The 72,089-nt window shown below is 46.8% G+C and overlaps 1 long non-coding RNA gene across 5 annotated transcripts; it reads left to right on the top strand.

Moving 5' to 3' along the window:
- Positions 1–27,611: 27,611 nt before the first annotated feature.
- LOC121069241 lies at positions 27,612–44,392 on the top strand. Of its 5 annotated transcripts, XR_005819358.1 has the most exons (7): positions 27,612–29,669; positions 31,014–31,159; positions 34,242–34,354; positions 34,593–35,029; positions 35,120–35,196; positions 36,293–36,349; positions 36,524–36,657. It is a non-coding gene; the product is annotated as an uncharacterized LOC121069241 (long non-coding RNA). The 5 variants fall into 5 exon arrangements; XR_005819353.1 differs by lacking the exon at positions 34,593–35,029 and having other exon boundaries at positions 29,595–29,669; XR_005819357.1 differs by lacking the exons at positions 34,593–35,029; positions 35,120–35,196; positions 36,524–36,657 and adding an exon at positions 44,240–44,392 and having other exon boundaries at positions 29,595–29,669.
- The last annotated feature ends 27,697 nt before the right edge of the window (positions 44,393–72,089 follow it).

Genomic DNA, 72,089 nt, shown 5'->3' with positions numbered 1-72,089 from the left:
GCGGGCAGCTCAGCTCCCAGACACTGTCAGAGCCATAGTATTGGATTAGGTACACCAGTGATCTGATGCATGATGACACATCTCATGTTGCACAGTTCACCCAAAGTATGTGGGTATCTGGGATAAATATACACCTTGTCATCTGTTACACTGCTTAGGAAACTTGATTACCTTTCTGCTCAACCTAGTGTGGAAGGCTGTAGCTGGCAGCCTTCCTCCTTTCCACACCCTCTCAGGCTTCTAGGGACCAGAAGAGTCAACCCACAGGGTAAGAGGCCTCCAGCTAGCCTAGAAGCAAGATCAGGAGGCATGCTCTTCAGTGGAGATTTATGAGAACTCAGCATGCTTCATTTGATCTTCTAGGCTAATCTGCAATGAGATCTAGGGGACAAGGCAGTGCAGTGGAGCTCTGCCCCATGAGACCTGCAGAGCATAACACAGTTAGAGGTGCTAAAGGGAGGGATGTTGGGGGTACTCCCACCCCTCTCTACCTTCCAGACAAATCTACATATGGACAGACACCTGACTTTTGGGGTCAGCAGATGGATATTTATTGCCCTGCTCTACTCCGCACTGGTGCGGCCTCGCCTCAAGTACTGTGTGCAGTTTTGTGTGCCCCAAAATAAGGACATAAAACTATTACAGAATGACCAAAGGAGGGCTACAAAGATGGTGTAGGATCTGGAGGGCAAGATGTATGAGGAGCAGCTGAGGTCCCTTGGTTTGTTCAGCCCAGAGCAAGAGCAGGCTGAGGGGAGGCCTCATGGCGGCCTGCAGCTCCCTCACGAGGGGAGCGGAGGGGCAGGCACTGAGCTCTGCTCTCTGGGGACAGCGACAGGACCCGAGGGAACGCATGGAGCAGGGACGGGGAGGGTCAGGCTGGGTGTTAGGGAAAGGTTCTGCACGCAGAGGGTGGTCGGACAGTGGAAAAAAAAAAATAACCGGGGCAAACTGTTGTAACCATCTCAGTGCCAAGGACCTGCATGTGCCCTCTCAGCTCCTCGCTGACCAAAGCCCCCAGTCCCCTTCATTGTCACTAGAGGTCAGTGCAAGCCCGGTGATGCCTCTGCTTGAATATATCATGTTTTGAGGCATGAGTGTCCCCAGCCAAGGCCAGTGCCGTTCTGTTGAAGTATAATTCAGAAATGGGAGCATGTCCCAGGCTCACTTGGCAGCCCTGAGCCAGGCTCCCTAGCCTGTGGCATGTCACGTAGAAGAAGGCATGTCGGGGCAGCTTGTCCCACATAAGAGGTAACATAGTGGGAGTATTTATCACCAGTGAGAAACCTACAGAGAAAATGGAAATGGAAGAAGAAACCCTACCTTACAGATAAAGGGGAATGAATGTACCCTTCCTAGCCATCAGGCCTGAACAAATGATCACGGCTCAATTCTCTTTGGCCACTGAGAGCTGTTTTGCACTCAAGGAAATAAATGGGTTTGTCCCTTACTCCTGCAGTTAATGCCATTCCTTCTGTTCTGTCAGAGAAGCTGAGGCAGAGAAATTGCATTGACCTGGATCAAGCAGGCTGGAAGCAGAGAAACGAGAGAGGGTGCTGGAGTGTCCTGAAGAGGGAAAGACTACAATCCAATTTGCAATGAACTTGCTGCAATAAGGCAAAGTTTGTATTTGCAGTGCAGTAAATCGAGGAGTCCCCATTGTATAATTGCACGCCCACAGTGAAGTTTGACTGCTGTCTTACTGGGGAAAAGGGAGTCATGGTGTGGAAGTGTGGTACAGCCCAAACAACAGGAGATAAATGAACTTGAGCATGGGAGAAGAAAAAATCATCTTTTCCACATAAATCCGAGGATTCTGCAAATTATAAAACATTTCTTTGATCCGGTCACCAAAGCTCTGGCAGAGGTAAGAGAGGAAAGGGCACTGGCTTTGGGGAGTTCTGGAAATTTTTGTGGAGCTTTGGAGAAGCGTCTCCTGCCCCTCAGCCTAATTCCTCAGGTGGACCTCCCTTTTCCTCCAGCCATTTTCAGCCTCTGCACACAGCTCCCTTAGCTGCCACCTCCCAAGCTGCTTTCTGCAGGAGTGGGAAATCAGAGTGGACCTGCTGGGTTCTTTCTGCAATGCAGAGCTTGGGACAAGAACGGGAAAGGTTTTAAGTGTAACAGGCAATTCAGAGGAGATCCTAGGGGAAGGGTGCAGGACTGCAAGCCGTAATCCAGCTACCCCACAGCCTTCAACCATGCCTCCCTCGGCAGCAGAGAGCTCTTGCTGCAAGGGGGGGATATGCTGTCCCCCAACAAGGACTGGGGATCAGCTGTTTAGGCCATGCTTGCTGTGTGCCAGCACAGGTGAAGCTGGTGGTCTTGCTACCTCCCCAGCTGCTCTCCTGGAGTGCTGCTGGCTTCAGCCATGCCTGCAGCTAATGAGCAGCAATGAGCGGTGAAAGGAGACAGGCCCCCACGGAGAGCCTTTCCATATTACTTTCACAGTGTGACTAACAAACAAGGGCATTTGGGTCAGGATTCATAAACCCTCAAGCAGATATTGGTTATGAAAAATCAAGCAAAGCCACATCCAGATCCAGTGTGCTTTGGAGCAGAACCAGTGAAGCCCAGGGAGCAAAACTGGGCTCATCTGTAGAGCCAAAGGAACAGTTACTGCACATTGGCCCGTGAACATTCAGATGACTATAGCTTTGACATATACTAAGCACCCAAGCTGAACTTCTCCCATGCTGTTTCTCTCTGTCACATTTTTTATTTTCCCACTTAAAGGGTAAAAAAATAAAAAATAATAATAAAAAAATGTGCAATATCTGCTTCTAAGGAAAAGCTTAATGAAAACCAAATGCTTTCTACCATGTCTCTTTCCTTTCATCCTTCCCTAGAATGACTTCTACCCTCTCCCTGCTGTGGAGCTGGAAATACAACTTGGCAGAGCCGCAAGCTGGGAGTCATGTAAGAGCCCTTTGTGGCCCAGGGGAAAATCAATGCCACTTAGACCAACACATATGCTATAGATAAACACACCACTTGCTCAGAGAAGCCACAATCAGGAAAGTTAGCCCACTCCTAGCTTTCTGACCATTCTAGCTGTGTTGCACAGGTCTCCAAACATCAGCAAAGTGTTTGTGACATAGCAGAGTCAGATCTAGATGCAATTCAGGCAGAAAACTGACTACATAGCCATGCATGTGTCAGGCTGGGTGGTGCTAACAGAACAGATCCATGTTCCTACATCGTAACCTCACCCTTTTCCCCAGGATCACTGATCTTAATGGGATCCAATCAAAATGGAGCTCTTCGTTCATCAAAGTGCTCTCCCTTTGAGAAGGTGCAATGGATGGGAAGCCACAGAACCTGAAATTTTCCATCTCTTTCACTGTCAAAAATTGCTATATTCATGACAGCATCCTTCATACACGTGGATTCATCTCAGTTCTTATAGCTCACATACCCTATTTTACAAAAGTTGAGAGCGTGGCTGCAAAGTCACATCCACCAGGCCTGGGAAGACAGATTTCTACTAGGAGATAAGTTATGACGCATCTGCCTTCTGAATCTACCAAAGAACTGACTGTTCCCAGTATGCAGACCAGGCCTACTATCTGCATGCCCACCTTCAAGACTGTCAGATTAACAGCGTAGGTGCAACTTGTCATTTAACCAAGAGCACCCAACATGATCCCTAACCCTTCCAGGTGTGGGCTCACCAACACATGCCATGTCACCCCTGCAGCTGGTAAAGCACCACACAGCTTCCTTTGGGACTGCTTTTCTCTTGCTTCACAGTGCTGCCACCTCCCAGAGCTCCCACAGGTACTCAAAAGACAAAGGTCTCAGCTTAAATCCTCAAAGCCATCAGTGATTGTCTTGTATCACATTTACCACTCTTTTCTACCACAGGTGCACTCCTAATTCCCACAAGTGTTGATAGCTTCCAACAACCCTTGCCTTTTCAAAGGGCGCTGCAGACAGCCATTTACACTTTAAATAGATATTAAAATGAAGTCACCTGCACGCCTTCCAGTTCCCAAACTGCAGAGCAGAGTGATGGATAATGGAAGTGTACCAAACACATCAACAGTTTCCACTAGCAACTGCTGCAGAATAGCATGATACCAACTTCAAATACGGACAGGAAATGCCTTTTGATATCAAATGTAAGTTTCAACCCCACAAGAGTCTCTAAAAATAAGCATTTTATTCCCAGCCGTTCTTGATTTGATACTAAATGGATTGTACAGAAAGACCAAGCTCTAGAAACAGAAATAATAACAGAGGTACAGTTTTAATTGCCTGATCCTATATTCTTCTCCTTTTCACAGGACCTGCTGCCTCATCCAGCACATAGATGTGCTCTGTGGATGAGGCTATCTTTCTTCCACGCTGTGGCCATACTTATCTGCATGCCAGCAGTGCACTGCACAACACAGAATCCTGCTCCCCTCCTGGGCTTTCCGACTTGCCTCATTATTATTACCACTGAGCAGTTCTCAAACTCAAAAGGACTTTTGTCTTCCAGTCACCCCTACAAAAACAAACCGTTATTACAGCCATTTTAGAAACAGGGGAATTGAGTCATAGGCAGATCACAGCCAAAAATCTGTGATGCTGACCCTTAACTTTGGGCACTACAGTGGTTGGCTGTCCCAGCACACAAAATGAAACAGCTTGTGGTCATTGCAGAACAGTTGGGTCTATGTGGTTTGCTCAGCATCCCATAGAGTCCATGGCAAAGGCAGAGGGAAAAGCCAGGATTTCTACAAACCACGGTAACATTCTCATCATGGCTGGTGTTACTCATTCTCTTGCTTGCACACAGAGGTGGAAATAATTTTGCAAGCATCTCCTTAAGCCAACAGTCGCCTCAGGTCAGGACACCTCACCTGGGAGACATTGGGAAAATTCCCACCGATGTGAACCCTCTGGATGGGAAACACAAAGATACAAAGATGAATGTCAATAGAATCAACTAATCCTATGTGCCAGTATCAAGACACCAATAGCCCACATGTAGAAACCTCTATGCACTCAAAGCACAGCTCCTATGGGTTTCATCTGTAGTGATTTCTGCAAAGCAGTCCCCAAGGACTCGCATCAGCCCTTTTTCTCTGCTGCAATAACTCATGTCTGCTTAGATCTGCTTTTAAACAATTGAGCACAAGCTCTGTCTTGGCTGAGAACCAAGTGCTGCACATTTGCATCCCAACTTTACGCCTTCTTGCGCATTGAGCCCATCCAGATGGCAGGCTGTATTTGAGGCTTAATGATCTGCTTTCCCTCCCCCCAGTATGGGCACAGTAAATCACTGGCAAATCTTCCCAATGGTCTTTTAGAGAGAAGACAGATCAAATACATATAGTGTGTTTTAAAATACCAAGTCCTTGGGAAAATTATGGTCTGCAACATTGGTGAAGGGCATGGATTCAACTGGATGACATAAAATGCTTGCAAATCAGCTTTCCCTGCCAGCCCACACTTCCCAAGTCCCCATGCCTGGGACTGTTTCCTTCACCTATTGCCTTCATTAGGCAAAGATTGTGCCAGGCTTGTCTTGCTCACTCAGCTCTTGGTCACTTCAGTTCCCTACCTCCTCCAAAGAAATGCTCTTCTAGCAGAGACAAGCAGACCAAAAAAAAATCAAAAATCAGGAAGTAAAACTAGTCTGTTTAAAGGTCAGGTGCTTCTCACAGAGGCTGTTAGAGCCATGGCTTCCAGAGTAGAATTTTACATATCCAAGTTATGATCAGGAGATGTACATGCTCATGACATGAGAGCCAGCTGCATCTTCTGCCCACAAAACACGACGAAGAATAAAAGTCTGCTCACAAAAAGTCTGCTCACAAAGTCTGCTCACAAGACCAGACCTCAGACACAGGAGAGAGATTTTAAGATATCTGTATGTGTGGCCACATAAGATAGTTTTGTCGTTTGGCAAGAGGATAAAGTGGCACGTGAAAACTTGGTCACAGTAAATATCCACAGAGGTCTGTGCACTGGCTGCTTTACATGACTCCCCACAATAACACACAGAATGCTGTAGGACAGGCACATAGTTACTCTGAACTGTCCCAACAGCATTTATCAGCCTTAGCATGAAGGTCCATCTGTGTCCAGCCTGGGGACTGCTAGCTCATTGTCTTCAGACTTTTCAATACCAGCAGTGAATAAGGCAAAGGTTTGCACTGTTCAGTGAGGAATGGTCCTGTGCTGAAATGCCATGTGCTAATACAGTCAATTATTTGGGATGCTAAAGCGTTTTATTTAGGTTCACACCAAACTTAATTGTGGTATTTCCTGGGTACTCGGTTTTGCTCCTCAAATTAACTCTTTTTATCATCCAAAGACTGCTTTTCAGTGCATGTAGTATACTTAAAAGGAAAAATTCCCTCCTGTGGAGTTCACTGCATTTCGATCTACTTAAGATGGATTTGACAATAACTTAAGTGATTTGTATGCCTTACACTAGCCATCTGCATAGAAGTAAGTATCAGCTATAGCTTACATGTAATATACTGCACAAAATATAAATACATCCACATGTGCATTAAAACAAAATGCCAATGCTATTTCTCAAAGAATATGGGAGTAAGGGCCAGGGGCCAGCAAAATAATTTTCAGCTTTTAAGTGACAGACAATGGAAGTGATCCAGTCTTGCATCTCATAAGTACTGGCAGATTGGCCAGGATTTGGATTCTAACAAAGAGATTCAGTACATGGGCCTGGTTTCAATTAACAAGCATGTGTCCATATGGCTCTGTGTGTGTGTATGTTTACACTGAGTGTTCTTTCCTGTTAACGGGCACTGCAGAAGTACAAGCATGCATGTGTGTGCTTGTGAAGGCAGGTTCAGAGCTAGCTCAAAGGTGCCCCTATGCACAGGCAAAATTTACTGCTGACACCCAGAACAAGAGGTCTTGTGTATTAGCCATGACAAGACCCTGGAAATGCTGTATTTAAACAGAACACCTCTCTTCCCTGGCAGGAAAATGAACCCAAGCACCAGCAGTGAAAGCACCAAGTCCCCGCCACGTGAGAGGTCTGCCACTGTGCTGGGGTCAAGAAGCAGCAGCTGGTGCTGGGACAAACCCCACCCAGGGAGAAAGGAGGGCCAAATACCATCAAACCTGTTCCTGGCAGACACACCAGCCTTCTCTGCTTTGCCTGTAGTGCTAGGAGGCAGAGACCACCATTGCTTACTGCTCAAGCGGCTCATACAGTCTCTTCTTGCATGAGCACAGCCAGCGCTACCCCTCACCAGGGCCGTTCTGCTGCTCCGACAGCCTGCTTCCCTCGGAAACCTCCCACATGGCCTGTGCCTGCAGCTGGCCCACAAGTGTGCACGTCAGACCACACGCCTGCCTGAGATTTGTCAGCAAGCCTGTATGGCTGTGTGTCTTGTCCTAAGTACTTGTTTCCCCCAGCTTCCTTTTAAAACAGTGCAGTTGTGAGCTCAGACAGGTAGAAGGAGGAAGAGACAAATGAGATAAAATAATTTGCACATGCTAGGAATAAATAGAAACCTGGTAATTTTTAAACAATTAATGCATCCTTAAGCTTAATTTAATGATCAGAGGGCTGGAGCACCTCTCCTATGAGGACAGGCAGAGAGATTTGGGATTGTTCAACCTGTAGAAGAGAAGGCCCCAGGGAGACCTTATAGCGGCCTTACAGTGCCTAAAGGGGGCCTACAGGAAAGCTGGGGAGGGGCTCTGTGCCAGGGAGTGTAGTGACAGGATAAGGGGCAATGGCTTTAAACTAAAGGAGGGCAGACTTAGACGAGATATGAGGAAGAAATTTTTCAATATGAGGGTGGTGAGGCCCTGGCACAGGTTGCCCAGAGAAGCTGTGGATGCCCCAGCCCTGGAGGTGCTCAAGGCCAGGCTGGATGGGGCTTTGGGCAACCTGGTCTGGTGGGAGGTATCCTTGCCCCTGGCAGGGGGGTTGGAATTAGATGATCTTTAAGGCCCCTTCCAACGCAAACCATTCTGTGATTCTATGATTTATTCCCAACAGCCACATACACAGGGTTCAGGATCAAGACTGAAGGCTATTTGGGAAGGAGGGTGTTAGGACAAGATATGCTGTGGGATCAGGCTGAGGTTATGGCTCAGTTTAGGAACAGCTCAGCTGCTTACAGACAAGCCTGGCTTCAGAAATCAAGCATCAGGACAGTGTCTGAAGCATCTCAACCCACAAACATGTCTACCAGTGCCAGCATCTCCAGCCCCTCATGCCTCCATACAAAACATAAGAGCTGTTGTGAATAGTGTAACTCTTCAAGCCTTCACAGTACAAGCAAGTCACTCTTTCCTGTCATCTGTGACATCATGGTGCCTTGAGGGAAAGCAGACTCAAAACCCTCAGTGTTGTTTGGAAAATGAAGAACTGTTGAATCCTTCCTGTACTCTCCCCTTCCTCAGCACTGTGAAAGCTACCCTGGAGAGTCACATTGACAAAGAAGTCACTGACAGGACAGGTTAATGCCACAAAACCTAGATGATAAAGGTGACCAACACATCCCCCACCCCCCAAGGAAACCTGCAAGTGACCAAGGCCAGCGTCTTCAAGAGGGGCACATGTCTCAGAGGCAGGACACTACGGGAAGTTCCCAAAAGGGAGGATATTGTATTTGTTGTGGGATGTCATGAGGGTGAAGGAAGAGAAGCCTAAGAAAAAGACCACAAGGGCAGGAAAACAGTAGATGTCCAGCCACTGACTATACAGAAGAAAACCCTTGTCTACCATCTGCCCTTCAAAAGGAGCACATCAGCAGCTCAAGGGGACATCCATGAACAAAAGTCACATCACAGGCCCCTGAAGTCCCAGCTCTTTGCAGGAGTCCTCTACCTCGTGCATGGGTAATGACATGACATAAGTGGGAAAGGGGGAGAGGAGCAGGGCAGTGGTATAATGGACTAGTGAAGTGGGATGGCCAGGAGTGGGACCAGGGAACAGAGCTGGGGGAGAACATGAAGACTGGAGAGTTTTATGGATGGGGTTAAATTCAAATGCTCATTTATTTTAAAAGATTTTTTTCTCTCTCTCTTTGATGATGGGATGCAATTACAAACCTAAATTAATATGCCAAGACAAGAGACGACAGATGGATACCAACCAGGAGGGGAATAAGAAGAGACAATGAAGCAATTTTGGTCAGTCTGACAGATCGTGAGCTCAGCAGCCTCTTGCCAGCCCACATTCATTCATAGGCACATCAATCTTTGTCCTTCAGAATGGGGTTTCACCATTCAAAGGAGATTTTTATTACCATCTTTGTCCTTATCAGCATTTTTACAATTTATTTGCTCCAAATCTGGTAGAGACCAAGTGTTTAAGGTCTCACAATGATGGAATTCCTGGCAAAGAAAGAGACCTGAAATTTTGTAGATGAACCGAGGAAGAGGACAGAAAACAATCTCAGAACTCATGAATGGCTGGGCCCCTGTGTCTACAGCGGCCCACACACAGCACTCCAGGCCTGGGGTCTAACCTGGAAGGGAACAGGGTCTCCACGTGGCAGCTACATATGCAGAGCTGGTTTGAAGTGATAAATTTGCAGGTTCCAGCCTGACACCATGCTGGGGCTACAGAGGGGAAAAAAAAAAAAAAAAAAAAAAAAAAGCAATTATTCCACCCTGGTGATTCATTCTTCAGTGTGTCAGACATCACAGAGCTGAAGCCAACCACACCTTTTCAAGCATTTGGTCCCTCAATTAAATACAGACCTAGGTACCCACAGCAAAGACTACTATTCTTCAAGAAAAAACTAACAACACTAAATACCAGTTTGCCTTCTTGTAAACTCTCTCAGGCCAATACCAAGCTCGTGGTGGATTTAACTCTTTTGAGGGCAGGAAGCACTTCAGGGCTAAAACAAAGAAATCACTTAGTTGAGTTGAAGTCATTATTTTTATGGAAAGTAAAGCAAGCTGATAATTTTGATAAAGCTGAAGAATTCACTTCTTCCAGCATAATTCATACTAGAGAACTGGAGCACACATTTTGGATGGCAAACAGCAGCTGCTATTAAATTCTTGCAAGTGACTTGACAAGCAATTAAAATTATCACAGCACTTTGGTATTTCTTCCTATGGAAGAATAACCCAAAGTGTGGAATAACCCAAATACCTGGCAGCATCAGTAACTTGCAAAGGCAGTTTTACCAACTTTAAATGCACATAAGAACAGGATGGAAATTACAGAAGACAAAAGTGCTATGCACCTTCACTTGAAACAGCATTTTCCCTCCGAGCTTTTCAAGTGAAACTCGGGCACTGACAAAGCCATCCACTCACTTTGCCTCTGACTTCACTGGGACCAAGATGTCAAGAATGACATCACAGAAAGGGAACTGAACCAGAACCAGAGTCAAAAAGCAGAGGAGTAGAAAGACTATGGCATAAAAAGAGATGAGAATGATCAGCTTTACTTGGTTTCAAAAGGCAATAAATAAGTGAGAGCTGCAATAGATAAAAATATCAAAGGATGGAGAAGGCAAAATTACTGCCTTGTGCAGGAAATGGAAGAGCATTCAATTACAATGGAGGCAGGTACAGTGAAATGTTTTCCACATGGCATCTAAATAATGTGTGGAACTTATTGTTGGAAGATGTCATTCAAGCTAAGAATTTAGCAAAATGTAGAGCAGGTTTCATACATCTTACAATGGATGGGAGTTTTAAGAGCTTTTTCTATACTGCAGGACATAAAAAACAACGTCTAAGCAGCAAGGATTAAGTAGAAAGTATCCCTCTGGGAAGGTTATCCCTAAACAGTGTCCTGTGGGATACTCCCCTTTCCTCTGAAGTGCTACAGACAAGCCAGAGGTAGCCTACCTCATCCTGATTTCACCTGCAGGATAATTCCAGGAAGGTGTTTTCGCAGCTGAACAGAGAAATTTTATGCTACTTAATCTGAACCCATTGGAAACACTTAGCAGCATCTCAGGCTGCACTGTCAGGAGATCAATTATTACATCAATAAAAGGAATTAAGAGCTTTGTCAGAAAAACATCAGGAAAGCAACAGCCCTAAAAGATACATAGACCAAATTCTCATGCTGTCATTGCTGAGATGGAAGGGGGCCCTCCCTCCTGTCCCTGCCCCAAATCCATGTTCCCTCCCTGGAGCAGGAGGGAAGCAGATTGCCAAGGGCAACTCCTCTCAGTTCCCCAGGTGAAAGTACCATTTTGTCTCAGTTCCCAGTGATGTTAGTGGAAAAGTCCCGCCCAGGCTCAAGTGCACAGACCTACAGAACCACATGTGAATACAGTAAGTGCTGACCTTACATACCTCAACGCTACAAAGCAAGAGTAGCAGCCACAGCTTCATGGCTTAAGGCTATTGCGTAGGTTATTGAACAGAGAGAGAGGCTCTGCCTGCCTGGGGGGAGCTAAGCCGGCAGTGCTAGAGTGACTCAAGCAGCCTGTGGCCCCACAACAGCTGGAAGAACAGAGCAGAGTTAAGGGGGACAGAGACTACGTTGGAGACAGGCATCCCATCTCTTCTTAGCAGCAGCTGTATGGGAGAATGCCACCATGCCTGGATATGGCAGAAGAGAGAGAGGGAATGCAGATCGGTTTTTGAGCTGGATCCTGCAGTTTTGATTCACAAAAAAGGAACACTCCGGGGATGAGCCTACAGTCTCTAAATATAAAGCCTTTTGCCTGTAGAATGTAAATCACAGCCCTTCTATAGACACCAATGGAAAAACTTTCTGCCACACTAGCCCTTATTTCTAGACAACAGAGAAACCCAAGATTGTGTCTATTTTAGAAGTTCTGAACTGGCATTTTTATGATATTCAAAAGCAACAATGCAACGTTATTATTTCTCTGGAGCAAAATAATTTCTTTTTCTTCCTGCTCCCCTTACCACCACAGAAATCTAAAAGATGGACATAATGGGGGGAAAACAGACAACTGTTGTCTGAAAGAATATAACAGAGAGCTGGCAGTTGGACAAACTAGTTACCTGCTAGAGGACATGGACATATGTCCTCTGCACCTCATAAGCCAGCAAAAACCAGCTCAGCTGCTGAAAATTGCTTAACCCATTGCAATCTGCTCCTGATAGGAGTCTGCAGTGCTACACCAGGCTTGTTCCTCCCACTCCTTGCCTGCCTTCACACGTGCATGCACACTGTTAGGAGGACAAGTTTCTACTTCTGAGTGAAAGGTGACATCTCTTCTCTTCAGGAGGGTTGTTCAGCAAGCTTGCAATTTAATCCAGGCTTTCAAAGCTCTCATGCTGTCCAATGGCTTGACTTGGCTTCCTACAGCTCTGCAGCGCTTCGAGGCTCTTTGTTCTGTAGGGATTTGATTTTTATTATCTCTGAGATTGGAAAAGAAAGAATCTTTTTTTAGCATGTAGCTGGGGCTGGCTTAGAAGACTAAAGAAAGGCAAGGTCATCAGTTCAAACTAAGCCACATCATTGTGAAAATGCTAACAAGCAAGAGAACTAAGATTCTCTTGCCTGATACAAGTGATTGGGCCACAGAATGGCCATCAAGTCCATCACCTCTGCACTATGTCACAGACAGGATACTAATGTCACCTACTCTATCACTCAGATCTTGCCACCAAAGGCAGACCAGGCCCAGATGTGCTTGGCTTGCAATATCCTAACATCTTCATATTGATTAACTGTTCAATTTTCTCAGCAGCTTGTAAGGCCAGGTAATGGCTATTATTACTGTTCAATGCAAGAGTGAATTATGGTTGATATATTATGCAGGGCACAATCAGGACAGTGATCTGAGATCAGCCAAGCTACCAGGCTGCTTCCTGGCCCCTACAGATTCCACCCAGCTCAGCACCAAGATTAAGACTCAACCCATGTCATGAGGAAATTTATACAAACTGCCCACCCACCCCTGCTGCTTCTTCAGACACCTTGTGCTGCCAGAGCAATATCTCATAAGTGACTGCAATCGTTCTGTTAGCCACTAAGTGTACACAGGTAGTGTTTGAGTAATCAGATCGGGGTGGTGCCTACCCAGAAAACAAACAATACAAATCTGCTACAGTTCTCAGCAGGACGGCAGGCAGGAGCAGCAGCATCAGGTTGGCCCCAGCTCTGCAGCAGATCTCCCCTCCGGCTGCTCCTTGGCTGGCCTTGGACACACCACATCATTCATAGTTCTGCCCTGCGACCACTGAACAATGAGCTCAGTAGGGAGCACCTTTGCGACACATTTGAACCAGGGCATTGTACAATTACTGCTCCTTCCTGCAGAGCCGTCATGTAGCTGCCACAGCGTTCACTCACTGCCAGCATCCCAAAAGGACTACACGGCTGCTTTGCCCCGAAGGTAAAAGGCATAGGTTTATTAGAGCCATCTGGGAACAGGTTTTTAAACTCCCCTGGGTGTGCATGTACATAAACACACAAAAGCTTAGTGCATGTTGGATACCAAAAAGATCACATGCCCTCTCAAGCAGTATTTACTCTATTCCTGACACAAGCCAGTCTCTTTCCTTCCTTCCAAACTGACCCTTGCCTCTTCCTCCCACGGGGCAGCTGCCTCCTTCCTCAGCTGACAGAAAAGGAAATACTTTGTTGGAGTAGCTGGATTTCTACTGTTAGCAGCTTTTCACTAGCCAGCCCAGACACAGATCACAGTCCCACTCATTCAGAGCAAGGCGGTGTCCTCCAAAGGTCCTGATTTCGTCTGTACTTGGATGCTCTAGGAGCACAGGGGAGAGGGACTCTGCATGACAGACACCCCAAGGGAAGTGATCCCATGGCAGTTGATTCTGTTCTGTGATTTTTTAAAAGGGAGCTGCTCCTCTTCTCTAGACAGATCTGCAGAAATGACACCCATTGTGTCCTATAGTCTGTGGGAGAAAATGTGTCCTATAGTCTGTGTGTCAAAATCTGACAACAGCCCAAACAAGAAGGTTTGGTTTTCACAGCCAGGCAGTGGGCTACCCCATAGCTTACTAATACACGGATCAGCAAACATGAAATGCAAGATGTGAGTCTAACCTGGGAGAACCACCTTCTGATCATGATGTCGCTTGGTGGCATGACTCCCAAAGAGATGTCTCTCTGCTCCAACAAGAATGGCCAATCTTGTTTTTAAGAATCTGGGGTAACCAGACAGTGGTTACCCCAGCTAAATTGCTTGAGAAGGGAAGACTAAAGGAAGGGTGGATCTAGAAAACTCGACATCACTCTGTATTGACTTTTCCCGTGTCCCCCCTCTCCCCTTCTTCCAGCACTTTCCCTCTTCTCCACAAAGTCAGCCACCTTTGGAGAGTAGCTAAAAATTGGCTTGTGAGCTGGAGGCTTAAAAGGAAATGTTATGGCAAAGTCAAAGTTTCAGTACATACTAATTTGAAATGATTTTCAACTCCAAACCACTCCCTGAATTTTCTTTAACTGCACAGTGACAGCTTCCATTGCCTGCAGAGTAAATACAGCATTTCTCAGGCCAAGCCAATTTTCCAAGTCAACATTACTGGGCAGCAGAACAATACCTTTTTTAATAGACAGAACTGGTGAAAATGTGTGGGAAAATAATGAAACAAATTACACTAACATTTGCAAACTTCCCCCTTCAAAAACACAGAGACACAAAACAAGTCTTACAAAAGGCCTTATATATTTGGATAAAATTAAAAAAAAAAAAAAAAAAGAAATTTAAAATCTTCAACGACCACCAGAGGGCTCTGGGTATGTCTGAGAAATGATCAGCTGAAGTTGAGTCCTTAATTCATATCAAAACACGTGTATGCAAAATGCCAGGCAAGTCTCCCCATTCGTTGCTTTTCCTCTTGTGCAATTAAAAAATAAAATAAAATAAAATAAAATAAAATAAAATAAAATAAAATAAAATTAAAAAATGGCATTTTTTTTCTCAACACTTTTTCTGGAGAAAATGCCCTTGAACATGCTCCCAGTAATGTGACTGTTGTCTACATGTCTTTGCATGCAGGACTACAAACGACCTTGCATCTTCTCAAGCTGAATATCAGAAAAGAGCAGACAGTTCAGCAAACAATAACAGAGAGAGGAAGGAAAGAGAGGGAGAGAGAACAATGTTTCCTTGGGAGAGCATCATTTGGGTATGTCTTACAATTCTCAAGGGTGTTGCACATCAACGCACCCATTTGCCAGCTGTCTAGGGAAGAATGTGATCTCAGAGTCTCTAAACCTGGGTGAAAACATAAAGAATTCTCCAGCACAGCAGCTTTTAGACACTATGCTAGACACTAGCTGAATAAACCAAGCTGCGTAGCATGTTCCACTGAAGACAGTGGCATTAGGCTTATGTCAGCAGGACCCACAGAAACAGCTGCTTTCTAGTCCCACAGGATACCTGCATTTTACTGCAGCGAGTAATGCTGTTTGGTATGGTTTGGAGTGGCTCTTATTTGACTTTTACTTCTTTCCAAGGATACAAATTTCCTCTGACAAGCCCAAGGGGTAAGTAACTAAATCAACTAATCTGGAGAAATGGACAGTCATGCGTTCAGGGCTACACAATGCTTGGGAACCATGGGAGGATCAATGGAGAAGCTCCTAAGGGATTATGTCTCTTACCTCTCACTGATTTTTGTGGTGATTCTGACACTCACTTAGAAAAGTGTCATTTAATCTTTAAACTGCTGACAGAACTGAGGTCTCAAGGTGAAACTCAGCCATATGCTGAGCAGTAAATATCTTTACTGGTGCACATCCTAACAATTGCTACAACTGAGGATGATGAAGGCAGAACAAAAACACCATGGGAATAGTCAGTAACCAGGAGTCTCTACAATATTTAATTAGTAAGCAGTTAATGCTGTGCTTCCTCCCAACTCTCTCAGGCAGAGCTATGTCCCTGTATCACTTAATTGCCAGAACTCTGGACAAGACAGAGAAAGTGGAGGTAGTTTGCATTATCTATTGTTTATAAGGGTCAGCCTGCAGTGCAGAGACTATAGTAAAGACAGCAATTCCTACCTGGACTAAGCTGCCCCGTCATTTCTCCTTATTAGAAGCAATCTCCAGCCAGAACCAAGAGAAAGTAGAATGGATACTTGCTTTTGCCAAATTGGGTTTTTCTAACAGAGCTGGATTGATAGAAACGAGAGCAGGTCATATATACAAAATTATCCAGAAACCTAAAAATGCAGATAGAATTATTTATCTTAAAAAAGAATTTCTAAGAGAGGTAGGCATCTACTCATCAACGTTTATTAACTAACTTACCTTGGGGCTTCGATAGATCTCATGATAAACCAACCTTAGGCACACGTATCTTTTCTAAATCTGATTTGCTATCTAAAGTACAGATGCTGACCCTCAGGTGTCCAACAGGCCAGGGGAGGTGAGATTATTTGTGTTCTGTAACCACCATTGACTTGGATTGTCCCCACGCTATCATACATTGCTACAAGTCTATAACCTCTGGGGCTACATGAAACAGCCAGCACAGAGAAGCCTTCCAGTGTGATCTGCCTCGAAGAGATTATCTACCTGTACTCCAAGAAAGGATTCAAGAGCCCACGAATAAATAAACCCAGGAGGCATCATGCATAGATATCCAGCAGATTTCTATTCTTAGAATGATTCTAGCACAAAATGTTTTCTAGTTTGTCTTGCTGATGAAGATAGTTCTTAAAACTGGACATGATGAAAGATGCCATAACAAAGGAAGTGCTATGTAAGATGCCCAAGGGGGGCACAATCAGTGTGTGTGAACACAGCATGTGTCACAGTGTATAAGCAAACAATGACATTATGCTCATGAGCAATATTTCTCCAAGAAGCCAAGCAATATATCTTGAAGAAGCCAAGCTTGAGTTACACATACTCAAGAGGTATGGAGGGTACTGATGACTATGTTTACCAGTGAGGACACCTTTGAAAACGTCCAAATGACATAAATATTTAATTTGTATTTTCAAGTTTGAATTAGGCCTGTGAGGTAAGATCCATCATACCAACTTTAGATATCTAAAAATTAGGCATCTGGACAAAACTAATCATTTTGGTTCCCTATATACTAAAAGAGAAACAGGAACATCCAGGGTGCAATTTGGTGGGTCTAAACACAAGACAAACAGGAATAGGGCAGTATCACCCACTCAGTGCTCTGTGAGATGAACAGAAGCAAGATAAGGGATGACCTTATCTCTGAGCAGAACTAGCCTACAGCTTCAGATTACTCCCAAGTGTACCTATGCATCTACAAGAACAGTCTTAAGAAAGCTCCACTTTGCCTTCATTTTGTAGTAAAAGGGCTGTGTGCTGGGAACAGTAGGTCTGTAATTTTGGTAACTAAAAGCAGGAGCAGCTTGAAGAATGTCTATTTGAAAATCTAAGTGTAAAACACCTCTCCACAACAAGCAAGATGTATCCCAGGTGGAGGAAACAGAAGATGCTACTCCTTCTGGATCTTCTCCCTGCAACTAAGGTTCTATAGCAACCATTGGAATGAAACCGTTTGTTCAGCATGTCAGATATTGTCCTGGGGGCATGGCTGGTGAGTCAGAGGGCAGAGGGCTGGTGAAGGTGACAGCAGCATGTGTCCTCTTCCCAGAGAGATGTGCCCAGATATGCAAGTGTGACAAAATCATGGAGATAAAGCCTTCCAACAGTTTATGTTACTGTAATGGGGAAAGACAGTGGTTCTAGGTTCCCTTAGTCCTAGATTTTCTTGTGGATGACACCAGTTTTTAATGAGAAACTAATGCTCACATGACAACTCACACTCACACCCATCCTGTGCATCTTCCACCACACAGCTGTGCGGATTCACTGTACTACACATCTCTAGTCAAACCCCATGTTTCCTCCTGTCTCTGTATGGACACGAAAGCAAATTAACATGACAGAAAATTCTCAAGCAAGGTCCTCTCTCTCACTGCCTCTTCCAAGGGGCATCTTCACAGAAGATACAAAGGCTGCATTTTGTCTTAAATATTTCTCTTCTAGGGGTGCCTGGCACCACTAGAATGATGTACAGCCCATCATACAACACAGAGCAGCTGAGTGTCCTTCAGAATGGACATGACTTAGAGGATGAGTGAAAACACCTTCCTGCCTTCTGCAGTTTAACACCACTCTTTTGTCTGCACTATAGAGCTAATAATCCCACCTTCTCTCTCTTCCATCTTCTTCCTAGTGAAACACTCCATGTATTACTGTAAAATTAGGGCTAATTTTGCGCGGAAGGAAGTAAGAGGGATAACACATAGCCAAACACAAGTGCTGCTACATTGTTCCAATACAGAAGGAGTGCTTTGTACTAGAAAACAGCCACAGTGACCAGGCCGGGCATCTCGTAGGAGAGACCGCACATAGTGCTCTCGCTGCAGTACGTTGCTGACCACCACCTGCAGTGCAGGTAACGAAAAGCAGGAAATCATTACGGACTGCCATGTCTCCACTCTGCCCCTGTCCTCTCCTCCCTGACATCAAACCTGGAGCATCCTGGGGGAAGCCCCATCTGCTTCTCATTCCAGACCATGTCATGTCATAATTATTCCTAATTATGCCTCATTTAGCTTGATCTGTACCAGATTGGGAAAGATGCCCTAGTGAGAACGAACATCTTGGACAGTTGTAGCGGAGAGGCGAGGTGAGAGGAAGTGTGAAGCAGAAATTAATAAAGGGACACGAGATGCGCTGCTCAGCAAGGGGTGCCCGAGGAAGGAGTGTGAGGCAGGCCTTGCAGCAGGACCGAGGCACCGCGAGCCGGGCAGCAGCTGTTGGAGGGAGATGCTCCCCACTCGAAGTGGCCATGTCCACTGTCAGCACCACGCAGGGCCCCGCGGGGCTCAGCCGGCCCCAGCCCAGCCTCTGTGGTGGCGGCGGGGGCTGTGGGGTGGCCGCAGCGGGGGCAGCACCGGGGTGCGGGGGGCGTTTTGGCCGGCTCCGGCCGCATCCACCCCGGCTGGGCTGGGCCCCGCTGCCCCGCGCCTCCCGCCGCTGCCGCCCACAAGATGGCGCCCGCCGCCCCCCGATGGCGACCCGGTCTCAGCGCTTCCCTCAGCCGCGGCTGCAGCACCGCAGCCCGGCCCCGGCCCCGGCCGCCTGCCCCTGCCCAGCCCCCGGTGGCCCGTGGGGGGAGGCCGCTGCCTTGAGCAGATGTTGCGCTGGCCGAGCCCCTCTGTTTGCTCACTCCCACCTCCACTTTTTTCTACCCAACCCTCACACAGGCTGCTGGCTTTGTCCTGATAAAACAGGAGGCTTCCCCCATTCCCCTCAGCCCCAGGGAGGTGGTTCACTGGCCCTTGGCCTTGGTTAGGAGCACAACATGGTCTTTTTTCTGATTAAAGACCTACATGAGTGATTTCAACTATAAAAGGTGCGCTTGTACTGCAGAAAAGCTCCATTCCCCGCTAACTCATTCCCCATCTCTCCACACAGCGATGTCACCTGCAGATGTATGGATAGGTGCAGCACCTGCAGCTCCTAGACCAGAAGAGGCAGCTGATCCTCTCAGACCCTTGCTGGGAACCACACGGTTCCACCAGATACGCTGGTCACCATCTCTTTTTCTCCGTCTGCGTCAGCCATAGATTGAGGCTGAAACACTTCCTGCTAGCATACAGGGACCAGCAAAATGTAAAGCACTGGAAGGTCCAAAAATGTCAGGGACGGCAAGCAGCAGCACTTCGTTCAAGAGTGCTTGCTCTGCTCCTCTTGGGGCCCACGCTGCAAAAGCCACGGAGGAATCTCTCATCACTGCGAGTCACAGGCAACCAAACAGCAACAGCATCACCGTGACCAGGACAAAAAGACATTTTCATAAGGCCTTTTGGGGCAGGGGAAATTAAACAGAGGACAAAACATGCAGAAGTTGTGTCTTCAGGTGCACTGCTTGCTTTCTGAAAAAAACTTCTGATCTGTTTGGGCCGCAGCTCCTGTGACTAAAATGGCTGTTGGGAGAGCCAGTGCTCCACTGTAGTCAGTTGCAGGCTGCATCTCTGAGCTGATGCAGGCATTGCATCTGCAAAGGCTCTAGCCCTCCCCTCTGCCTCTTTTTCCACCTCAGCATCCACCTTCTGAAATCCCCACCAGGGAGACAGGTCTGCTCTCCCCAGTTCCGTCTCTGAGCTCACTGCTCTTCTGCCACAGCGGGACAGGGTCATGTTCCAGAGGGAGAACAGGAGGCAAAGCCACCTGCAGTGCAAGCAGACAGGCTGCTGGGGGAAGAAGCTGGGTGGCAAAGGAAGGATGATTTACTGGCACAAGCTAAGCCAATATAAACACTTAAACTGATACAGGTGTCTGCACTGTAAGAGATTGCCTGACTTAATTCAATTGTGTTTGTAAACCAATTTAGTTAAATCCATATAAAACTTGTGTTTAAACAAGCCCAAATAGTGTTAAAATTATTAATAAAACATATCACCATAAAACAAATACAACTTACGAAAGCATCCTTTTTGCTGACAGGATATATCTTTTCTCCTTGTATTTCATACTCCCTCTGTTCTTTTGTTTAGAGATTGTACATTTTTCTGCATTGGTCCTGCCTCTATCTTTCTGTGCCATATAAAAATAGGCTGTCAAATGCATGTGAGTCCACCTCTAGTATTTCTAACTAGAGTTGAGGAGTTATTTACTCATTTTTATATAGGTACTCCCCACACACACTCCTCTCCCCCCTCCCCCCTCTCCCCACCCCCCCAAGATTAAACCCAAAACAATATTTTTAAGTAGACTTTAAGCAAAGCATTTTATGCTGGATCCAGCCTAACCAAAACTCTCTTTTCAAACCGATGCCTCTTACAATTTGGAGTTATTTAACCAAAAGTTGTTTGCTTTTTTTTCTTGTTTTCAGCAAAGTCACTTTTTAAAACAAAAAATGATCCAGTATTTTTGAGTCCCGTTCCAAATCAACCAAATAAAAACTTTGTGTCCAAAATTAAGTGTAGCAAAAATATGAGATCTTCTCACAAATGCTCAAGTAGTTTGGTCTCTTCCACTCCAAATCCCTCATTTTTTTTAAAACAAATGCATGATAGAGTTAACAAATAATAATAATACATCACTGAACTCATACTTGAAATCAGCCACAATAGGACTAGCATTGAGGTACAAGTCTTCCTCAGACATGTTTTTCTTTTGCGATCTTTTTCTCGTACAGAGGAGGAATTTTGGCAAGTGCTTCCTGTGTCTGGCTGTTTGCACACTTGCAGAATGGGCTGGGGCTACTGTTCCCCAGACCAGCCACAATAACCAGCAGAAATTGCTGCTGACAAGAATGAAGAAAAGTGGGACACAATTGGGAGAAAGAAAAAAAAAAAGAAGTTGGAGTAGTTGTAGCAGACTTCTCTAATCAGCTGGACAGCTTTGAAGGAGTTAGGAGGAGCCTGGGATGGGGCAGGGTTTGAGGGGTACAGAAGCAAGGTGGGCTGGGGCCAGATTGCAGGGAGGGGACAGGAAGCAGTCCTTGGGCAGGTAGGGAAGCAGGAATCACTTAAGCCCAGGCACAGCAGCATGAGAACTATGGGCTCAGAGATGAGGGAGGCCACTAGTGCCAAGTTGGTGGGTGGATTGGCTGGGACATGTCCCCATGCACCTCTAGCCAAGACTCCAAGACTCCAGTTTGGTGGGCAGAGGCACATCCACTGTGTGATCCAACCTTAATCAGACTGCGCTCAGAGGCAGCCTCCCCCTTCCCCAGAAACCAGGCTGGCCTGCTACCCATCTCATGCAGAGGCACGCACCTCTGTGTTTTATACCCTAGCCAGCCACATGCAACCCAACATTGCTGCTGTCTAAAGAGCATGGACCCTTGCCTGGGGAAAGCAGTGTGCACACAAAATCTCCTGGAAGAGATTGTTACCCACTCACTGCCAGCTGTCCCAAATTCCTGCTCGTTATCAGTGCCAGAGCCCTTTTCCACTGCAAGACAAGGCTACAGACTGGCACAGGGAGGTGGGACCTCACCCACCTTGGGTGCCAGAGCATGAGCTATCTCCTTAAAGCTGTGCCGGGAGGGCCGCTCTCCCCAAAGGAGAAAGTAAGCCGTGTGTACATTTGGCAGGGACCACAGTCCACAGCCACCCAGCCTGGCAACATCACTGGAGACCTCAAAGGGAGAGCGTCCCAACCGGGATTTGTGGTTGTTTACCTTGACATCCGTTTGGATACACTCCAAATGTAGACAAGGGATTTAGATGTCCAGATTATTCACCCTCATGGCACCAATGCACAAACACAACTACTAGGAAGATTAGAGATATCCCATCTGCTTAGACTGCTCCCCTTTTCCTGCCAGCACTGATCACTCTCTGATAACCCTGATGAAGGGAATTTAAGCCCTAGTTGTACTGCGACTGGCACCAGCGTGATGATTACTTTCCCCGTGGGACACCCACACACCCCCAGCTTTGTGCAGTCCATCTCGGCTTGGCTCATCACAGCATTAGCCTCATCTCTGCTGGTGAGACCCCACACCTCGACCCCCAGCAGTGGTTCCCAGAAGCTCTTCTTCAAGGCATTAAACAAAACTGTAGCAGAAGGATGGATCTTGCCTTTTTATTTGGCTATTTAACCATACTGAGATGATCCAGATCATGAGAAGGAAAAAAAAGAACAAAACAAAACAAAACAAAAAAAAAACACAGCAGACAACAGAAGGAATTACAGGAAATGTAGATCTTAGTTGTCCTCGCACGATTCCAAGTTGTTATGCTAGTTTTATTCATACTTTAAAATGTCACCTCTTTGGGTTGTAGCCAAAAATAAGTTCCAGTCCACGCTGGAAAATAGAGGCTTTGACCAAAAGTATCTTTACTAAGCTTTAACTAAACCATTTGTTATCAGTAGCTGCTACAAAATAAGAGACGCTGTTCAGCCCTGCATCTCTGGAAGGAAACACAATAAGTAATTATGAGTTTACAGTACAATTACATAATCATTTAGTCTCAGGCACTTTCCTTGGTGTTAGACAATTTTGTTGTTAGGCTGTGAACTCAAAGTGGGGCTTAGCACTTTTGCCTCCCTGTGCCATTCGGACCTGAGGAGCAAAGTCCTTCATGACTGCAAGTGTTCAGCACTGTGGTTCTGCTCCCCAGAAAGAGGGCTCCTCCCACATCCGAATGCACACCTTTGACTTGTGAACTGCCTTTTCCACAGACTATAGGAATTTCACCAATGCCGTATTTCCTTCAAATCCATTTTCTTGCCCGAATTACGGGTCTCTTAACCAAATAATGATTTAGCTCAGCCTGACTCAGTTTGAGAGCACAGATAAGAACACAGCAGATACTAATCTGCCTGGGAGACAGTCACACGCATATGCTGTACAACTGCAATCTCAATCCTCACAGTACACATATCAGGGCCAGGTAATGCTTCTTCTGACCCCTCTCCTGGAGTAGGCCAAGGGGAAACTGATGTAGATGATGAAGAATAAGTGATGATGGCGGATGACTGGTCTAGGACATGTGTTCCAGTACTACTGAGGAGGAGCATGATGAATCATAGTAATCTCTTCTTTTATGTTTCTCTCTTTTTGCAGTGGGCCCAACACCCATTAGGACTGGTGGTTGTTTATCTGCTCTCCTGTCATCCTATCTCAATATCTCATCTATGAAAGTAAAATACAGCTCATGTTTTTATTCTTGGCAGGTAAACACAGGAACCCTTTGCCTTCTCTAGTGCTTTTTGATGTCCTTGCTTATTCTTTTGATGGGTCAGAGAATGCCTTCAGTGCTGTCCAGGCAAAAAAAATATCCAATCAGGCTCCTGCTGTATTCAAATAAATTGTCTTTTTTTAATCTAGAAAACACTATTTGCCCTCTAGGGCTGACAGTTATTCACACACACTCAGAAGCAAAAAAAAACAAACGCACTGAATTCATCATAGTGAGCTTAGCGGGTAAGAGCAAAGGTATCCAAAGTTGTGCTTGTGGAGGGTCACATGAAGAGTGGAGGGAAGCAGTGATGAGTGGATGTGCTCATAATAATGTTTATCTGAAGTGCAGCCCGTGAGTGCTCAGGTGAAGTACCATGACAACCACTAATATAAGACCCTTTCTAGACTTTTTACAAAGGTTTTGTGTGCTGTGAATGGCCTCTGGACTACACAGAAGGAGCTCTTGCTGCAGTGGGATATGCATTGTTTAAAGGGAACTGCAGGATTTGTTAGAGGAATAGACTATGCAAGGAAACAGGCAGCTGCATAGAGCAGTGAGGACCATCTTAAAAGCTCAGTGCTTAACTGCTCCTAGATATCGCTACTTAATTTCATCTATTGTGTTTCTCAACCAAACAACCAAGACTCTAATAAGCAGGTACACCCAGCTCTATGCAACGAAGCAAGCACGCTCAGATTGTAGGCTGCACAGTAGAGGATGTAAGGCATTGAAATTGCAGAGATGGAAATCATTACTGTGAGAGCACATTTCATCACTTGCTTCCCATGAGTAGAAATCCTTACAGCTCCTGTCTCCTCACCCCCAATACCCCAGAAGACATTCAACTGCATTACGTAACGGGCAGAAACTGAATCTGCAATACAGCTTCACAGCAGCAGGGCTCTCCTTCACCCTCGTGGAGAGTTTTTGGGCAGGGGCAGAGGACCTTTGTGTCATACAAAGCAAATTGCTGCTTCTGAGTTAGATTGCCATAAAAAGTCTAAGCCATCAAATGACAGACAAGGAATAAGATGGAAGGATGGCAGAGAAAGAGTCATTTGAGATGGAAGAACAACTTTGTGGGTTGGTTTTTGTTTGGGTTTTGAAGAATAAGAACATTGCTCTTTCAGCATATGATGCACAATAAATGCTGAAAGGCCAAGCAGAGGAAAAAGGGGAAAAGGCCCAGAAAACCTTCAGTATATTATTGGAATATGAGATGGAAAAGGTTTTGTTTCCATGGTAACAGGGTCTATGGTGCTTCTGCTTGAGCAATCTACCAGAGAAAGAGGTCTTTTCCTGTTAGAGATGCCAGTGAAATGAAAGATAATTACAGAGACCCTCTGCCTCAACTGGGTACATTTGTAAATGTTCTACTTGATGCATTTAAGTGCTCAGATCTTACACAGCCCCCAGAAATGGATGTCTTCATAGATGAAAGAGAATGAACTCCTGCTTATGTGTAGGTGTGCCACAGGCCACAGGTCTGTGAAGGTTTGTGCACGTAGCAGTTTTTTTTTTTGCCCTTTCACTGTTCTTGGTCTGTGAATGAATGCAGCCCAAGGTGTCAAGACAAACTTAAGAGTTAAAATCCTTCTTGACTTCAAATTTTGGATTACAAAGTTGCCGTTCTCTTCCAAGATAAGAGGACTTTGTTCTCATCTGTCACCTCCAATTTCCCACATATATGTATGTCAAGTCTGAGGTGGTCCGTGGCAGCTACCTTGCACCGGTAGCACAGCATGAAAAAGGTTTAAGAGAAAAGTCATATGAAATAGGAACTTAGGGGTACCAAGAATAATGATATAAGAAGAACTGGAACAGGACTCCAAGCACAGCTTTCATGCTCTTGCAAACAGCATCATAAGATCATAGCTTAATAAAAATTATTAGTTTTAATACTGACTGAAAATATCCATCTACAGCACTCTTATAGTCAGAAGTCCAAAGAGACACTGCTGTGCATGTTGTAAAAGACAACATTTGCTCCAAAGAACTTAAAATCCATGTGTAAGACAAAGATTTCTGTATTTTGCAGATGACAGTCAGAGATGAGGTAAGAGGTTGAAACACGTTGTCTAAAGTTACACTGGAAGTTTGCAATAGAAGTAGTTGAATCTAAAGCTTCTGAACTGTACCAAATTTTTAAACTATATGAATATTTCTGGAATAGTATCTTCAGGTGTTCAGTTGCAGAATTCAGCAGACATAGATCAGCTGCTGAGACCCACCATAATTATATAAATGGAGTAAATAAGGCAGCACAATAGCTCCATGGCCATGAGAACCTTATCCACAGTCCTCTGCCCACCATCATTTCAGAAAAGACATTTTCTTCCCAAACAAGAAACAGTACCAACTAAACAAAACCAAACCAATAAACAAACAAAAAACAGCATCCTTCAGCCATAATAGTATATTACACAGAGGAAGCAGGAGAGCATTTACCAGCTGGAAGGAAGATATCTCAACATTGATCAGCTGAAGTATAGTTACTCAGGGAGACAGCAACAGCCTCTCTCTCCCGTATTTAAGAGCCAGACCCTGAAAGGACATGCTGGGAAAAACTTCTCTTGGGGGTGTCTATCTGGTGCCCATCCTCCTCTTTTTGCCTCTGCCTGTCTAACCTTTGGGAAAGGAACCGTGCGGAGGAGGCAAGTGGAGACTGAAGTGTGCTAATAGCTAGAGAAAACAAGTACATATGCTCTCAGGTGCCAGTGCCAGGATCATCAGCAGGTAAACAGGTTACAAAACTGTGCTCCAAATGAACAGTCTTAGCACCTCTGGATCCTGATGGGAAAAATGTACATAGGTGTGAGGACGCACACAGCAGGATCCGTTCTTTTCTCTGGGGAAGGAGCTGACAGTGAATGCCAATCACAGCCTGAAGCTGGCAAAGAAGTTACAGAAAGCAGAGCAGGCAGAGACCAATGGCCATAGATAACATCCCGCCATTGCTCCTTGCAGTTTTCCAATGCAAGGCTTTCCCTCCTTAGTTCTACAGGCTGGGCTCCAGTCCCTCTTTCATTCCACCTAGACAAGCGCCAGTCACTCACCCCTACCGCCACCAGCAGCACGTCAATGACAAATGTTTACAGCAAAACCCATGTGGCATCTTGTCCATCCGTGTTCTGCCCCTGATCCCTATCACAAGTTTCTCTTGTGAGCTCTTAGGACACACAAAATCTACACATCTACATGTGTGTGTGCACAAGGTTCTGGCCTCAATTAGCTTTGTATTATTGCAGTCATTAAGTAAATCATCACATTGCCCATCACATCACCAAAGAGAGAGATTTCTTTCTCTGATCAGGCATCAGAACAGAATGGTGGCCATTTGAAGAGATGGAGAACAGATTTTGAGCCAACCACATATTTTTCTTTTTCTTGCAGTACTCTCCATTCAGAGTCAAAGTCAACCTGCATGGATTTTCTATAGGGCTCTTCTGCAACTATGCAAAGCTCCCAAAAGCTAATCCTGTAGGAGCACTTTCAGTAGCCCTTAGAGGTCAGGGCAGTGACAGAGGAACATCTGGCATCTGAATTTCTGGTGGTTTTACCTAGCCCACAAGCTGCTCTGAATACAGAAGTAGTTCTCTAGTTTCCTCTCCTGCTAGAGATGCCCACTAAACTGACATAAACGTCATATCAGGATTGGGAGTCAGTGTACAGCCTTGTGCACACTCTGCCCTAGGGGAAAAAAAGGTTTCGTCAGCTCCACTCTGCTAGTGGAGCTGCACCCAGCCCATAATCATCTCTCCCAGTACAAGCTAATAAGTGGGCAGAGAGCTCAGTGCCTTCTCCCTCCTGTGAGGACACCCCACCCGCAGCTGTGCACCTAGATAAAGTGCCAACAAATTATGGAGGCAAGGCAGAAAATCATTCCTACAGCTCCATTTGCAAGATAATTTATAGCATCTGCTTCTGAATTCAAACGAGAGCAGTGCTGCAGCCTTTCTAACCTGCTGCTCTTGCCGCACAGTTGTCACCATCTTCTAGCTGTTTGGGGAGCCTCTGTGAAAGGGAAATGCATTAATGGAGCACAGGCCAGCTATTAGCAGACACTTGTCCAGACTGTAATAGAGATCATAGCTTGTTTGCTTGCCCATGGCCTCAGCAAAGGGGTCAAGGACTGAGATAGGGTGACAGAGATGGTATTCCTGCTTCCAGCCAGCAGTGCTGGAACAATAGGCAGACAGGAGTAAGAGGCAGAACAGGGCACCATGGTCTCTCCAGTCTCACACAGCAGTCACGGGAGATGTAGTAGTAATGTGCCAAGGAAAAGTGACCCAGGTATGGTCTGTCTGTGTCACATTCTCAAGCTGGGAAACCAACTCTGTACTTCCCAAGAATAACCAGAGTACACCAGGCCACCCTGACTTTAGGACACAGAAGCTTTATCAAACCTTAGCAGTGTGGGCTGGGGTTAGACTCTCTCCTTGCCTATCCCTGGTTGACCGAGGCACAGTCATTAGCATTTCCCCTTTGCAGGTCCTGCCTCTGTCTCTTGCTCCTTCTCCTGCATGCTCCTTCCTCAACTCCATCACAGCTGCCAGCCCCCAGTGAAACCTGACTTTCTCACCTACAGCTTGCCCCCAGTTCCTACTGGCAAAAAGCAGGAAAGAAGATGCTAATCCCCTTCCAAACAGGATAATAACCCCATCTGGGTTATCTGGTGCCAACTCAGGAGAGAGACAGGTTGAGAATCAGTCCAGCCTGCCATAGTAAATGCATTTTGAGTCTGACAGCTCTACTTTAGCTTGGATATACTTTCCCCAAAAGTAGGGCAAATTGTTCTCTGGAAGTCCACAGGTCCATATCTTGGCCACTGGAGTTAAGGAAGATGTGTCCCCCTTCCTCAGCAAATGATTGGATTAACCTCTCTGCCCACAAGAACTACACAAGGCATGCCACGTGGGCTGCGCCTGTGCCACTCAGGGAGAGATGCCCGGTGGTGGTTCTCCTGTGGTCAGGGGGGCAAATGGACATCAGCAAATGCTGCCTCACTGCAGGATACTCCTTGTGGTGCTCCTGCTGCCACTGGCCTTCCCTCCAGGAGCTCTTCTGCTCTTCTTCCTCCCTCCCTCTCAGTTTATGCAAAGTAGCTCATTAGTCCCATTAGCAGCAGAGCACCATCTCTGATTGTTCATCAGTGATTCCTTTGTCGCCCTCCATCACTCCTGTTGAGCCTCATTAGTGCTGCTAGGAAGCAGGAGAACTGATAGGATATTTATAGGAAGGGTGGGGTGTTCTTTACACTACTGCTGGCTAATATCCATTCTCTGCTCCTCACCCCTCCCCTCATCCTAGTCCTCCCTAGAGAGCCTCCTCCTAATGTGGGGAGTTGTCAAGGGGCTATATGAGACAGGACAGGACTAAACTGGTGTTTTTTAAGTCAGAGAAATGAGAAAGGGAGCAGAGAAAAGGGTGAGTTGGAAGTATGCAGAGCCTTAATGCTTGGTCAGGAGCATACGGGCTTACACAGGGCTGGGGACCTGTCAGGGGAGAGCTGAGCACATGCCCCTCTGCACACGCATGTTGGCTGGGATGGCAGCCCACAAATGAATGTGAAGAGCTCATCATGTGCACACATCCATCGTGGGGAGGTCCGTGCCCTAGCTGCAGGCAGGGCAGCTTGTGCATGAGGTGCCTCCATCAGGGGCTGGGTGTGAACGGGCATCCACACAGCACACCCACCTCCTGGTGCGTAAGCCAGCGGAGAGCTGTACCACGCTCCAACAGCCCCAGAGGGAGCAACCTCCTTGGTTACTTACAAGAATATTCCTTCAAGCAACACTTAATTATGGAGGCAACTAGACAGGGACTAATCATTCACTATAATACAGGGGAGAATAATCAGCTGAAGGCAGGAGATAGTTTATCTGGAAGAAGAGCTAGTGTAGGGAGGAAGAGACTGAAGAAGAACCACAGGACAAGGAGAGGTTAGGAGGAAGGAGGAACAATACCCTAAATCAGTTACCAAGTATGGACACCTTTATGACTTCATAAATGGAATATGCTTACTGTCAGCAATCTTTGTCTTTCAGCATCACAAGGACACCTCCCTAGCCACAGGCCACAGACCCTGATCTCACCAGCAGTCAGATCAGGTGACATTTTAATATCACTTTACATCTCAAGATTGTGACTTCCTTCCAAAGGGTCCCAAGGAGCTTTTATAACCTTTCCAGACACATAATTCATGTCTTTTGGCACTGAAATGGACCTTGTTCCTGAGAAGGATGAGCCAGCTCCACCTCTGTGCAGGAGTTTTGGACAGAAAACAGCGACAGCTTCTGTATCCCTCTGAAGCTGTGGGGTACATGTGTGCATGTGTGAGGAGGGGTATTTCAGAGTGCAATTGCAGAGGATGGAAGCTGGCCAGGAGCTGTGGCCAAGTCCTCTGCTGGTATGTAGGTTAGCGCTGGTGCTGGGGAGCTGTAAGAAACAGCGCTGGTGATTCAGAGCATGGCAATCTTCCCTTGGCCTCCCTAGTGAATCACATCCCTACAGGGGGGCAGACCTCTATGTGGCTGGGGACGGCTCTTGAAAGAGGCTGCAAGCCAAGGTCCTGACTCGGGTAATTGTTCTGGATCAATGACCAAAATACAGGCTATTGATCTTGGACAAAATCCAGCTTTGGGACATGGCATCACACAATTCTAAATCCCCTTTTTGGGTTTCAACCAAGTCCCACTGCCTTCCTTTCCTGTTCAGAATGGTGCCTTGCTGGGAACAGAGGCTGCTCCATTCTCACCCTGCTTCTCCTACGCTCTGCCTGGGTGCCTGCTCTTTGGCCGCAGGTGATGTGAAGGCCCTGGGTGACACAGGTCTCCTGGTGGAGCCAGTGTGCCTCCTGGGCTGCATTATGCCCAGAGGTGTCCTGCACTGCTCGGGGCACTGCCATGTGAAATGCTGTGAAGCACGCTGTGAAGAGCCTTCCTTGCTTCCCACTGAGGATGGTGCCGTCACACAGACAGGAGGCAGTAAGCACTTGGAAGTGCTGCTCAGCTTGGTCCTGTAGCTCAACCAACCTGCTACAATCTGTGCTTGGTTGGGAAGAAAAAGCTGCTGTTCCTCCATCCAGCAGCTTGCCAGTCTCATTCCTATGGGCTTTAACCAAAAAAGCATCACAGAGAATCAGCATCCTTGGAAAATTATGAACAAGGCCCACATGAGATTTGAGCAGAGCCTTCAGTCCCAGAAATGTGTAAGAAACTGGCTCTTCCTTTCCTCAGCCAGTGCTGAGGAAGTCCATCCTCAACTTGGATGCTGCAAGCAAGTCCATCGGGGAACGCCTGCCCTCCTGTACAAACAGAGGCTGCTCTCTCGTGCTCCCTAAGCAGCAGGAGCAGAGCTTCCCCTGTCTTCTGCAGCTGCAGATCATCATGCATACAGTATTATGTTTGGATATCTCCTCCGCCTTCCTCATTCCTGCATCTCTTCTCTTGCAGCTAATTTAATTGACTGCCCCGGTTATGAAGAATCATGGTGTCTAGGAACCAGGGGTAATACTTAGCATGATATTGCTGTTTTCACATCCCAGAGCTGTGCAAACATTAACTAACGCTAACTCTAGTTAGCTGCAACTCACTGGAAGGTAGGTAGGCTTGATATTAGCCCTGTTTTTTAGCTGATGACACAAAGATGCAGAAGGCCCAAGTTACTTATTTCTACCGTGGAGCTGAGTTAAGCAAAAGAACCAGGATGCAAATGGGCAAATATGTTTTCTAGGCCATTTTGCCATCCTAAGGGGCATTCTGGCCCCTCACATAACATACATTTGCCCCAACCCTCCCTCAGGAACTGAGGACAGGGGGCCTTGGTCCTGCCATGCCCCAGAAGTGCCTGTGCTGTGCTCGCTCAGCTGAGGACCCCTCCCATGGTGAGTGCTGCCCTCACACACTGACCCTGTTTGTGAGAGCACCCAGTTGGCACACGCAATGCCACCAGGACTCAAGGAGGTTTCCAGAAGCCACAGTCATGCAATAGTAGAGCACATACAACCCCCTGTCTTCTGTTTTCCCACTTTTTCCTGGGCCTGAAAGATGTTGAATGAAACAGCAAAAGTCTGCACTGACTGCCCTAGAAGCCATATTATTAGCAGAAAGTGATGCTCTGAAGCCCTACCATGGTCAGGTTAGCAATACCTAGAGAATATATGCAGTTTATATGTGCTACAAATCTTTTTTAAACAGAGCAAGGCCATTGTGCAATGACATTTCAGCTTTAGATATTGTAAGTCACTGCTATGCTCTTCTGTCCCCAGAAACTGCCTGTGATTTCTTTGCTTCCTCTCTTGGTTGTTCTTCTCCACATAAATTCAAAACTGTCTTGAAGTTCAGCATCTCACACTTAGGAAAAGAGCCAGGAAAGTCTTTTGTCCTTCCTTCATTCTCTCTCCTCTCCCTCACATCAGACCTTTCAGCAAAGTCATCAGCAATACTGGCTGATAGACACTGTGCAAGATTGGTTTGGTGGAGGTTCTCCACCAGACGACTGCTATCTCAGTATTTTGAGTCTGTCTCAAAATTCCCTCAAGCTGTTTCTATCAGCAGTAGCCCTCATCTTCACTCCTCTCTGGGCCATCATGCTTCTGCCCACTCTGCTGAGGTAGGCATCCTACCCAGAGGTAGTTGCATTTCCCTAATTAGACAGTTCATTGCTGCACCCCTGAACTGCTGGCTCCAGTAATTGGTGGGCATTATCTCCCTGCTGTAAATGAGTTATCAGTCTCATTGGATAGTTGGCCAGAAGCTGCTCCCGTGGTCAGACTCCTAAAATGTTCAGAGAAAGAGCTGCAGAAGAGCAACCAGGCTGCAAACTGCAGCCAGTGCATCAACCTACAGACTGAAGGGCTGGTGGGAGGTGAAGCCCACCCTGTTCCCAGATACCCCACTAGTGATGCATTCAGAGCAGGGCAATCTTAGCCTCAAAGATGCACCTACCTGAGGCTTCCTTCCTTCATCACACTGCTTGGAAGGGAGCCTGAGCTTTGAGTTGACTGATTCACGTTTGCAGCACCAGAGGTCAAGGTCTCTCTTCTGATGCACAGAAGTGAAAGTTTGTCTGCTTTGTGTCGTATTTACAAGGACATACAGGTTGGGGAGATATCACAGCTAAAAAATTGATTGGTGAAAATAGTTTTGTCCAAAAACAGGAGTGGATGGGAAGAGAGGTCAAAGGCAGCACTGGCCAAAGCTGATGAGTCCTGAGTGGAACAGGATACCACTGTACCATTCCTCTTCCTTCGTATTGTTTTGCTCCCATGAAAAACCCGGACAAGCTCAGCTTTGGAGAACGGTGGGCAGTTCTGGTCCCTGCTCCCCAGGAGGCACAGAGAAGAGCAACTGTAATGGCCAGGGGGAAGGAGCAGGCACCTTGGGAGGAGAGAGAAACACCTGGGGTCTTCACTTTGGAGAAGAGGATGTGAGGGAGCTTTACAGATGCACCAAGACAGCAGTTGAGGTGAAAGCAGAACTGTTACTCACCAGATCCCGTGCTTCTAGAATGAGGGCACTCCCTGAAACAAGTAAGAAATTGGTTAAAATCAGGGAAAAAATATTTAAGGTGGATAACTGGGAACATCTGGACTTTGCTGTCCCAGGAGGCAGTGAGAGCAGCCACGGTCAGCAGGGTCATAAGCCCATGAATGCAGGATCCAGGCACCTCTCTAAGCACTGACTCCTTTGTGCAGACGCAAAACTTCTCCTTCCCTACCTTCTGCCATAGCCTCATACAGCAGGTCTTGAGCCTGAAATCAGCAGGGATGTGGCTGAGCAGAAGCCGTAAAGAAGCCATTTTGCCTTCAGTCAGTGAGTGCATCCCCAGAGTCTTTGAGAGATAATGGCATGCAGGAAAATGTGTGTAGGGACTACAGACTCAGAGTTATCTGAGCACCTTGAAGTCTAGCCAGGCACTTAGAGAGGAAAGTAAAGTCACAGTCACTTCCAGTCTCCCTAGGAAGATAAGCTTTGGGTCCAGCCAGGAGCCAGGCTCTTTTCCATCTGCCAGCTGGGGTGAAGGCTTTGCTTCTCCTTGTAGCACTAGCCCAACCCTCAGCTCCTTGTTAGATGTATTTAGGAAGCAGTGCTCAGTCTGACAGCTGTCTTGCAGCTCACACATGAATTAGAGCCAGAGTTTACAGAGAAAGAAGACAAGGAGGAATATATATAGTTCACAGAGTCTCACTCCCCTCATTCACAGCCTGCCTTTTAATATTCCTCATGCACCTTTGCCTGAAGACCACAGCCATGCATCAGTGCTGTTTCATTCAAGATAGTCTCTGGTGACAGAAGACATCATATGTGTGAACAGGTGGTAGAGAAAGAAAGAAGCAGAGGAGGAGAGAAAATTATCCCTCCTCCAGTTACATTCTGTATGGAAAGGAAAGCCATGTCAAATTGAGGAGCTTTAAGAATTAATTTAACCACAGGCTTTGGAGCGCACACCTACCTTCAGAGGGATGTGTGTGAATATTCCACATTCCTCATGCAGAACATCCTCTTTTAAGGTTTATCACACTTCAGCTCCTTGGCTAGGAACAGGAGCGCTCTACTGTTGCACAAATCTCAACTAATGCAGCAAAGTTCAATGAGAAAGAAACCTTATCGGAGGGGATGACTTTATTCTAAACTACTGATTTCATTCACGCCCATTCTTTCATGCCCGCTTGTTCTCAGGCACCAAGACATCCGTGCCCACATGCTCCAGCCAGGACTGCTTGCAAAGACAGAAGGATGAGTGACACAAGTTAACAAGTCATCATATCTCACATCTTTTGAGTTCTTCTTAGGTAGTTGACCATGAGTTGGTTTGGGATTTGCCTTTTGCTTACTTTAAGGGTTCACAGGGGTTGTGGTCTTTTGTCACCCCATCCTGTTCTACCTCTCAGGAGTATTAGGAAACATTACTCGTTGCCTTTAGTTTCCTTACCTGGATGTCTTTAATGGCTCCAGCCTTGTCTTTTATCTTCCCACCTCTTAATAGCTTCAGTCTGTGGTTTGCTTTCAGCTGACCTTTGTTCTCTGCAGACTGGGTGTTTTGAGAAGCTGTAAGGAGTGCTGTGTTCCTGATGATCTTCTAGCGTAGGTGTCACCAACGCCTGCCACTCCTGTCCTTCTGCCACATCCTCTGGTGCCTTTCATGCCCATTCATACCACTCTCAATGTTTCTGTTAAATGTCTACAATATCTCTGGCTAAGGCACAGTGCCAGCCCCCACACCTTACATCACTATCCTTGGAAGATCCTATAATAAAGGACAGACATTTAAAATGTGCTGCATATTTAGCTAAAGAAAAGCTGTTTCACTCCCTGGTGATTCTTATGACTGTAAGAAGCATGTTCTGGCTGCATGGTAACCCAGTGCAGAGAGTTTGTCAACAGGACTTTGGTCGCCAAGAGACAAGTGGATGTGTAGAAAACCTCTCCCTTGGCAGATCGCTGTCAAATCTGGACTATAGGCCACAGTAATTAGGAGGGGGGGAAAAAATTAGGCAAGTAAAAAAATAACTGATGAGTTTATTTTTATTTTTTTTTTAAATCAATTCTCTTTGAAGGTGGTTGCCTGGCTGGAAGCTGGGCTGAGTGCTGGCAGAGGGAGGCAGCTCACTAGTGAGGCTGGGTAAGGTTTCTGGTGAGCTCAGTTTCCAGCACTGCATCGTTTCTGCCATTTGTCATTCAGCTCTCCCAAGCTCAAGCAGAGCCTACTTCCCCAAAGCATTAGCCCACCATGCATCCAGCAGATTCAGTGACATTGAAGCGTGCTCATACATTGCAAGATCACAGTCCCAGCAACAGGCTGCCTGCACCTCTCAAGGCATCCCGAAACCTGGAACCTCATTAAAAATCAGCACCTGCTACACAGCCACCTCTGTGATTAAACCGTATCAGAAAAGCCAAGCAGGCACTGGGTACACCCTCTCATCTTACAGCCATGACATGAACTTCTTAGACCTTACAGGATCATTTTCACCGACTGATCTCTTCACCCACAGAGTATTTCCTTATGGATAAATTCAGGATCCTGCTGAGAGGCACTGGATGAGGTGTATATTTTCTGATGTGCTTGGGTGCCTTGGAATTTCTGAAGACCCCAGCAGGTCCCCTGTCAGGCACTTACATACTATTGGAAATTTTCTCTCAAGGGTTGTGGGACTTACCCTGCTCACAGAAAAAGCTGAGAACAGGACTAAAATCACCACAGCCCCTTCCCAGCTCTAGACCCCTTCCAACGGATGGAGCTGCCCTCTAAGGTCTCCCCTGGTGCAGCCATGACAAAGCAGAGATGAAATCGCTCACTTCAGGCAGGCTGATTTGATTCCTCCACCCCTTAGGGCAGGCACCTTAAATGTCAGGACATCTGGGCCAAAATTTACTTGTGCCGGATTTGGGGCTTAGAGCCTTACGCAGAGTCTCACACTGTGTCTGCGCTATCTGAGCCAGCGCTGCTGCCATGTGCTGCACACAGCCTCTCCCCCTGAGCAGGGAGCTCACAGCATTCAGCCCGCAGCGCTTCCTAGCAGCTCTGAATACAGAAGCAGGTCTGGACTGAAACCAGCAGCAGTTGCATGTTACGGATTTCTAAGGAATTGTGCTGGCAGGTGGGGAAGTGGCAGTTTTCTGTCAGCAGAGGTGATCACTTATATTGTAGGAGGGAAAAAACTCAGAGCTTGCAGCTGTGATTCCTAAAGGAATATTCTTATTATGTGGGCATTTTTTTTTCCCTTCAGTGCTTGAGAACTATGGTCAGAGTTAAGGTTACATGGTGTGTAAGACAGCAAGATGGTGTAAGTAAAAACACTGACTCTGCTTGAGTAAGGTTTACATGACCCCCTTCCAACCAATGTCTATGATTTTGCACCCAGAACACAGTAATTGTTTTCAGTTCTGAGGGAACCTTGTAATACTGGGCTCTGACTTCATCTCATGTATGGGAAAGTGATTTCTTTCTTTCTTTGCAGTAGCATTCCTTAAGAAGCCTTTAAAAGGTGTTACTTAAAATACCCGTTAACCAGGAAGACGTGCTGCAACACACACGGATAAAAGAGCTTGGATTTACAGGGAAAAATAAATGAAAAACAGCATCACCCAGGAACATAGACTGGCTTTGAAGGTTTTAAGAGAGTTAAGAATGATTTAGCTCCCCTGTGGCCACTAGACTAACAGCAGGTGGCTGAAATGGCTCAAATAAAATGCAGCCATTTTGGAGGCAGTGAGCCTGCACTGCTCCACCAGGCAGTCATGCCTTCCTTTCCATTCACCATCAATGAGAGAAAATCACTGGCTTTTCTACAGTGGAGGAAGAAGGGTAACATTAGCAAACGGAGAATATGAATGAAAAGGCTGAGGTAATTGCATTTAAGGCTAACCTCTCCTGGGAAGAATGGCAATGCAGAACTGATCTTATCCTGAATATCCTCACCTCTCACTGTGTATCCCTCCCTGATGTGAAATGCTGTGAGCAAGTATGAACCAGACCAGTCGTGGCATTGAGATTGCTGCCTGGTCATCACAGATAACCACACAAGAGATGCTCAGTTTAGGGGGCTACAAGACGCTTCCAACAACCTGCTACAAGCTTTAGAAGACTAGTGTGCCACCATTATAATGTAGCATTGGAAGAGGTTAGATCACAAGTGCTGTCACTGTTGTGGATCTCTGCATCAAAAGGGAAATTAGCAAAATAAAATTTCCAGGTGATCTTAGGAAGCAGGATCCTTTCTTCCTCATCAAAGAGCCAAAAAGTGCCCAGAATCTGACATCCAGGAAAATTCATAGGCTCAGCAGACACCCTGAGCATGCAAACAGGATGCACCAAGGGTACCTGAGGATCTACCACCACTTTGATCTGCACCCTGTCCTGAGCCACAACTATTTTCAGTGCTGTAGAGAAAGGTAGAAAAGAAACAAAATTCAGAAGGTGGGAAAGAGTAAACCTTTTTTAAGCCCTGATAATTGCAGAAACATTAAACTATAAGCCTGATACAAGATAAATATAATGGAAACAAACAGAGATTTAATTTCCTTCCAAACCCATTTGATATGCCCATGCAACGGATACTTAAGTACTCATATTTCAAAGTTATTTCCTCTCTTCAGAAATCTACCTATTTAGTTACACACACACTTATCAAAATTCTAACATAATTTACTGTTGGGTGAGGCTCAAACACCTCTGTGGTGAAGGTCGTGTTAGAAATCAGAGATAACTGAGCACTAGAGCAGCTCTGGATACCTTGCTAAAGACCCAGAGAGCTAGACATGTTTGAAACACTTTAAAATAAGCATATTGCATGCAGGTGTGGCTGCTTTCAGTCATCCCCTCCTCAGTTCTGTAACTGTTCTGTAACACACCACCCAGTTGCAGAGAGATGTTACTTTTTGGGGGGAATCTATCCACACAAATTCGTCCAAAAACTTGTTGCGAATGGTATATCCAGACCTGCATCAGCAACCTGTAGGATGGCAGCAGCACTACACAGGCTGGCAGGATGTTGTTCATAGTAGGACAAAGAGATACTGGACACTGAAAAGGAGAAAGCTCTTGCTGGAAAAATTTAGCTACTGTGGGCTCTTCAATATACAAACAGAATAGAGAAACTGCTTTTACACCACTTGGAAGGTGTAATATGTAACCTGAAAATGAAAACTGAGAGTACCTGCAATTCCAGGAAGAATTGTATTTATCAAATGTATGTGTACCCTGCTATGCTAACTGCACTCTCGCTCAGCCTGAAGTTGAAAATTAAACAGCTCAAATACATGAGTCAAAAGTGAGTAAGAACTGAGGCAGGAGAAGAGAGCCACGCATCTCTCTCCAGCTGGTTTCTCCCCTCTCTGGACAGGACTCAGCCCTGCCAGACTCTACTCCGGATTGTTGGACTTCGCTCCCCGGGCCTTTGGCCATTACCATTCTGGTAAAAATCCTCAATAATATAGCGATAGCTAAGTGCTGTTGCAAAGAAAAGATTAGATAAGGAGCACAAAACAACCTCACCTGGAATTTGGCATGTGAACTAGAATTAACCTCTGTGGCACTGGAAAAAGCACTGGGGTCTCTGATCACATCTTTTCTGGAGCTGCAGTGGCTCAAGAACAGGTGGATCCACTACATACCCATAGTGGGGTTGTTCCACACTTTATTTTCCCTGAAAGCTCCACATCCATACATTGATCAGGTCAGGTCTGCCTTGGTTATGTTCACAAAAACAGCTCACAAAGGTAGAGGTCATTGCCAGGGACACTGGAATTTTCAAAATATTTGGGGACGTATCTAGGGAGAAATGCTGAAACGGAAAATGCAAGCAAAATATTTGCAGAATCTAAAAGGTTGCCTTGGGGAGTTGGGGTGAGAAAGATGAGAAAGCACTCCCATGTTGGGATTTGTTGTCATCTCAACGTAAAAGTAGTGTATGCCAAGGTTGGAACAGACTGTGGCTTATTGCATCCCCCGTGTAATTAATGACCAGATACAAATAAAAGTTAATATGGCATAACAAGGACATTCCTCATTGCCTGTGGGTTCTGTGAGATCCAGACATCTCCGGAAATGAAATAAAAAAGCCCAAAGAGATTGAACATCAAAGCTGAACAGAGATTTTGACTCACATGAAGTACCATCTTCAGATTTGCACAGCAGCCTGTTGCACTCCTTGGGAGTACAGCTGGGCAAGGAGAGGAAACTCCATGCTGAAGAGGATTTAAATATTTGTATCTATATGTCTGTCCATCCCTCCTCAGTTTGGAACAAACACTCAATTTTCACAGGAGGACATTTCTTCTTAGCTTTGGTTAGGGCAACCAGTGAGTTGCCTATAGAAAAAGAAAGCCTGACCTTGTTCAACTCAAAGGGTATTCGCTGGTTAGGTGGGCTGAGGAGGAGACGGGGACATCTCCCAGAGCTGCCTGGAACCAGGCAGACTGTGAGCCTGATGTGGCTGGTGGCTCCTTCAGGACACCCATCAAGATCAAAACAGCACTGTGATCCTCTGAGTTGGACGGTTCTGAAAGCGGAAAGAACAGTCGGTTTGAATTCTTCCGGTTATACCCAAATGGGAGGCTTTTGCCAGCTGTTATAAATATCCTGCCAGACCCTATCTCCAAGCACACCCACTGGCTGCAGTGAGACTTTTTGCAGCACGTAACAAGCAGCTACTGAGTGGAGAAGTGTTATAGCACAGCTCACTTAAATTCACTGAAGACCTACTGGGGCCTGAGGAGTCCAGTCCATTTCCAGGGAGCTCCGAATGTTCTCTCTGACACAGAAAGTTGGTTCAATCCAGTTTGAAATGGATCCAGCAACTGAACGTCCCTGCTTGTCCATTTATATGACCCATTTTCTAATGGTGGCCAAGGGATTCAGACAACACTATAAACTGCAGTAAAATTTAAGGGCGTCCCTACCCTCATCCTCTCCATGGCTATGAGCACTCTATAAAATCCTAGGTAGATTAAATTAGATAGACAGTATGAGGAGCGAGTTAATTGGTGGTGTCACCCCAACTGGTACATCTCGTTGCTTAATTAACCAGTAAGTCACCACGAGCCGCAGAGCTGTCCCTTGTAATATTTGTAATAGATGTGGAAAAGCTGCCTTGAGGGGCTACCATGGAGCGCATGCAAGTACTAGCACAGCCCCTCATCCTCTCCATGTTGCATTTTCCTCCTACAGCCCCACATAGTGGACAAGATCAAGAGCTAAATGCCTCTTCTCCTGCACAGTTCAGGGCTGAGTACTACCTGGTCCAGAAGGAGGCCTGGATCCGAGTGAGGCTGGGTCCTTCCTGGTACCCGAGGGAGCTGGGGAGGCATCCTGCAGCCACACCAAGGGTCTGCCTACCTTGCTTTTGGCAGGTCATGGCAGGCTGCATTTCCCACGCCAAGAGGTGATGGGAAGCTCTGAGCACAGCTCCTGCCATGCTGACCCCAGGAAAGGGCTCTGCTGGGAGGCATGGGGCTCATCTGCATTCAGCACTTCTGCTCCAGGCTCAGCACTGCACTGACCACAGTCATGTGCATCCCATCCAGGAAAGAAGATGGGAAAGACAAGCTTGTTTTAAGTCACAAAATCCTGTACATCACAGGCATGCAGCCTGGCCAGGGACCAACCCCCTCCTTCAAGGTCTAATTTGGTGGGTGCAAGTAAGCAGCACCCACCGCAGCAGAAGGGAGACTTTCTTCCTGCCTACCAGCTGCAAATCTCCTACCGCGCCTGTCAGCTGGAGCGTGGTGCTCCAGTTAAGCCACAGAAAGCCTTTGCCTCTCCCTCCTAATAGCTTACCACATTTGAGAAGGCAAGCAAGCCCCCCTCTACTTTTTCAGGGGCTTTTAACATCTAATTAATTAGTACTCAAGGCACAGTTTTATGTAAATTTTATTTAAATCCCAATCAGTGCTCTCATTTCCGTGCAGAGTTATTTTTACCATAGCATCAGCACTCAGGTGGGCAAGGAACAAAACTACCCGGGGGAGCAGAGCCTGACGTGCCCAGCCTGACAAGGAGACTGGGAGCACTGGGACCGCAGGAGGGGCTGCCAGGTGGCACAGAGACAGACCTCCCCAGCACTGAGGGGAAGGGGTAAGAGCAGTTATGGTTGTAAGGCACTGATACAGCTCCAAGAAGAGTAGAAGCAAGTGAGTCTTGACTGTGGAGCAGATGGTAAAGTGGTGTCTTGTGAGGACTGAGCACCCTTCCAGTGGGGAATGGCCTCATACACAGGGATGTTGGCGTCACAGCCACCAAAAGGATGATCACAGCAAGCCTTAAAACCAGTCTGGATCCAAGGGCAGTGATTTTAGCCTGTGCACAAAAGCAGGAACCTTCCTCAGTCTCCTTGGTGGAGCTTTCTCAGCAGGATCAGCTTCCTACTCACTGGAGCTGTCTTGACAGGCACCCTGGGGATCTTAACCTCTTCCCACTCAGATCCAAGGCTGGCCTGTGACCTTCCCCATTGCCCCAGTTCTGTCTCCTGAGACACTGTCAGGCATGTGAGTGCCTGTGGAAACTTGTCAGACACAAGCACCCACATCCTACAAGAGAGAGAGAAAAAAATGCATCTTTCCTGGAACTGGATATCCAAAGGGGTCAACTGGATCATGGGGCACCTCATCACAGTAACCCACACAACCTACAGAGCTCCCTGGCAGCAGCATGCTGGGCATCAGCCAGCGCTGTCTCCTCGTGCATCATTGCTGAGCATGGGACTGAGCCCGCTGGGGTTGGCCTCTCTGCTCCCAGGCTCATTGGAGAGCCAAAAGGAAAGAATCCAGCTGGGGCGCAGGAGAGATAAAAAAAATTCCTCAGTATCTCCCTCTTGGTCATTAGACTGAGATAAGATGTTTGAGACCACTAAAAGGAACCAGCCACTAACCCAGGACATAACCCCCCAGAACAAGTAGAAGGATCTAGCAAAGAAAACTTGCTGCAGATTCGGAAAGTGAGTTTCCCCTGCAGATTTGTTTCACCCTAACCTCCACAAAGAACTAGAACATCCTGAAACACACTGCCAATTCTGGTGTTGGCATACAGTCAAGGAGGTGCACATATCCCAGCTGTGAGGGTCTCACAGGGCATTAACCATATTTTGCAGACGTAAGGAGAAGTAGACACTTTGAAATGCAGACAAAGGAAACGTGTACCACCTACTTTAAACATGTAATGCTGGATAGTACTCACAACTAACACTAGCTTCAAAAACTGACCCAAAATGCCACACCCCAAGTCTTTTCCTTAGCTCCCTCACCTGTATCCTACCCAGAGAGCCAGCCATACTCCGGGTACTAGTCTTTCTTCACACCTGATCATGGCTCAGACAGGTGATCCAGAAGCAGTAGATGAGTTAAGGCAGTAGGATCCCCTGGTCAGCACCACAGGACAGCTTCTTCCTGACTGATGTTCCACCATTGCTCTGGGAGTGCTTCCTCCTCATGCTACTCACATTCCCCTTTTCCCTGAGGCAGCCATGCTTCACTGAAGTCAGAAAACGATAACAACCTGGTCTACCGTGCAGTCTAGTGGGGAGCAGATTTTCAGCTACCATATCTGGCCCTCCACAAGAGAGATTTCTCTGGGAAGGTGCTTTAACTCCTCCTGTTCTGATTTTCTAGCAACAGGCAGGAGGCTGAGTCAATGCAAGTGACTGTGCCTCACACTGGATGGATTCATGCTGTTGATCTTCTCTGTCAGTCCTTCAACAGCTCTCGCTGTACTACTCAACTCTTCAGAAATCTATTGATGTGCTAAAAAGACCTCCATCTTTGATTTCCATCTCATGAATCCTTCGCCTGCCTTCAGCATGGATAACTATAGTTTATTTCTTATGGGAGAAAGGAGGAGATGGTTTGTACTAGAGACACAGTTAGCATCTGCTACCCAGAGAAACAAGGAGGATTCTGCAGCTGATAGTAAAAGTCTCAGAAGGCAGTTGAGAGAAACAAAAAACATACCTGCTACCAATTTCAGTACATCTATGGGCTGGGCAAAGTCACTCATTATCCCTATCACTGGAGTCATTATAGAGAAGATGATGCAATGACAGAGCAAGAATTTCATACTAATGCCGCCATCAACCTATCTGAGACACGGCAAACCCAAAGCAGGCCTGCCCCAGGCTCCCCCATGGTCACAGTCCAGGCACAGAGAGTCCATGCAACAACTTGGGGGACATGGAAAGAATTCCAAGATGGTATTATTCAATGCCTAATATTGCTTCATAGCCAATTAGATTTGTTAACTTTCCCTGCCACCCAGAGTCTTTTGTGTGATGCTAGACAGATGTTCCCCAGGTGTTCGGAGACTGGCTCAGCTAATACTTCCGATAACCTGAACCTGCACAGCAGATGCATTAACAGATTTTGACATGATGCCATTAGTTTTGCAGCTAATAGCAGGGAGGGATGAGGAAGAAGAGAGGGAAGAACAAATAAATAAATGTTAAAACAGAGAGAGAAAGAAAAAGACTAATTTGTAGGTTCCCTCTCTGCCCAGAACACAGTCCTGGCACTGGCAGACAGCACTCCCATCTGCACCATTCCTAGGGCAAGGGGGCAGATTCCATGACTGGCTCCACCTTGCCAAGATCCCCTCCTTCCCCCTCCCCACCTATCCCCCTTCCTTTGAAGTGTAATTGCATAGACTCCTATCTGACAAGGAAGCCTACACTTCACGAAGACGAGCACACTTCGAGACCACAGCAAGAAGGGCATCTAAGGTACAGAGACAGGGAAAGTGCGTCGCAAAAGGCAAATAGTGGGTAATACAGAAACACTCCCTTTATCTGTTCCTTCCGATGAGTCAACATGATGAGTCTGTTGTGTAAAACATATGCTGCTTGTACATCTGCATAAAATGAGGCAGCGAGATCTAGGAGCGTTCATTAAGGGGCTGAATTCAAGCCTTATTTTTAATCTGAAACTTACTCCCTACCCATAATTAGGCCTCTAGTCAGTCATTGAAACTCTATCTGTGTGTCTTTCCTCATCCTTAAGAGAGGATTATACCTTCTACCCAAGGAGTTGTAAAGAACAGATTCTACGTCCATAAAGCCTTGTGTTTTACATCTGTGTAGAGATAGACAAACAGTTTACATTTGAGCAGGATTCAAAACAGACACTTTAAGCCTTCCAAAATAAAACAGAGAAAAGCCAAGTCAAAATGTCTCTTCATCTGTCTTACTCAGAGTCGACACCACAAGCAGGGGCAAAACAGTGGAGACATGAGAGAGACATGCCACCACCTTCATCAAAAATTGCTGCTTCCATGCTGGACACAAGTACAGGAAGCTGGTGAGAGCTGCCCGTTTCCCAAAGAAGCTCAACAAATGCAGCTGTGTGGCTTCAGTTTGCAACATTTTTATAACCACCTCATAACATGTCATACAAATGAAACTCATGAGATCTATGGGCTCGTTACTGGTTCTAGAACACAACTCTCTACAGATAAAGCATGACCATTTCTGCACAGAGATTGTGTAGGAAACTGTATAATCTCTGCCCATATGTCATTCTACCAGATGTTCATCACACCAGCTAATGTTTCCCTAAACCCATACAACCACAAATTTCCAACCCACCCCTTCAGAGTAGCAAGAATTTTGATGAAAATCAGCAGAAATTCACTGAAGGGGACAGAGAGAGTTACCGTGCTGTGGCTGAGCCAGGATGGCAGCTTCCCAGTCCCTAGACTCATGTATTCTCCTCCCCACCAAGTCAGTGGGGTGGGAATCATCCCCTCCAAAAAGTCCTCTCCCTCCACCCGAAGATCACACAGTAACCAAAACTAATTTCAGGGATATCGGCTGAACCTCTGCAAAGGCTTTCTCTGTGCTTTTCATGAGAATGTCACCTGCACCATTTCTCCCCTGCATGGGAAGTTAAGATCCTTCATTTATCAAGAAATCATTATTTGCAGCTTGCACAGCTTTGCCCAGGCTTTCAGGAAAACAGAACAGCAGTTTAAGGTACATCTGATTTATACATTATCAAAGAGGAAGTCACTTAGTCAGGAAAATTATGTAAGCCTGCGTGTGTCTAACTGCTCCATCTCCATTATACAGGAGTGGCAAGCAGTGTCCTTCCCAGCGAGATTTCTCACTGCTCTGGAATTAGCGCAGTTTGCTCATGTAAGGCATCGCCAGCGCAGAGAGGAGAAAGCAAAGATCTTATGGGCCAGCCCCCTCTGCCACACATCAGGGAACTCGGTTTGAGTGTTTTATCGTATTTCAGCAGTAATCCTAAAATCAGGGCAACAATTTCTCAAGGCAGAGTTATTTCAGATGCAGGGGAAACTTGAATAGCAAGAGCCTGCATTCCTATAGACCATGAATCCAAAGCCTTTCCATCTCTAACGTTAATTATATGAAATCACCAATATTAGATGGAAGAGATAATTTATGGGAACAGATGATTATTCAGAAAGGCATGGCTGACTGATGGTTTATTAGCATCCTGCTCCACAGTTTCGGTCAACCAGGAATGTCAGGGAAGGGGGAGCAGAAGGGCCATGACCTTGCTCTCCCCCCTGCATTCAGCTGACTCTGAGGCTTAATGTTCACAGCAAGAACTATTCTCCCCATGAACTGTGTGGAAAGAATACTGAGAGCCTTGTGAGTTTTGCTTTGCTCACAGAAGGGGGCTGATCAGAGGAAGGGGAGGCTTTGTACCAGCCTTTGGAGACACGGTGCATCACAGCCACTATGAATTAGAGCTCTTGGCTCTAGCCCTCCCCTAATATATTGCACTGGGTTGGTTTGTTTGGCACAGCACAGACATTCAGTTGCCTCTTGGCTCCATATACCCTGTTATTTCCCTTTTATGCTACCCCTGGCAGAAACATCACTACAGAGGGGGAGAACAAATTATTTGTTCCTGCATTGGAGAGGATCTGGAGGGGAAAGTGGTGGCAAACAATTACTTCTCCCCAGATGACAAGCCAAAATTCTCTCCCCCAGCCAGGAGTATGACCTCCGTTCTCATCTCCAGGATGGAGGGCGATATACCCTGCCACCGCACGCTGCCCTCCAGGATGTGCCATCCCCCTTACAGGACTGGTAGATGGGCCACAAGTCAACCAAGAGCAGCAACTTGAGAATAAGACAGCTCAGGCATCATAGATGAGACAGCTAAATGATCGTCCCAGGAAGCACCCCAGCAAAGTCAAATACTGGTGCACAGATGATTAGAAAGCTAGAACAAAAGCTTTGGAGAGTGGAAGAATGGAGTATCAGTGGTCACCTGTTGTCCATATCACATCAGTAACGCTATAGCAAGTGGTCTCTGTTCTGCAGGAGAAAGCCCTATTTCACCCAGCTATTAAGGCACAAACAGCAGAGCATCAAGGTGTCTGGAGGCAGTGCTGAATAGACAGCACAGTGGTGTTTTTTTTCATGGCATAGGTAGGTTTAGGCTTTATCTCCTTACCTCTTGACCACAGCCACTTGCATTAGCTCTGCAATTCACCTGAAATATGGCTCTTGGTTCACGTGGTACATGGAGTGTGGTGGCAGAAGGTCTTCCGTAAGAGTCTGCACCAATTCTCTTCCTACAAAGAATATGTCAGGGATGGTAGCAAGGCAGAAGTACAGAAGAATTCATCTGCTGTCAGTGTTTGCATTGCACACTGCTTGGGGGGAGACAGAAGTCTCTGCTGTCCTACTCCTCCCCCAGGTGGAGTGTCTCAAAATAAACACCATCAGCGACTCACCCACACAGAAAGCTGTAGCTGTGTTCAAGCGACCATTCATCTTATCCTCCTGCGCAACAGGAGAAAAACACGTCTCCCTCCAGCCCTCTCCTGATTGCAAGCACATCTGCACCGCAACGCACAGGTGCAACTGCCACCCATGCAGAAGCATCCTCGCTAATTTTAAACCAGGCTACGTGGGTGATGGTCTAACCCCAACAGCAAGCCCTCCTCCACCAGCAGCTGAAGGCCACCAGCCCACCACAACTGGGATCTCTGCCAAGGATGATAAGGACAGACAGAAAATGAGCTTACTTATCAGCTGTTGATGCTGACTGCTATGATATCACAGCAAGGGTGCTCTCCCCAACCAAGCCACACACTTTCTGAGTAGAGGCGCTGATTGTCCTTGCATGCCTACCTGAACTTCCTACTTTCTGTTATGACATATCACGAACACATCACTCTTGTTTGGCACCTTTCTGCTAGGCTCTGCTGCTCACTGTGCTGATATACAAGGACTCTGTAAAGGTTTACGCAGGAAAACCTGACTTGCTAGTTCCGGCCTATTGCAGATAGACCTCGTTCAGCCATATCTGCTTCAGCGTTAGCCATAGCAGCAGCTGCCCTGAGTCAGGAAGCAGATGACTAAAAGTTTAAGAGACTCAACTATAGCTGCAATCAGGAGGTGCACGAAGAGACATAATCCTGTCAAATAGCTGATCAAGTGACCTTTGGATTGTATAGCCTCTAATTTAGGGCTTGGTCTCTCTATCATTAGCTCTAAGAACCTGCTAATTACAGAGGTTTGTTTTACCAGTCAGTCCATCTTTGATAGACTTTTTTCATAGCTAAAATATCTTTTTACCCATGAGATCCTTGTTCATGCCAACAAGGTGCAGACCTTCCATCTTTGCAGCTGGTAGCATCAGGAGTTAACTGGGAAAACAAGAAATGTGTGATAGGAAGATTCCATAAACCTTAAAATAGACAATATTTATAATTATGAAAATTGTAGGTTTCACAGTGATTACACACGACTTTGAAAAGTGATCAGGAGTCACTCAAAGAAAATGAAATCTACCCATTAGGATGCAGTCAAACCATACTTATTTTAGAGCTTTTGCAGCCAAAGGATGTTCATTTTGGAAGTGGTAGGAATAACATACACTGTGTTAAGCATGACCTCATCAAAACCATACTGGTCTTTCAGGCTGTAGAGCTCTGTGAGGCTTACTGCATTTTTCAAATTAAACATATACCAAGTTAGCAGGCAAAGAATCAGCAAAGCACCACCCATCCCTGGCATCCAGCGGACTCTGGCTATCCGTTATGGTTCTCATATTTGATTTGGCAAAGGGAAGAAGTCACATGTCTGTTCTCAGCTCTTAAATATCCAGATTTCCAAAGGGATCCAGCAGGTTTTTGTAATAAATATTACTCAGAGCCTCATCAATTGTGCTAAGTACAAAACTGACAAACATCAAATTGCAAAGCTCACCAAAAAAAAAGGGGGGGATTCTGAAGACTTCCAGCACATTTGTGTTTTTTTTTAGTCAAGCTATTTGGGCTGCAGCAGGAAGTTATTAGTTGATCTTTTAATAGGTGACATTTCTGGGAGCATTTGCTCCAATTTGAAAGGTAATTTGTATCAGCTGTTCTGGTTCCTGTTCGTGACTCTTTCCCCCTCCCCTGCAGCGGGCACCTGAGCTGGCAGCTTTTATACTTGCTCTGAGAAAGCAGGAGGGTGAAAAGGGTCATCTTTTATGCAGGATGAGAAGAAGGTTTAACACAACGGGATCCTGAAAATGTCTTTACTTAGGCCTTTACCTTTATTGAGGTAGAGCCAGACCTCAACACACATTTCGCAGAAAGGGCTACCAAAGTACATCTTCCTTTTTATTCTAAGACTGACGATAAGATTTTAAACTTGCAACAGTTTAATTGTCAGTGCCCTAAAGTGATGCTCACTTGGATGGCCTAGAGCATTCTTCATTCCATTTACCAAACAGTTTGCATTTAACAATTTTGAAAGCTTAAGTGCTGCTGCTGCTCCCAATGCTTGTAATAAACACAGAGACTGCTATTTGAATGCCCAGATTAACTCCAGACATTCAGTGTTTCAAGTAGGTCTTTCAGGTTTTATTATACTGAGTGAGCATGATTTCCAGAAAATTAAAGGAATCCATATAGATATAGGATACGATTAAAGGATTTGCTGCCTGCATCTCCTGTCTTGTGCTGCATGGCCACCCAAAGCCCAGCCAGGACTCCCTTCCCTTCAGGGTCTAATTGGAGTCCAGGCAGCCTCAATGGCCAGTGACCCACCTCACCTTCAGCTGGGTGCCTGCTGGGGAGGCAAGAACTGAATTTTAGCCTACGGATAAACTGTATCCATGGGCGTCACAGATGGGTTTCTATGTGGGAGGGTTGCAGGACACTTAAATCAGGGAGTATAATGTTCTCTAAGGACACAAGAGTCAGCTTGGTGCAACTTCTTCCCAAGCAAATCTCATAGTTCTGATCAAGATCCTCTTTGCCCAGGAGAGCAGCGTTTAGAGCAGCTGAGAGCTTCCTGTAGATGTCAGAGTGACCTTACAGCAGCCACGCGAGGCTTGGACAAGGTACTAGCTCCCTGTACAGCTAGGTTCTATTCTCACCTGCTTGCCCTGCCTCAGCTGTGAGGGAAACAGCACTGCCTCGCCGGGCTCCTTTCAGGAGGGAAATGGCAGGAGTGGCCCGTGGCAGCAGAGATTTGGGCAAGGCAGGAGTTAGGCTCCTGCTTCTTCTGTCAAGCAGCCAGCCTTCCCTTGGACTGTTTTAACATCAAATATTTATTTAAATCTATTTAAGGTCATCTAGGCATCAGCCCTTGGGAGAGATTGCGCTAGCAAAATGCACTTTTTTTGAGGTAAGGCTGGGTATCCAGGATTTGCACTCAGACCTGTAGTAAGCGCACAGCGGGTTTTTGGCATTCTCAAGAAATGTCTGGGTTTCCTACATATAGGATCTGCTGGATGAATCACCACAGTTGGCAGAGATGAGCCGCACACCAGCTACAGATTCCAGGACTATTCACACTTAAGAAAATCCTGAAACTCCTTTCAGCTTAACATTCTCCCTCTTTAGTTCTTTAAACTGGGTAAGTTTGGCTTATGTTACCAGCATAGCCAGGACACAGCATGTACTCCCCTAGTTTCTCACAGGCAAGCTTTGACACTCACATCTGTCAGTAGCCATCCTCACCCAGCCAAGTCTGTGTGCCCCAGCCCTGGAGTGAAACCACATGTACCTGTAGGCACCCAAAGGCTGCCTTCAGACACATTTTGCTGGGTACAGTTCAGGGAGACTGAGAAGCTGCCACCTTCAGACTTTCCAGCAGACCAACATCACAGCTGTGCTAAAGCAAGCCAGCATAACCAAACAAAGTCAAGAGATTTGCCTCCCCAGCCCAGGAGCAGGTTAGGCCATAAGTGCATGTGCACACACACACACACAGTTACAGCAATAATGGATCAGAGAGCTTGGGATGAATGGGTAGACACCATCAGTAGCTTCTTCAACCAGATAGCTGCAGCCAGCACTGCAGCCTCCCTCTCTTCCCCATTCCTCAAGCTCTGAGCCACTGGAGATACAGCAACAAAAGGCTGCCAAGCTATTAGCTCTGCAGGGCCCAGAGCAGCCTCCCATGGGGCTCCCTCACAGGGCTGCAGGACACTGCAGCAATGGACAAACTCTAGAATAAGCTAGCTTCACGAGGCCATCAGCTGAAGGGCCACCTACTGCTGTACTGCTTCCCTTTATACCATCCTCCTCAGATCACCTCTCCAAGATAGTTAATAACCCCTGATTTCAGCAACAAAACACCCCAGAAGCACCATAAAACAAGAGAAACAATGAGGATTTGCCTTATCTGTGAATTGGTTTTTCTCTTTCTTGGCCTGAAAAGGGATGGAAGGGCTTTAGGTGATCACATGGTTTAAATGCCTTTCACCAGGAGGACAAGTCTCTTCTGTAGTTGTTGCTGTGATGATAAAGAATCCCAGAAGGGTTTTTTTTGTTTTTGTTTTTGTATATTCTGTGGGTTGTATACTTGGTATTGAAAAGTTAACCGCATTAAGTGTGATGGATTATTTGAGTATGAAATATTCTTAGTCATAGTCAGAAGAAGAGCTGAGCAAACCTTTGCCATGAAATAATATAAATTGTTTCTTTTTTTTTTTTTTTTCCTTTCCTACCCCCATCTCTGTGAAATTTGCCTGTTTGGGATCCAGGAATAGTTTTATCAAAGTTTAGACATGAAGTGAGAGGCTGTGCGTGTGCGTGGAGGGATGGAAGCTGGAGAAAGAACTGAGCGCAGAGCTGGGAAGCAGTAGATCCTAAGCTCTGCTGCTAGCTGTGACCTTGGTCTGCTTAAGTAACACATTGCCCAGCAAAATCCAAGACCAGCCCTGAATTTGGGTCCATCATAGATGCCAGGGTGCAGCTAAGAGGTTTGTCACAGGCATTACATGAGACAAACACACCCAGGACTCCTGCTGAGCATGCGTTCAAGAAATTGTTTCAGGGAAAGCGTTGCCAAGGGATGCTGCAACATATGGACTCTGCTATAAAGCTTGCTCCTGAATGTGCTAGGTGTGGATTTTCTAGGGGCAGGGGAGCTTCACCCTTTCTGCCTGCAGGGAGCACACACAAGGTTTGCAGGTTGTGTTGCCACTCCATGGAGGTCACAATTGCATCTGCCCATGTCCATAACTGTCAGCCGGGAATTGCTAAAACAAAATTATTTCATAGAGGAGTGTATGTACAGCATTGCATAGTAAGGTTTGCTAAATCACATGCTTGTAGACGATTATAAGTTATTCAGGAAACATCCAGAGATTAGTCTTTCAAATCTGCACCTTGTGTGGACATAAACATTTCAGTGTGCATAAATAGTCCTATGGAAGAAACTGGAGATGGAAACATCTTCGCCAGATGACGTTCAAGTGTTCTGCAAATTATCACGAGTGCATTATCGCTGCACCAAGAGCTGGACAGAGTTAGCTAATGGCAGATACTGCTGCATGTTTTATTAGGTCATTTATCAATCAAGTGAAATGTAGCAAGATGTACTCCATGAGCGTATTTTCCCGAGAAAAATCTATATTTTCTTAAAAGGTCTGTTTTCATTTCTCTCTGCTGTTTCTATAACAGCTATGATCCAGACTAGCTAATTTTGTTCTGCCAGTGGCTGTTCAGTTCTCCCACCTCCAGCTAATTTATTGTTTTTTTTTTTTTCACAGTTCACTATGTATAAGGGTCTCTTTGTTCTTGTTTAAGGTGATCTCCTCATTCTTATGCAAATGGCACAGCTAGAGGCAGAATGCTATCTCTCTTCAGTTAATTTAGAAATTACATTCATCACCACAGATCAATGTTTCCTTATATGTGGCCATATTCAAGACATACGGATCAAAGGTCTTTCATCTGTTTATCATCTCTGGTGATGCAAGTGGCAGTATGGTGCTCTGGAGAGAGCCGCCATCCAGAACAGCATTATCTAATACCACAGTAATGCAGCCCCACAAGACGCTCGTATCTTCACCACAGTCCACTGTAGGCCCAAACATGTATTTTCTTTCTCACTGCAGCCAGCAGCCTCTCCTTTGTTGTCTGGAGACACTAGCTGTCTACAAGACAGTAAGAGCTGGAACAAGATGGAATGGTTTCAAGTAGCTTAAACTGGGTTACTTCTCCCAGAACTGTACAAAGGGAATAATTAAGAGGCCTGATTCAGACAAGTAATTTCATCTGGGCTGGCAGAATCTGGACATAAATATAAAGGGGGATCTGCTGAGCTGGACATGTTGGTTCTTACTGCACTGCTTATTCTCTGTCATCCTGAAATTAGAAGAGAGCTTCCTCTCTGGCCAGGCAGCAACCACTTCGCTCCCCGTGAGCCACCCAGGCCTACCCCACTCTTCAGCCCCTTGACAAGTGGCCTGGTTTGTTGGTGGTGCAGCAGCAGTGACTCTTAGGCCCCAGGCTCTGACAGTGAATTTGTACTCTGCAGGCAGAGAGGGTTGTTAGGAATGCATGTACATTTCTGGGCAGAAATCATAGCTATACAGGGTCCCTGATAGCTCTGTCTTTGTCGTGTGGGTTTTAACCCCACCATGTCCTTTTTCACTTGCTTAAACAACAGAGCACGTGTACGGCACCTATTGCAGGAGTGCCTCCTGGCCTAGGCACTCCCATCTAATCCAACCTGAGACAGCATGTCTCTTCGTTGTAGATAGACCCAGAGAAAGCCAGGATTGCTAAAAAATTTAGTGTACTCTTTCACCCAGGGATGCCATTGCTGGGAGCCATGCAGCTACCTAGCATTCTCAATTGCAGGATCTTCAAGCATTTTTTTTCTTTTTTGAGCACGTCTCATTAAATTTCACAGCGCCCACCCCTCCGTGTGAAGATGAAATGCGTTATTGTCCCCATTTCAAAGCTGGGGAAACTCAGGCATGAAGGGCTAAGCTTAAAACAGCCTTTCTAAATGGATGCAGGAAGGCTTTGGCAGAGTTCTGGCAAGAACCTGTTTTTCCCTTGTTGCAGGGCTTATGATTTTAACCTAAGACCATTTTTTTTCTCTCCTGTAAAGAGCCCTGACAGTCCTGTGAGGAATACTATGTAAATACAGGTTGTAGCTGTTGATATAAATCACTGTAAATCAGTAGCTGACATCAAAAGCATAAAGCTGCTACTTCTTTCCTAATGGATGGGCATTTCATATACCTGCCAGTGCTAAGGATCACGTCTTCCTGAAAGACTGCTCCCATCCCTTGCTTGTTCTCAGTGTAACTAGAGGCAGGGCTGCCCAATCCCTGCATCCAGCCATATCAGCTGCCTTCAGCCCTGCAGGGGCTGCAAATATGACCACTTGATCTTCCTTCCCTCCTAAATAGACTACTCCTGGGGCTAAAGCCTCGAGAAACAACAGCAGAGCGTAGAACATAACTGGGTGTAGGAGGATGGAAGAGCTGGGCCTTAATTTTCTTCTTGATGAGTTAATGCTCAAATGCAAGTATACACCCTTCAACAGACTCTGCCTAAAATGTTTCATTGCTGTTTTTTCAACTTCCGAGGGAATACATTTATGCCACCAACCCAAACAGCTTTCTAAAACATTTCTGGTGCCAACATCAGCCTTCACCCTTTAACATTTTTCCAGCTCCAAAGCATTTCCTTCAGGGTCTCTGGGCAGAATTAAGATGGGAGGAACTAACATTTTAAAACGTGAGGTGGTACCTGTAGACAAATGGAGGTCAGTGTTTCACAGAGGACATCCCAGTCAAGGAACCCAGATCTTTTCCACTTTCAACACCACTTACTGGGATGCCACAGAACAGGATGGCTTTGTCAAAGTCAGGTTGAATTCACTTGGGGCATAGACAGCACTGCCCTTTGGTGTTGGACTCAGTATAAAAGTGTGTAAAGGGCCAGCCGCCAAGCTGTGGTGTGGCAAGGAACCTTCCACATCCCATCGCAGTCTTCTGTGTCTTCACCGTCCTGCTCTGGCCCTGTCAAACTCTGAGCACAGTTAGTGCCCAGCATATCCCACCATGGTACCCCAGGTCTGCCTGGAGCTGCTACACCCCTTACCCCTGCAGTGCTTCAGCATGGGCTAACACTTTCTAGGGGAGACTTGGAAGAGGCTGGGTGTCCTCACAGAACAATACACCCTTGGTACTACTGCACAGCCATCCCTTGCGCTCACAGAAGTGAGTGTCTCTAACCAGCTGCATTGATATTTCAGCACAGGCACCCTGGCAGCACTGACTGAAGGGGTGAGTAGTTCAGAGGAAAATTGTTCATCCCTCCCTGCACCTGTGCCAGATTCAGAGCCTGCTCCTCGGCACGGGGTGAGGGGAGGAAGAGCAGTGGGGAGACGTCACATGCAGCCTGGGAGAGAACACAGCTCAGGTCCCAGACAGCTGGGTTGCTATGGCTGAATAAGCTAAATCTGGACTGAGGAGTGTGGTGAGAATAAATGCGTCAGCACCCAGCAGAACGGGAAGGCTGTCCAGGTAGATGTCCATTCTTTCAGGCTGAGCTACACGGCTTTGCTCCACTGACTTGCAGGGCAGAAATCATTGATTTTGGAGCTGATTATCCAGCTAAGAGATTACAGGGAAGAGAAGAGCAGTAGCTCTCAGCCCCTGGTAACCTATCTAGGGAGTGAATGAAACTGACAAAAATCTGACAGCACGCTGCCTACACGTAAAGAAATTCTGTTTCCAGTCCCCTCAGGGAGACTTCTGAAAATCCTTTTATTTGGGGGATGGGATGGAGAAAGGAGAATCACTCCATGTGTGTGTCTATACATGACTTTTCCATCTGACATAGTCCTATGCAATCAACAGCACTATCACAATCACCACCGTTGTGTCAAGGGGATGGAACCAATTTGCTGCTGAGGACTGTGCTAGATACATTATTGGGGTGACTTCAGTGCAGGGCGGTACATTCGTATAGACCACCAGTGTTCTGCAGGCACTGAAAGAAATCCATCTGTAACTGCCATCCATGGACATGGGGACCACGCAGACAGAGGTGCTGAGGAGCTGCAGGAAGAGGCCATGTGCAGAGCTCACAGTGTTCTCTGTGCTTTCTCTCTCAGAGACCGGGGGAGAGGAGCCCACCTGGGAGCTGAAAATGCAAGGGAGGAGCATGGCATAGATTTTCTCCTTCAGACACCCTCCCTCTAGCAGTGCTCTGTGCGATTTACATATGAATGCTGTGGTGTTCTTCATATGTAAGAATTAAGAGAACAAAAGGGTACAGGAAGCGAGGGGCAGGGAAAAGGAAAAAAGACATGACAGTAGCTGGAGGTGGCGACAGGCACCCAGAAGCAAGGTTACTGCTCAGTTATTCAGCATTGTCCCTGCCGACATGCACTACAAGGGTATAATTTAAGAAAGAAATGCTTCCTCATGCTTTGCCCTCTCCTGCCTGGCCCTCTGATGCATTTTGCCCTGATTTCTGATACTGCTGTGCAGCATCCAAACCATCCTCCTGGGGTGAATAAGCCAGGCTGGGCTTTTCCAACCCAAACAGTACTTCTCTTAGCACTGCAGCCCTCCTTCCTGTGTGCTATGGGTAGATTTTTGGCACGTAACTAAGAGCCAAACAAGAATTAAACTGATTTGGTGAAATTAGTTCAAATAATTCATACACTTTTGGGATCTCCAAGGTGTCAGAGTATCTAGCACACAAGCTAAGGTGCAGATTCCTAATGAGACACACACAGATCACCATATTCATAAATTCAGTCTTATTTGACAGAAAATAAAATTGAAGACCTCGAATGTACAAGCACGTATTTTTATAGAGTTCCTTAAAAATATTTGCTGGTAAAACAAGATTTCTACAAGGAACAAAGAATCATAATTTTAGTTGGTCTTTTGTTAATTTAACAACTCTTGGTTTCATCATATAGGGGCTATATTCCCAGGAATTCCTCTGACAAAAGTGTCCCCAAGAGTCTGGAAGATTTTCCAATTTCAATTTAAAGAAATGTGCAGCAAGAGTGACTGAGTACAGATAGATGCCTCTGAGAGCATTGTGAGAAGACAAAGAAAGAGGGTAAAGGAGCCTGTGAGAGACTGAGAGATTCACTTTCTCATATGAGTGAAGTAAGGAGAATTAAACCTGGCCTTAAGTGTTGTAATGAGTGGGATCAAGGCCTCCAGTGCCAGATTTGGACCTGCTTGCTTTCTTTCCTTTCGTTTCTTCTCTTTCTCTCTCATTTGTTATGTGCAGGCCCTATATTTTTTAATGAAAAACTTACATTGCTTCTTATAGGTTTTTTTTAGATTTACATGTGATAATAAAAAGGGACTCTTAACTTAAAAGTGCTCTTCATGGCATTACCAGCAGAGGATAGCAGATTGCTGTTACTCCTGGGCTGAGTCAGAGGCATGGTAGATAAATTCTCCTGGGAACACACTGCAGAGAGCCATTACCTCAGAAATCCCACCCAGCGCAGGATCACCAAGAGCTAACAGCTCTTCCTACCTCTCTCTAGGTACTGGGAGTTGTCCACAGAAGGAGACTGTAGTATCACGCCTGGAAGAACTGCATGATAAGGCATTCCCACCCCATGCCTATCACAGGTATTATGATCCCTGAGCTGGCATGGGAGAGTGTTGAATTGATTCAGAAGCACTTGAGATTAATTGCAGATCAAGCCCATCTACTCTTCCACATTGCTAACAGCTCTTCCTGCCCAACTCACTTTTAGGCACGGCTGGGCAAATCCTACTTTTTAAACCTCACAAATTCAGATGTGATCTTCTGCTTCAGCAGACATGGTTGTGAGCCAGCAGACTGCCCAGGTGCAAGCGTGAGATGCACGTGGCCCTGGGCTGTCTCCATGCATGGCTGAGCTCTGACTCTTGGTTCATGTAAGGAGTATCCACCACGAGGTGTTGCAAAGTCTGGAGGTGAACCAGGAGGTGGTAAAATCCAAGGAAGACTTGGAAAAAAAAGAAAAAAAAAGGCAAGTGATACTCAACTGTAACCATTCATTTCAATTACAAAATCATCTTGCACATTAGTACCCCATCTATGGTCATTTTCACCAGGTTTCAGGGAAATCAGTTCACTCGTGCGTGTGTTTGCAGAAGCAGCAACGTTTAAATGAGTCCTACAGGAGACATGAGAAGAGAGAGTTCAGACTCACTGTAGTCAGGATTTGCATGAGAAACCTGATTCGAGGAATTACATCCAACAAGAGAACAAAGACCTATTAAGTGACCTACCTGCCCAGTCTAATCAGCTCAAACACTGAATGAAATTAATTACAACAATTAGAAATTGAAATGAATATGCCAGTGGTTCTCAAAAAGTAGAACTTGGTAATGTTTCAATTATTTAAACATTTCAAAATTATGTTTTCAGTTCTCATATTTCAATTTGATTTCATTTTCCAGTTTTATATTACCTTTTATAGCTTTTAAATGTACTATGATGTCAGCACATGTAATCTTCACCTCAAAAAATAATGTGAAAAAAAGAAGTGAGGAATCTGTATTCTAAAATCGTATTTTCAAATGCTATTCCAGCATTTTCTGCAATTAAATCTTTTTCATCTTGAAGTTTTCTTTTCCCACATCCTCTCAACAAGAATTTCACAAAATTCATTCAACTCTTATCCAGGGAATAGGAAAACAACAGAGAAATAAGACCCCCAGCCTTCAAGATGAAGTTTTCAGTGAAGCAGTTCTGCCTAGCATTGTTCAATGCAAAGTCTTTCTGGATGAGTGACAGGTCACGAATTATCTATAGAAATCACATGCCAAATCATTTCAAATTAAGTGTGCAAGGAAACCATGATGTGCTCTTGAATAATTCACAGAGTCACCTCTGCTCTCCACTATCTACGACTGCCCAGCTGTAACGAAGGGAGCTGCCAGCCAGCACTCAGTCTCGCTGTGCTGGCAAAGAGGAATGAAGACCTGGGAAAGAAGGGACACAACTAAAGAGGACACGATGGAAGCGCAATTGGAATGTTGAGATGGTAAGATAAAGGCACTGGGACTGGGCAGATGAGTTTGGGCCTGTGGATGAATGAGAAACGCTGGGGTAATGGGTTCATTGGAGCCTGACCTCGGTGTTGCCTGGCTTGGGAGCAGGACAGAAGATGTGGAGTTTGTGCAGCAATTACAGCCTCTCCTGCCACCTTCCTCTGGTGGCCCTCTCCTGCCAGCCAGCCTGTGGTGCAAAGGGTTTCTGAGAAAGTCATTCAGCCCATTGCAGTCAATTAATCAGAGCAAGTCCTACGCCCTGTCTGCTGTCACAAGCCATTGCAAAAAGTTTCTGTAATCCTGCCTTTGAACTCCGTGGTTATTGCCATTTACAATGGGTTTATTAGAGGCTTAATTGAATTGGTCCTGCTCGCAGTGCTCATCGCTAACATGCTGGCCATTAGCGGCTGTTAATGAGGGAATCCAGAGGATTACTGCATCAATTATCAGGCCTGGTTTGGACTGGAGGAGCAGCCCGCAGCAGGCTGCTGTGAATCCAGCTGAGAAGCATGACACAGCGAACGCGGAAGCAGAGAGAGGCGCTTGCTGGCTGATGACCTCCCAGAGAGGCACACGGTGCCACAACCCAGAGCGCCACGGCTGAGGCTCAGCCTTTCGGGTGCTCAGCCCCATCCTGTAGCAGGCATGGTGGAGAGGAGACGACCAGCACCCCATGCTGCCACTGGAGGAGGAAACCAACAGAAGGAGCATGCAAAACTGTGGAAAAAGGAAGCCAAATGACCATAGTCTTTTAAAAAGAATATAAACTGTCCGCAAGCCAGTGATTTTGCCAGAAATGAGTGGTGGAACCTTGTGTACAATGACCCAGTTACATCAGAGAGCCAGAAAAGTTGGAGCGCATCCCAAGTAGGAAAGCTTCTTGCAAGTGAAGCAACACTGTGTGCACTGCAGTATGCAGATTTTTATGTGCAAGGTAGGTGAACATCCCCATTGCTGGAAAAGGGCTGAGCTTGGCAGTCAGGTCACACCTCTGCTCTCCCACTGAACACAAAAAGGTGCACAAAAACGCACTGTGTGGGGGAAAAATGTCAGTTCCTCGCCACCTCTATGCCGAGTTATGCCTGGACTCCTTCTGCCTAGTTATGGGCGTGAACGAATAACCCTGCCTGAAAGAGTGCAGCCCAGGCAGGCTGAGGGCAGGCACACACTCATGACTGCAATGAGCTGGAGGCAGCCCCATGGCAGAGGTCACAGCCTCCCAGGGAGGGGACAGCACCCAGCTGAGCAGATGTGGGCTAAGGGACAGCCAAAGCTCTGCCTTCACAGAGCCGTGGAGACTGACAAAGAGATGAAGCTGCTAGGAAAAGGAGGAAAACAGGAGCAGGAAAAGGGAATAAGTGAAAAAAGGTCTGGGGACATGGTAAAGGCAGAAAAGACCCCAAGAAAGATCTGGGTTATTGTCTCTTTCCATGACACATAGCCTGGGCCATCAGGAGCACCAGAGGTCCAATGACATATATCCTTCCCTCTCTGCAGTTTTAGCTAGTTTTATAGCTGGGGAGCTTTGGACCTGGAAGGAGTAAATAATTCCTCTGGGGTCCCGCATAGCACCTGTTGTAAAGCTGGAAACAGTTCCAGATTGTCCAAGTCCCAACACACACATGGCAGATCTTACTGTGTCTCACACCAAGGCTGATCTAATGCTTCCGTGGGGAACAAATGCATAAGGGGGACAACACATACAAAAATAGAGGCTGAGCATCTTAAAGGTTGAAATCAAATGGTGGACACCCACCAAAGCAACCCCTCCACTTCCCAGCATTTCCTGAAAGCACCCAAGAGCAGTAGGCATTGCCAAGAGGTGCTCTGGCCAAAGATGTGACCACAGAAATAGTCCAACCTCCCTTCCCTTGTCCTGTTCCCCAGTCATGCTTCATCCTCACAGGGACAGGACTGGCCAGGCAGCCAGGTCCTGGGGCTGCTGAAGATGCCCTGTGGCTTCAGGGATCCTTGGGTTGGGAAACAAAGACCTGAAAAAAAGAGCAGGAGACAGGAGGAAACAGGAGGAGGTTAGCAGGAGACAGGACCCATGCATGAACATCTCCACAGCTGGTGCTCCTCAGAGAACTGTATAACTCATGTCCCCTGTAACAAGTATCACTGGTCCTTCTGTCCTAGGAGAGAAGGGACTGTCCTGGAAGGGAGGACGAGAGGGAGGGGAGGTCCCCAAAGGAGAATGCCATATGCGGTCAGAGCTTCCCAGCAGGAGGAGGCTGCAGTTGTACCATGCTTCACTGGGCAGCAGCCCATCCTCCAAACCTGGCCTTGCTCCACTGAGGGGCATCAGGGTCTGACCCCACCTGGCAGTAAGAAGTGCTGGGGATGCAGCACGGGGTGGCTGGGCTGCCAGGACCATAGGATGCTGGGCTGTCCGTCTGCTGCTTCACCTCGCTGCCAAACGAAAAACAGGGGGAGGGATTTTTTCCTTTTTTTTTTTTTCCTCTGTCTCCTCTCTCCCTCCCCGCAGCTCATTTTTCTTCTGCCTTTCAGATAAGGGAGCATGCCTGAGCAGCGTTAATTATGTTCTGTGGAGGTGAATACGGGGCTGATGGCTGGTGGCACCACAGCCTCTCTGCCTGCATGCCCAGGGCATTGCCTGCCGCTGTTCCCCTCTGCTGACGTGGAGGTGACACAGGGAGATGTGAGCTCACACCTGCCCGAGGAGACCCTGCACATGGACCTGCTGCAGAGCTGGGGCCAGCTGCTGGGAGGGACCTCGGGGTGCCTGTGCACCAGCCCCTGGTCTCTCCCTCACCATGGGAGCTGTGGATACCGCAGAATACAGCTCCAGCATCCTAAGGGGTGAAAGCTACAAGGAGAAAGAAGGGGAAGATGATAGTGAGGGACAGGCAAAGAGGTGAATGGGGTGGGAAGGAGATGACACCAGCGTCAGAGGGGGATAAAGGAGTGCACACCCCTACAGAAACTGAGAAACTGATTGTTTCACATTAGATGTTTTCAAATGTCGTGGCAGTTCCTTCTGTCATAAAATGTTAAAGGTAGAAATTGAGCTCTCCTTCCCTGCTCCCCAAACCCGTTCCCTGCTCTTGGCTTGCAGCTGTGGCAGGAGGACTCTTTTGAAAGGTTGCCTGAGGGGGAGAGATTAACACAGAAAAGCATCTTCTCCATGCTCCTGAGCTAGAAGAATAAAGTAATTGGCCTGGCCTGCCTTCAGGGTCTGCTGGTGCCAGTTTCTGGTTGGAAGACAGAAAGGCATGGAAGATGAACAATCAACCACCACCAGAAGGGACCACCTTCATCCCGTCACACCAGAAGTGTCCCTGCTGGAGATGAAAGCTGCGGTATACTGATGGCAGCTCTTCAGAGAAGTCCACGATGGCAAGTGAGAGGCAAGAACCAAAGGTCAATGTCAAGGGCAGAGGTCCTGGGCTGTCTGTGCAGCCACACACCAGGGCGGGGAGAGAAGGAGTGGGCAATGCACACCCCCAGGCAGAGCCCTCTCTCCCCATCAGCTTCCCCATGGGAGGAATGGGAAGGAGACACGGGGATGTGAGGTTTGTGTGCTGGATTGGACCTTCCACCCTGAGCACACAATCACCAGCAAGTCTGGGGATCGGGTTCATTCTTCAAATACTTACCTGCATTTATCTGCACTAGCTTTGGCATCCTGGAATGAACACAATACCTCAGTGTCCCACACTACTGATGCCTGGTAGCCGTTCCCACCTCGCCGCTGCTGCTCTCTGCCACTGCCTCACTGGGTGCCCTCCAGATGGCTCTGCTGACTAACCCTCCCCTCCCACCTACACGATGCAGGGAAAGAGAAGACCTCAGTAGAAGGACCCAGGTACTCTCTTATTCCTTCACTCACACAGCCCTGAGGAGTATTCACAGCCTAAAGGAAGGAAATTGTGAGTCTTTCTGCTCTGAGGGGTATCAGAGCTAAGCAAGCCCTGAAGGGCAGAAGGAGCACAAAAAAAGGGGGATCACTGAATAGAGGAACTCATCGGCAATGAGTAGAGCAAGCAGAAACTATCAAATCTGGATCAAAATGACACTGGGAGAAAGGCAAAGAAGCCTCTTGCTGAGGTGGAGTGGGCTGGACATTAGCTCTCCCGAGTGGCAGAGGGGGAGGGAGGCTGCCGGAGGATGTGGTGGGATGATTACTTGGGGACCTGACAAACCGACAAATGCAGCGATTTCCATTTCAAATGGGAAGGCGAGAGGAGATCAAACACATTTCACAGTAATGATTCGGAGCCTTTCCCTGCACACTGAGACACACAAACACTCAGCGTAATTGAAGCCACACGCAGCTAAGATGGAGAAGCAGAAATCTGCTCAAGGGGACTGGGGTAAGAACACCCACAAAGCAAACACAAAATCCCAAACTTTAAAAACAAACAGCTCGGCTGCATCCACAGAGCACCCGAGGAAAAGCCATTCCCCGGTGTAATGCTTGCCTCCCTGCAGTTTGCCTACCACAGGCTGTCCGTACACGTCAAGAGGTGCTCCAGAAAATAACGCCGCCCTGCTCGTCCCTCCTCAAAATCTGCCAACACCTATTCCCAAGCCCATGAGTGAATGAGCCAGCTGGAAAATAAAAATAATTAAATAAATCAATAAAAGTGATAGTAATAAACATTTGTTATTGGGCCTTGGTTTTAGATGGATATAGAATAAGAATGTCAGTACGGAAGATGAACTTGAGCTCTCTTTACTTATTCATCCATTTTGTAAAAAGGATAAGGTGACTCCAGTATGAAATTAATGAGGAATGTAGATCAAGTATTCACTGGTTTTCATTCCTTTTTTCTCTCCTGCTGAGACTGCCTTTAGCTATTCATTAGTAGCCTGATATGGATTCTTTCTCCCTGCCTAAAAACCATCCAGAGATCCATGAGCCTACTTCAGAGGGTGAGACCTGTTGCTATTGCCCCCCCCTAACGAGGGGTTTAAGAAACTGACTGTTGCAAGGTAATAAGGACTGAATACCTTACCCAGTCCCAGATTTCCCAATGGCATTTTGAGAGAGCAAATCTGAGTGCTTCCCAAGCACCACCTTACAGCCTCAGTGCTTTCAGACAAGAGAGGAAAGTGTTTCCGTGTTGGAAAAAGTATGAGTCAGGTTTATTTCATGTAAAGTGTAGTGTATTTATTTATTCAGTGAATCCAATTTTGGTTAAAAATGCCTGCCCCGGGCTAGAAATGCTTGCTTTGAAACAAGAGCATCCACAACCTGACATAGTATCAGTCACCCCAAAGATCATCCTCCTTCTCCACGTTGCCACCTCAGCCAACCTACAGCAGAACATCAGGGCCTTCCATGCAGTCAGAAGAGCTGGGAACCCCCTCATTGGCAGGGATAAACCACTCTGCAGAGCGCTGGGTCTTTTCTCCAGCCTGAGGCAGAAGCTTGCATGCCTCCTGCTACCCACTGCTTAACTTGTGCACAGCCAGGGGAGGAGGAAGAGAAAAAGCAGTTTCTAAGGTAACCGCGCACCCAGTGCTCAGGGCTGTACAGGAGAAAGCAGCTGCTGGGAACGGCTGGGAGGCAGTGGACAGCACACGGGTGGGAGCTGTTCCCTGCAAGAAGCCCCACGTGGCACAGGGGAGATGCAATGCTTCAGCAACCTCATGCAGTGGGCACCAGGACGAAAGGGCAGGGTGATACCACGCCATCTGCTCTGGACATGCTGGTGACACGAAACCCTCTTGGAGAGTACCACAGTGGATGCTCTCTTCAAATCCTGTGGTGTTTTCTCCCTCCTCCACCTGAAGTCAAAAGGCTGCTCATCATCCTGTCTGCCTGTGTCCTTCCCCACAGACCCACACTGTGGCTCTGGCTCCCAGGAGGGGTTTTAGTACTTGTAGCCTGGCCTTCTCCAGGGCTCAGTTACTGCGGTGGTGGGAGACAAGGAGGGGTCTGCGCAGATGGAGCAGTTATGTCCCAGGACAGAGATGGGACAGAGCCTGGTTGCACCATGGCTGAGGGATCTCCAGGTCAGACCAAGAACCTTTCTCTAATACTAGGTGATGCGGCTAGTCCCCAGTACAACTAAGGAGGTTTAGGCAGCATAGGAGTTTCAAACCCTGCAGGGCTGAAATGAGAGAGCTGAGGTAGCTGGAGCTCATGTGCATCACACACTGAGGTGCAGGTCTGCATAGGGTGCGCTGGGGACCCCTGGTTTATGTGCTTTTGGGACAAGGCAGTGAGCACCAAGAGCCTGAAGGGAACCAGGCCTTCAGCTAGGGCCCTATGTCTTCGCACAAGGTAGATGCGGTTTGGTGCCATCTCCAGGGGAGGTCACCCAAGCCACAGCCTGCCCAGCCTTGGAGGGGTTTTGGTCTGTCCTCCAGGGCTGAGGCTTCTGGCTCTTGCAGTGCCAGAGGGGTTGGCCTGGGGGAAAGAGGTTGAAGAAAAGCTCAGAGTTGGTAGACAAAGCAGCACTGAGGCAAGCACGGAGCTGAGATGGCAATGGGCGGCATGGGCTGAGAGGAGCCTTGCCCTGGGAAATGAAAAGAAGCACATGTGTGCACCATGGGGCTGCACACAGGGGACAGGCCAGTGCCCTAGGCATGTAGGGACCTCTGAAAATGGGCAGTGTGAGGCTGAGCACATGTGTCCAGAATAAAGGAGGGGCTTTGACAGCCTTGGGGACTCTCAAACTAAAGCAACCGCAGTAGGTAGCCCTTCTCCTGCACACACTGTGTTGGGCCCCACAGAAACCCTCTTGTGATGCACAGCCCTGGGCATCAGCACTCCTGGCTGGAAGAGTCTCCTTTAGCAGCAGTAGCATGTAGGTGCATGTGCTAGAGGCAGATGTGAGCTCCATGTGCGTTCAGGGTGGGTGCAGGGGCACAAAATGCATATTCTGTGGCACTGAGTGAAAGCCCAAACACCTATTTCCGAGCACATCCTATAGAACTTGGGTAGCAGAGCCTCTGCCCATGCGTTACACAGGAGCACCTCAGCCAGCTGGCAGCCCCACCTTGTGCTTCAGCGAGCACCAACGCAGCCTTGCCTGATATTGAAACCATTACTCTTCACCAGCCCCTCACCCTGTGCTGCCTCTTCATCCCCGAGAAGCTTGAAGCTAAAATTATACACCCGAATAATTATTCTGTGGCTTGGAAACAATCTCCCTCCCTCCCCACCCTTTTCTTTGACGTGTGTGTTTAATATCAAATTATTTATAACCCAGCCTCGCGGTCAAGTTTTTAATGAAAGAGCTGCCTGAGACTTTTAAAAGCATCGTATGCACTCGACTGGCCACATTATGCTGAGTAAGGGCTGCAGGGGCTTTAGCGAAAGGAGACTTGCTGCCGAAAATCCCCCAGTCCATGTGCACACGTGTTTTACTTGCTCACGCTGCCTCTTGTTCTCCCCATGTCATTTGTTCTGTCTCTCCTCCTCCCTCTCCCCTATCTAGATCTGCAGTCTCTGCCTGGCTATCATGAAATTACTGCCAGCACTGATGTCTACAAATAAAAGAATGATTAAACAGGGATTCTTCAATACCATGTGGATTTTTCCTTCCCTAGGATTATGCATAGCGTAAGAGAGGTCAAATAAATGCAGGAACAGTTCCTCTAACACTCCCTCCCTCCTTCCTTCCTCAGCTTTATCTGCTTTTTTTCACTGCACTAACCTTTTCCTTCCCTACATATATATATGCACATGTACATATTTCTCTTCTCCTTCAGCGTGAAATATTGGTGAATTCTGCTCCCCTAAATGAAGGTTCGTTGGAGTAGCAGCCTGCAGTTCATGTTCAGAGCAGAAGGGATGCAAATTTGCTGAAATCCTGGGAGGGATGGGGCAGTGAAATGCAAGGGCTGCTGCAGCAGCTGCCAGCTCACATTTGACTCTGCGCAGGGGCACAGGCAGCAGCAGGGCAGGGATCTGCCTGAGCAGCACCCACCCTCCCAGCTCCCCAGCAAGATGCAGAAATGCGGTGAACGAGCAGGAAGCTTCCTATAATATAACTTGAATTATAGAGGAGGGCCAAGCTGCTCTTAGCACAGATGTAAATCTGTGGCTACTGAAGCTAAAAAGCAGTTATTTCACATTTACACTGTCATCGGGGGGCTTATAAATGTAGTTTTCCGCGGTGAATTCTGCCATCTCAGGCACCACTGCACATGTCCAGCTTTTGGGGGCACTGGCAGGAATAACGCATGCATAACAACTTGGTAATCAATTCCCTCCGGATCTAGTGTAAAAGACCTGCTCCCAGGGGATCCGAGTACTTGGAAGAAGAAAACCAACAACAACCCATAACATTTCGGGAGCTGCGCTTTTCTTTCCATCCTCCAAGGAGCAAACTGATGCCTGTTTGTCTCAGTGCATAATTGGGCTCTGAGCGCTGAGTGAGGAACATCAAAGAGGTGGTGTTTGCACATAGGCCTCCAAGTGGAAGCGCTGCGGCCCTTCATGATCATCCAGCGTGTAGGCAGGAGGGGATGCAGCTAGAAGGGCTCCTGAGTCCCAGCTTGCAGAGGTCCCAGGACACAGCCTTTGCCCAGGAGAGCCACCCCCACCTTGTGGGTGCTCTTTGAACCCTTGTGTCTGAGGAGGCAACCTGTGAGCCGTGTCAGAGGCCTACTGGTCAGGCTCAGGCAAGGCGGGAGTGAGAAGGAGAACAAGTGAGCAGGCACCAGGTGCTAAAAGGCTTTTCCTAGTCCCCCAAACCACTACTGGACTCTATTTCCCCAGATGTGAAAGCTTCTCCAGATCAAGAGAGGAGACTGGCAAGAATTTTGAGAATTTCACCCAGATAGGTCTACCCCCTTGGCTCCACAGCCCTTCCCAAATTGCAGGCCCCTCACACCACACCACTCCCTCGCTTTGGCTGCGGCGAGCGAGAGTGCCTGCTGCTCCCCCTCCGATCACTGCCAGCCTCACGCTTTATTTTTCCCCCTCACTCAGAAGGCAGCTTGGTGTGTCCCACTGTGTGGCTTATCTTGTGCAATTAGCACTTCCTGCCATATCTGATAGGAGCGAAGGGCTCAGCTGCCCCTGATTAATTGCCGAGTATTTGCTTTCTTTTCCACGTCTGTGGCCTGGAATTAATTAGTTTATCCCTCTTATTCCTTTCATGGGCCAGAGAATTCTCCTTTTGTGCAATTATATATAATAGCAACGCTCGAAATACCCTGGGGAACAGTTGAGAGAAGTTCTCAATGGGGAAGAAAGGAGCCTGAAAGCAGGGAGATTACTAAAGGTCATATGCCCTACAGCTTCCCTGTGGTCTTAAAATATATACTATCCTCTCACTCCAGCACAAATCCCGCTCCTTGCCACCTGCCTTACTGCCTTCTCCAGGCTTTTCAGTGAGTTAATGTCCAAACAGTAGGAAAAACTTGCAGACCCAAATCCCAAGTGCAAGCAAGAGATGCCAAGCAAGGGCCCCCTTGGCTGGATACCTCCAGGTGATGCAGAAAACACAGATCTCAGGCACAGTCGAGCAGTACCTATCTGGCTCCTATAAGCTATGCAGAAGTAAGGACATTGGCTATAATTTAAAGGAGATGCTACAGCTCTGATGCAGTCCATCCCTTGCTAACATGGGCTGTACTGGAACCAGTGCTCACATCCCTGTTCTGCTCTTGTGAACACTAGTGTAAATCAGGAGTAAATGAATACAAAAGCACTGTTACCAAAAAGCATTCATTGCTCTTTGGCCAAAAAGAGAACACTTTTCTGCTATTCTTTATTAAGTTCTTTATTTTCTGCTAGTCTTTATTGAGTGTCTCCAAGCCAGGCTTTGTCTAGAAATGACAGCCCATGGGAATGATTTGTGGGTCAGCCCTCCAGGTTTTGTGGGGTTGAATGAAAGCATCTGGGAAGGGACGAGACAGGATTTTACCTAATTCCCATAGGAGTTGGCACTAGCTCAATTTAAGCCCTTATTTACTGAAGTTTATACACCCATAATTGTCTATCCTATCTCATTCACACCCCTCATTAGGCAATTTGATCTTTACAGTCTAAAGCTCCTGGGCCACCTCACTTACTGCTGCTTTCTTTAAGCTGGGACTTGAAGTGCCAGACAACCGTGTCTGACCCAGAGCAGTCTGAGTTTCAGAGTGCTTTTCAGGTGTCAGCATTCCCATGCGTAAAAAAATCCATTGGTATCTAATCTAACTCATAGATGTGGCAACGCAGTGCAGCCAGGATGCTGGAAGTGTGACACTAGCCTCATCTGAGAAGGCGAGGGAGGGATTCCAGAACACTTGCAGCCAAAAATTTGGCAAGAGCTTTTCCCACTGCAATACCTGCAGAGCTAAAGCTGTTCAGCTTTGAGCCAGGAAAGAGATAGCAGGGTGACTCTTCCTGGGTGTTTGCAGGCAGCTGGGGTGGTGGGGCAAAATAGGGTGCCTAAGAGACCCTGGCAGTCTGCTCTTTGGATTAACATTTCTCTTCCCCTGTTCCCCTGCCTCCCCATATCCCTCCTATTCATACTTGTTTGTGCTTTCATTTGGCCATGTTAATTATTAGCAGTGCTTGGTCATCTCCTCTGCAATCATTTTGGGCAGACTAATAAATAAAGGTGATAAACATGTGGAAGGTGAAGCCTGTGCATCGCCAGGGCTGCAAATCAGTGGCTGAGGACGGCAGCTGGGGTGGTGTGGCCTCTCCTCCCCCTCCCTTTTCTCCTTTTCCCGCTCCTGCCTAGCAGCCCTGCCTGTTCTGCATCATGGACTCCTCTGGACTTGTAATGCAGGCTGGGTACAAGCGGAGTGCAGCCGTGCTCCAGGGGCCTGTAACGACACCGAGATGTGAGATACGTGTGTGCCAGGGCAGGGGGAATGGGTCAGGGGCTGGGCAGGCACATAGCATGGAGCTAGGGAAATGCAGGCACAGTAAATAGACTACACACACTCACACCCCTGTTATTTGCATCACCATCTGCACCCCTCCCTATTTTGCATGCTCTAGAGAGCATTTGCTGAGCAAAAGGCATTAGCATACAAGAAGGAGGGAGCTTGCTTTAGAGCAACTGTATGCATCTATCCAGAGCTGTGCTGCGGCAGACAAGTCATTTAGGGGACATGGTTGCATCTCTCTCCTTGAGAAGATGTTTAGCTTAGCACTGGTGGACCCTCCTTTGCCTCAGCATGGTGCCAGAGAAACAACCATTGCTCTACTCACAGCATCAGAAGGCAAAAGCCACTGACAGAGCTGTTTCCTTGACCCATTTCTCTGGGATAGGACAAGGTGGGGTAGTTTCTTGCCTTCCTCTAGAGGGTGTATTTCTGGTCCTCATGCTGCAGGAGCTGCTGGGAAAGATGGGTCTATAGACGGGGAGAGCTGTGCCAGTAGTCTACTACGGCTCAGAGGCAGCCTCTGTGGCACTGTGACCTGTGTGTTTGAGTCCCCCACAGCAGTCACAAAGTCCTTTTTACTTCTCTGCATGAATTCTCATTTATCACAGAAGTTCTTGGGCTGGTGTCCTGGTTCATCTCCTTTGACACGTCCATCCTCCAACTGTGCTCTGCTGATGTAAAATGGCCCATCTGCCTTGACTTGGGCAGTGCTGCAGTCATTTACATCTCCTGAACCTCTCTCTCCTTCATAATTAGGGGCATAACTGGTCTTATATGAACACCTCTAAATGGCTTTAAATGACAGGACTGCAAAACTGAGGCGTATTTACATCCCAGCACCTGCAATGCAATTCATGCACGTACACCAAGCATCATCCTTCACTTAACCTTGCAATAATCTATAGCTTTACTAAGGTGGTGCTTGCAGTGGTGACTTGAAAGCAAACCAATAAATATGACTTTTGAATTATGTGGAAAAGCCTTCAGTTTTCTATCACTTTGCTTCACGGCTCTGAGTAACAGCGTGCAGGGAAGATATGCAATGTGCTGGCTTTGAATGACAAGAAAAGGCAAATGCCTGCCTGTGCTGGATCATTCAGGTTTGTAGAAACAGAGCCCAGAGGCACGTGCATTTCTGCACTGGCATTTGCAATTGCAGATCTGCCTGTACAAACCAAGCATTTTGCACAGGCACACTGATATTTACTCAGCTTCATTTGAATGCAAAGCTGCCATCATTACATACATAAAGTCAGCATGCGACTCCTCACAAGTGGACACACTACCCCCAGTGGTGATGGACAGCATTCCCTAGCTTCCCAACAGCAAATTCCTTAGATTTCAGTGCTAGGCACTGCTCAACAAGAGCTCAGTATCTCATCAGACTGCAGACTGCTGCTACACGCTGGCTACCTCAAATTCTGCCTACTGGTTTCCATGCAAAGCATTTTTTTTTGCTTCCTTCTGTGCATGCCTTTACTGGGTTTCCAGACATTATTAAGCATCTGTCACAGTCCAGCCCAGAGGTAGCTGTGTTTTAGCTGTGGCTGAATGATCGCTGTGTACGTAGTTTGCAAAGCACTTAGCGATTCTTCAAGATGACAGGCGCTGGGGATGTCAGTCATTTTCATTAACATAAATAAGATATGTTTCATTTTAGTCACTCTAAAATCATTGAGTCATTTATTGATGTCTCAGTAATTTATGAGCTCTCTGTCTTGGCTGGAAATCTACCCATGTGACTGTTTGCAGTAAGAAATGGGCACAGTACAGAGATAGATCTCTGTTTAGCTGAAGTTCAACTATTTCTACCCTGGGTCAAAGTATTAAACAAACGGGGATGACAAGGCACATGAGCCTTTCCCCTGCAGCCCACACATTTAGTCACAAAACACTTTCACTGCAATGCTCTGGTGTTCTTCTTGGTGCTGTGGCTTACTGTGGGCACCCAAAAACTGAATCTAATTCCCCTTTTGCTGGCAACCCTATCCCAGAAGGCAAAGGTCCCATTAGGATAGAGACCAAACTCCCTTCCTGCTGCTGGAAATGGCCAACCAAGAGGAGAGGTGTTGGTGGGATGCTTGCTCTGCTGCTGCCAGTGCTGTATCTGACGGGGTGATGAAAGGGAAGTGTCAGTCTCCCAGGGTGACAGTCAAGCACTCTCATCAGACTAATTTCAGACAAAAAATTTGTCATGCAAAAGAGAACTGAGTGGGTTCAGATGAGCTCTGGAGAGGCATCCAGATTTTCTGCTGATGAGACAAACAAAAAAGGGATGCCAGCTCTTCATGGTCCGGCTCTGGCCAAGAATTTTTCTTGGGGCAGGAGAAAAAGGTGAGGAGCATATCATGGCACCAGTGGGGTGTGCCAGGAGCCCACACTGACATTTTTTCCCATAATCTCACCTCTCTTGCTGGGAAAGAAACCACTTTAAAAACAGAATTTATCAGGCGCAGCAAGAAGGGGGACAAAAAGCAACCCAAAGCCCAAGCAAGCTTGTGTCTCCCTTTGTCTCCTTCTCACCTTGTTCTTTTCTTTCCTTTTTTTCTTTTTATTTTTTTTTCCCTGTTTCCATCATGTTTTCTTCTCTTCTCCCTCCTGCCTCTCCTAACACCACGTCTCCTTCTCCTTTTCTCCTTAGCACACCCACAGGGATCCTGCGCTGTTCACAGGACTGCAAAAGCATTCAGCTCCCTTAAGCTCTACTTTTAAACAGGTGGTGGCAGTGTTTCAGTGGCTAGTCAGAGGAACTTCGGCACCACTGTCTTGCATTTAGACTCCTCTGTGCCAGCACACCCCTTCCAAACAGCCCAGGACAGCTGGGAGACCCCCAGCCCCACACTCACCCAGGGACCCTTCCCCCCTTGAGCAGAGAGGAGATGGTCCTGTCCTCACTGCAGAGTCTCATCACACTTGGGGGCGATGCTTTTTAGAGAGCATCACCAAGAGCTGCCACTTGCAGGCTACAGC

Source organism: Cygnus olor, chromosome 1 (assembly GCF_009769625.2).
Source record: "Cygnus olor isolate bCygOlo1 chromosome 1, bCygOlo1.pri.v2, whole genome shotgun sequence".
Classification (NCBI taxonomy): Eukaryota; Metazoa; Chordata; class Aves; order Anseriformes; family Anatidae; genus Cygnus; species Cygnus olor.
This window is presented reverse-complemented; position numbering and strand designations above follow the sequence as displayed.